This window comes from Sorex araneus, chromosome 3, assembly GCF_027595985.1.
Source record: "Sorex araneus isolate mSorAra2 chromosome 3, mSorAra2.pri, whole genome shotgun sequence".
In the NCBI taxonomy this organism is placed as follows: domain Eukaryota; kingdom Metazoa; phylum Chordata; class Mammalia; order Eulipotyphla; family Soricidae; genus Sorex; species Sorex araneus.
Window position 1 is genome coordinate 236,753,453 of NC_073304.1, and position 52,820 is coordinate 236,806,272.

The 52,820-nt window shown below is 62.6% G+C and overlaps 4 protein-coding genes across 11 annotated transcripts; all 4 read right to left on the reverse strand.

Moving 5' to 3' along the window:
- Positions 1-5,157: 5,157 nt before the first annotated feature.
- LOC101556650 (E3 ubiquitin-protein ligase TRIM47) lies at positions 5,158-9,119 on the reverse strand. 2 transcript variants are annotated; one of them, XM_055132401.1, is made up of 6 exons: positions 8,437-9,119; positions 7,492-7,587; positions 6,924-7,154; positions 6,640-6,838; positions 6,230-6,301; positions 5,158-6,059 (listed from the first exon to the last, which is right to left on the reverse strand). In XM_055132401.1, exons 1-6 carry the CDS (start codon positions 9,091-9,093, stop codon positions 5,422-5,424), a joined length of 1,893 nt encoding a protein of 630 aa, XP_054988376.1. In that variant the 5' UTR covers positions 9,094-9,119; the 3' UTR covers positions 5,158-5,421. The 2 variants fall into 2 exon arrangements, with proteins under 2 accessions (XP_054988376.1, XP_054988375.1); XM_055132400.1 differs by having other exon boundaries at positions 6,230-6,304.
- A 9,896-nt stretch (positions 9,120-19,015) lies between these two features.
- LOC129403552 (mucin-2-like) lies at positions 19,016-26,124 on the reverse strand. Its single transcript, XM_055132293.1, has 7 exons — positions 26,114-26,124; positions 25,521-26,031; positions 22,772-22,867; positions 22,374-22,607; positions 22,120-22,291; positions 21,926-21,991; positions 19,016-21,360 (listed from the first exon to the last, which is right to left on the reverse strand). Exons 1-7 carry the CDS (start codon positions 26,122-26,124, stop codon positions 19,016-19,018), a joined length of 3,435 nt encoding a protein of 1,144 aa, XP_054988268.1.
- A 1,642-nt stretch (positions 26,125-27,766) lies between these two features.
- Positions 27,767-33,260, reverse strand: MRPL38 (mitochondrial ribosomal protein L38). The gene is made up of 9 exons (XM_004615660.2): positions 33,103-33,260; positions 32,828-33,007; positions 31,028-31,162; positions 30,736-30,944; positions 29,323-29,395; positions 29,172-29,217; positions 28,432-28,590; positions 28,097-28,233; positions 27,767-28,015 (listed from the first exon to the last, which is right to left on the reverse strand). The coding sequence occupies exons 1-9, from the start codon at positions 33,167-33,169 to the stop codon at positions 27,879-27,881; spliced, it is 1,143 nt and encodes a 380-aa protein (XP_004615717.1). The 5' UTR covers positions 33,170-33,260; the 3' UTR covers positions 27,767-27,878.
- A 1,113-nt stretch (positions 33,261-34,373) lies between these two features.
- Positions 34,374-52,601, reverse strand: FBF1 (Fas binding factor 1). Of its 7 annotated transcripts, none has more exons than XM_055131605.1 (30): positions 52,508-52,579; positions 50,735-50,799; positions 50,019-50,046; positions 49,373-49,414; positions 48,814-48,871; positions 47,596-47,650; positions 47,117-47,170; positions 45,635-45,752; positions 45,283-45,330; positions 44,925-45,023; positions 44,188-44,323; positions 43,962-44,095; positions 43,643-43,781; positions 42,941-43,339; positions 42,598-42,675; positions 42,338-42,426; positions 42,201-42,259; positions 41,742-41,879; positions 41,568-41,668; positions 41,284-41,490; positions 40,807-40,914; positions 40,504-40,643; positions 40,293-40,411; positions 38,814-38,936; positions 38,507-38,692; positions 37,845-38,021; positions 37,622-37,759; positions 36,409-36,526; positions 35,248-35,336; positions 34,376-34,856 (listed from the first exon to the last, which is right to left on the reverse strand). In XM_055131605.1, the coding sequence occupies exons 2-30, from the start codon at positions 50,735-50,737 to the stop codon at positions 34,773-34,775; spliced, it is 3,267 nt and encodes a 1,088-aa protein (XP_054987580.1). In that variant the 5' UTR covers positions 50,738-50,799; positions 52,508-52,579; the 3' UTR covers positions 34,376-34,772. The 7 variants fall into 7 exon arrangements, with proteins under 7 accessions (XP_054987584.1, XP_054987580.1, XP_054987577.1 ...); XM_055131602.1 differs by having other exon boundaries at positions 50,735-50,803; positions 52,478-52,548; XM_055131604.1 differs by having other exon boundaries at positions 50,735-50,803; positions 52,508-52,527.
- Between the last annotated feature and the right edge of the window lie 219 nt (positions 52,602-52,820).

Sequence of the window (52,820 nt, forward strand, 5' to 3'; positions counted from 1 at the left end):
GGGATGGAAGCCGGCTGCATGTGGCACAAACGCCCTCCCTCTGTGCCATCTCTCTGGCCTGTAAACCCAGTTCTTAGCGCATCTGTGCTCTGAGTGCTTCTTGCTTGCTTGCGCTTCTCCCAGTGGGTGCTGGTGGTCATTCCTGACCGTGCTTGAGGACCAGGCAGCGCTGAGGGCTGAACCCAGGGCTCCAGCTACAGGGCCCGTGCCCAGCTCACTGAGCGCTCTCCCTGGCCCTTGAGTCAATCTTAAAATTTACATATATTTATTTGGGTTTGGGGGCCATGCCCGGCGATGCCCGGAGCTTATCCAGACTCTGCACCCCGGTATCACTCTGGGGAGCGCTCGGGGGACCCTAGGTGGTGCCGGGGTCAAATGCGGGTCAGCGGCACACAAAGCAGGTAGCTTGTGTGTTTTACGGACGCCCCAGCCCACACAACCCCACTTTTCATCTTTCTGACTCCTGGTCCCAGAGGGCTCAGCGCCCATTCGGGGAGATCTTTCCAGAAAGCTCCCTCTGCCTTGAATTTTAGCCCCCATCTCTGGGAAATTTATAGCCAGGTGGGGGAGGGGGCGACTCCCTTGGGGGCCCTTGTTTGGGCACTCAGCTCATTTCCCCAAACCCTCTGTCTCTTGAGGGTCTCCCCTGCACCTGCCAGCTGCCAGCTTACAGGCTGTCACCACGTTCACCTTGGATTGTCACGTGGTCCTGGGCGCCTTCCCGGGAAGATGCCCTGGAGACCCCGGGTCTGTGAGTGTGAATCTCAGTGAGCAGAGGGGCGGTGGGCTGGAGGGAGCAGCTGAGGGGGTTCGGCTGGGGTGCCCGGGCCACACCGGGGGCAGGCTCCCCTCCTCCTGGGGAGGGGGGACAGAGGGCCCCTCCTGCACCTGCCCCTTTCCTGCCCCACCTCACCCAAGGGAATCTATCCCTGACCCCGCCCCCCACACCCCAGAACATTCTCCAAGGCCAGCGGAGAAACGCTGTGCGCTGTCCAAAGCCATCACAGCTCTGACGAGCACAGTTCAGAATCCCGAAAGCATTTTAGGATACAGGATGCGCACGGCCCCCAGGAGGTTCCCGGGGCCTCTGCCGAGGGGCTCCCGCTTCCCGAGGCGGGGGAAGGAGCCTGAGCTCCCCCCAGCCCCCAGCCCCGCGGCTTTCTGCAGTTCCACACCTGCAGGCGCGGACCCCGTGCCCGGGGAGCGGCCGTGAGTGGGAGGTGAGGCTGGAGCAGACACGAACCCAGCAGCCAAAAGCTATTTTCCTCCTCGGGGACGCGAAGACCTCCTCCTCCGGGCCAGCTGCAGCCTCCGCCCCTCCCAGGGCAGCCCCATCTCCCCTGCCAGGCCCTGGGGTTCAGCCACAGTCTGGGGCCAGCCTCGCCCTGTTCCCCGGGAGGGGAGCTCAGAGCGGGCCCCAGCCAGGCCTACTGAGAGGGGGCGCAGGAGGAAGGGCAGGGGAGGGGGTAAGCCCACCGCGGGCCCTGTTTGGGCACTCGGCTCATTTTCCCACAGAGAACAAAGCGCCAGTGGAGACTGGCTGCGTGCCCGGCCCAGGAGCCAGACCCCAGTGACCGGCTCCAGCCCATTGTGTGCGCCTGCAGGGCTGAGGGGGGCTTGGGGCCCCCTGCTGAAGCCCTGCTGAGCAGTGGGAGGCGGGTGGTGTGCGTGTGTGTGCTGTGTGAGTGTGTACCTGTGAATGTGGGATTTGGCGCATTGTGTGAAAGTGTGAGTGTGTTGTGTGTCCATGTGTGTGTGACTGCGTTATGTGTGAACATCTCTGGTGCAACGGGAGGATGTGTGGGTGTGACATTGTCTGGGGAAGTCTGTAGGGCACAAACACGGATGCACATGTGGACAACGATGAATGTGTGTGTGTGTGGATTGTGCGTGTGGGTGAGGGTTTGTATGTGTGCGCTGGTATGAGTGTGTGTGAGTGTGCATAAACGTGACCAAAAATGTGAGCGTATGAGTTTACATGTGTGAAGGAGTGTGTGCGTGTCTGTGTAAGGGTGAGTGTGTGTGAGTGTGACAGTGGATGTGTGTTTTCCCACCTTCCTGAGCACAGGGCAAGTCTGCCCTTCTGTGTACCTCAGTTTCCTTGTCTGAACACTAAGGTGGTGGTGGGGGGGGGTTGGGACAAAATTGGTGGCTTGGGGCTGGAGTGACAGTACGGAGGGTAGGGCACTTGCCTGGCATGTGGCTGACCTGGGCTCAACCCCTGGCACCCCATAAGTTCCCCTGAGCCCACAGGAGTGAGCTCTGACCACCCCCGGGTTTGACCTCTTACCCTCCCCCAAAGGATTAGTTTCCGACCTTCTTGTAGGGTGGGCACACCCAGCGGTGCTCAGGGCTTCCTCCTGGCTCCGTGCTCAGGGGTCACTCCTGGCGGGCCTGATGCCAGGGGCTCTGATGCCAGGACTTCGGGTGCCCGAAGGCGAGCGCCTCCCCCCCACCCCCGTACTGCTGCTCCAGCCCCATTTCTCATATGGTTTTGGTTCTTTCGGGGCCACACTCCGCACTCTCGGCGGGGATCCAGGCAGTGCTGGGATCTAGTCTGGGGTCCTGAAGTGCTCAGGGGTCCAACTTACACCTGTGGCTTGCCTGGGCCCTGAGGAAGAGCCTCGCTGTACTGGAAGCTGGAGCTGTTCATTCCAGTTCCCAGATTCTGAGGACTTGTTGAGCCTTTTGGGCTCTGGGCCCCACCTGGCGGTGCTCAGGACTCCGTCCTGGCTCTGTGCTCAGGGACCACTCCTGGCGGTGTTCAGGGGACCCTCTGATGTGCTGGGGATAGAACCCAGGGGGCCCCAGCCAGGCAAGCGCCCTACTCTGTTCTATTGCTCAGGCCCCGAGACAGTGAATTTTCTCACCAGCCACACACATGCCTAAGGCTCAGACCACGCAGACACATACTGTCCTGTCATGTTCTTCTCCTGTCCCAGGGTCACCAAGGACAGGCGGGGAGGGAGATGGAGAACACGCCAGCGGGGGAGCACCCTGGCACCTGACGCATGCACTTCCTCCGCTGTCCTGACTAGCTGTGCCTGCTCGGAGCCTGGAGGCTGGAACCCTAGAACTTCAGAGTTGGGTGCACAGCCTCACATGGAAGGTTCTAGAAGCTGGCGACAGTTCTGCCAGTGCATGTACTCCCTCCATGTGCTGGAGCCCGTGTCTGCTCTGAGCCTGGAAGGTGGAAGCCTGGAACTTTGGAGTTGGGTGCACAGCCTCACATGGAAGGTTCTGGAAGCTGGCGATGGTCCTGCCAGTGTCTGGGCTGCTGAGGACTTGACAAGTCAGGCCTGACATCCTGCCAGGAAGTCCAGCCCGTGCCAGGCCTTGAGCCCAGTGACAGGCCTCTGTGTGTGTGTGTGTGTGTGTGTGTGTGTGTGTTTGTGTGTGTGTGTGTGTGTGTGTGTGTGTGTGTGTGCTCGTGCGCGCACTGGGCGGGAGATCCCTAGCTTCTCGGCCTGGGCAGAGAGCGTGGGAAGGACAGAAATTCCAGGACAGGAGGAGTCGCCAGGTGGGTGAGGGGGCCAGCAGGGAGAGCAGCCCCCAGCTTGGCCTGACTCCTCCGGACTGTGGGGAGAACCGAGCCCCAGAGGCAGATACCCCGCCCTGAAAAACAACATCCCGGCTGCCCGGCAACAGGGCTCCTGGGGAGGGGCTATTTTTAGCCTGGAGGGCGCCAGGGCAGGACTTGTATGGCCAGTAAGGCCTCCCCTGTCTGACTGCATAACCCGGGCATTGTCCTGTCCAACCTGGGTCCCAGGCTGCTCCTCCCCCCACACCACGGGTGCCGCCCCTCTCTGGGGTGCGGCCCTCTGAGAAGCCCTCTGAGAAGCGGGAGGAGGGCCTGGGCTGGACAGGGAGAGCCCCTCCTCCTGCAGGGGCATCCTGGGGCCCCCCTGGGCCGGGAGAGAGGCCGGAGGCCTCCCCAGGACAGAGCTGTCCATTGTTTCCGCTTGGGCCTGGGACGGGGGTGGGGGTGGGGGGTGGGCAGCCCCTTCTCAGGGTGAGCGTGTAAGAAGCGCTCCGTCTCACTGTCCTGCCCCAGCCCAGAGCCAGGCCTTGCCCGTGGGGGGACCAGAGACACTGTTCGGGCGTGGACACCCAGAGGTGGGCCCCACAGTGACTGGGGCATTGGGGATAAAATCCCCATGGGGGGGCTGGAGCAATAGCACAGCGGGTAGGGCGTTTGCCTTGCACGCGGCCGACCCGGGTTCGAATCCCAGCATCCCATATGGTCGCCTGAGCACAGCCAGGGGTAATTCCTGAGTGCAGAGCCAGGAGTAACCCCTGTGCATCGCCAGGTGTGACCCAAAAATCAAAAAAAAAAAAAATCCCCATGGGCCGAAGCCACAGCACAGAGGGGAGGGTGTTTCGTCTTTAGCCTTGCACCTGGCCCCTGGCACCCCATGGGGTCCCCCAGCCCGGTAAGATGAGTGCAGAGCCAGGAGTAAGCCCCTGGGTGTGGCCCAAAACGGAAATGAATGAATGAATAAATCACTGTCACACTGTCACTGTCATCCTGTTGCTCATCGATTTGCTTGAGCGGGCACCAGTAACGTCTCCATTGTTAGACTTGTTACTGTTTTTGACATATCCAATACGCCATGGGTAGCTTGCCAGGCTCTGCAGTGCGGGCGCGATACTCTTGGTAACTTGCCCGGCTCTCCGAGAGGGACGGAGGAATCCACTCGGGTCGGCCGCTTGCAAGGCAAACGCCCTACCCGCTGTGCTATCGCTCCAGTCCAGGCTACAAAAATTTATATAAATAACTGATGTGTTGGAGTCAGAGCAATAGGACAGCAGATAGGGCACTTGCCTTGCATGCAGACAACCATGTCCCGGCACCGCGGTCTCTAAATCCCTAAGGGCAAAACCAGAAGTAAGCTGGGTTTCCTGAGCACTGCTGGGTGTGCACCCCCCACTAAAACAAGAAAACTGATGTGAGCCAGCCCACCCCAAGCAAGGCTTATGGCTTCCAGAAACACTGTGGGCTGCACTTGGTTAGAACCTGCCAGATGGGGGTTTGCAGAGGGCTGTTCCGCCTGGCCTCCAGAGATCAGCTCCCAGCTCCTGGGGAAGAGAAAGGCTGGGCGCTCTCGTGCGTGAACGGGAGGAGACGAGGCCTTCGTTCGTCTAATAAATCTTTATTGAGCACCTACTGTGTGCCAGGCACTGTCCCTGGACAAGGGGGGTTGGAGCAGCGTGGGTGTGTCCGTTCTCCCTGCAGGGCACAGGGTCCGGGGTCTGAGGCGACTCCCCACCCCCTAAGGCGAACAGTCTGAGAGGCAGAGACCTGGGGCAAGGAGCAGGCTGCGGCGGTGCGGGGCCCGGAGGCTCTGCTCTGCCCGGGGGGAGGCGGCCGGGGTGCAGAGCGGCGAGCTTCCGGGGCGCCCAGGACACCCCGCCCAGCCATCACCTCCTCTTGAGCACCGATATGCAGGACTTCTTGAGGGGCCCGATCTGCAGGTGGGCGTCCACGCTCTCCAGGAAGAAGGCGGGCTTCAGCCGGCGGGTGAAGAGCCCCCCGAAGTGGCTGTCCAGGCGGCTCTGGAAGGCGTCCCCGGGCGAGGCGGGGGCGCCCCTGCGCGCGCGCGCGGCGCGGAGCCGGCGCAGCAGGTGCATCTTGCCGTCGCGCACGGCGTAGAAGGCCAGCGCGCGCTCGGCGTACTCCAGGCACACGCCCACGGTGGGCGCGAAGGGCTGCGGCAGCACGGCCTCCAGCCCGTGGAACCACACGGAGAAGGCGCGCCCGTTCCACTGCAGGCAGCACGAGTGCGCGTTGCGGCCCAGGCGCCCGCGGTCGTAGGGCTCTTGCGGGGAGAAGTCCTCGGCCATCACGCCCACGCTGACCCAGCCCTCGATGATCTCCACCTCCCAGTAGTAGGAGCCGCGGTCCAGGGCGCCCTCGCCCAGCACCTGCTCGCAGTGCGTGAAGCGGGTGGGCGACTCGGGGTAGTTGATGGGGCACAGCACCCGCTTGACGCCCTTGGTGCCGAACAGCTGCAGGAACTTGTCGGCCGTGTCGCTGTCCAGGTCCACGATGTAGGCGACTGCCCGGCGGGAGGGGCGGGGCTTAGATCTGACCCCGCCCCGCCCTCGCCAGGCCCCGCCCCGCCAGGCCCCGCCCCGTCAGGCCCCGCCCGGCCGGAGAACGTAGAGGGTGGGGGGTAACGGCCCCGCAGCCTTACGGGGGATCCGGGGAGCAGAGGGGGCCACTTACACTTGAGGAAATAATCCCTGGAAGCCTCGCTCTCCAGGTGGTCCGTGCTATCCGGGTCCTGAGACTCGGCATCTGCTGCAGAGGAGACCGTGGGCCAGGGGTCCCCTCAGGGGCCCGTGCTGCGTTGCTGTGCAAAGCACCCCCTTGGTGACTCTCTGCCCCCCAGGACCCCCGCTTCCTGGGGGCAGCTGTGCCCCTAAGTGGCCTCTGCGTGCGGGCCCCCGGGACTGCCCAGCGGTGGGGCCACTAGGAGACAAGGGAGCTGGCTCTGCTCAGGCGCAGGATTTGGGCACCACCTGCCCCCGCCCCCCCAGGGCCTGACCACAGTTTCCATCCTTCTCCGCAGGCACCAGGCCTCGGGGCTGGTGTGGGGACATCGGGGCTGTTGAGTCACTGGGGGGAACACCCACCTTCCATGCCCAGCTTCTGCAGCCCGTCCTCCTCGCTGCCCAGCCCCCGCAGCTGCTCCCACTGGCTGGCACAGGCGGCGGCCAGCACATCTCTCACGGCGCGCACCGCCTGCGACGACTTGGTGAAGCTGAGTTCCTGGGGCGGGCCGGGCCCGGGGCCACAGCCCTCTTCCAGGGCCAGCCTGAGGGCCAGGAGCTCCTGTGCCACAGACAGACACGCTGTGAGCTGCCTGGGGGGCCCCAGCAGCGCCCCCCAGCCCCGCCTTCTTCTGGCCCGCGCACACCTGCAGGAAGCCCACCGAGTCGGCCTCGGGGACCTGGCTGAGGCTGTGGCGGGCTCGGCTCAGCCGGCTGCGCTGCTCCTCCTGCTGGCGCAGGTCGCCCTGGGAGCGGCCCAGCATGGACGCCTCCCCGTCCTCGATGAAGCCCAGCACCTCGGTCTGGAACCTGTGCAGGGTGGCCAAGGCCTCTCCGAACAGCCGGCTCACCCGCTCGCGCTCGGCCACGGCCGCGCTCTGCGGGGACACAGGGAAGCCGCATACTCTTTTTTGGGGGGGCTCACACCCAGTGACTCAGGGGCCATCTGGGGTGCCCGGGTCCAAGCCCGGTCAGCTGTGTGCTGAGCGCCTTCACACTGTCCTCCGCAACCCCACGCCGCGGCCTCGGTCCCCTCCATCCCACACTGCATCCAGCTGGGGTGGGTGGGGTAGGGGTGGGGGGTGGGGGTCACACACTCATACTCTGCGCAGAGTTGCGGGGGCCGGACCCTTGGCCTCCCTCCCAGGGGGCGGCGCCGCGGCGCACGCCCCTTCAGTCCCCCGGAGCTGCCAGGAGGAGGCTGCTGGGGCTCACCTTGATGAGGGCCACCGTGCGGCGGGCCTGGGCGATGCCCGCACCCAGCTCGTCCATGCGGTCATCTGCAGCACTCAGTACTTTGGGCTGCTCCGCCTGGAGGACACACGGCCATGAGCACCCCGGATTGGGGCCCCAGGTCTCCCCAGGGCCAGGAGAGGGCTGCCCGGGGCTCTGCCTGGGTGTCCCCGCCTATGACCTCCCAGGGGAGTCCACACACTATCCCTCCCTCTGTGGGTGGCCGGCAGGGACGGGTCACCCTGGGTGCCTCTCCGCACGTGCCTTCGCCACTTCCCCGAGCTGGGGAGGAGGCAGAGGAGCGAGGGGTGCTGCTCACTGTCCCCCAAGAGTCCGGTGGCCCCCAACCCAGGCCAGGAAAATGGGAATTCTGGGCAAGTCCCCTGGGGTTGATGAGTCACAGCTCCAGGCTGGAGTGGCGGAAAATCCCAAGGCCAGAGGCGCCAAGACTAGGCCCGAGGCCAAAGGAAACTGGGGGCGGAGGTAGCGGGCCTCTGCTCCGGCTCCCACCGCCACCGGAACGGCTGGACAGAGCGCGCTGTGTGCCGGGGTCCACCCTCTGCCCGCGCCCGCCGGGCCGCGCCCGTCCCAGCCCCGTAGCCTCGCGCCGGCAAATCTGAGTTGGACTCTTGGCGCGGGAGCCGGGCCGGGCGCACCACCGCGCAGTGCGGACCCGCCTCCGTGGACAGCGGCCTGACTCGGCGCCTCCCGACCCCCGCGCCCGTCCTCTCGCGGCAGGCCGGCCTTCTCGGTGGCTTGGCCCGTCCTCCCTCGGCCGCTGCACCCCGAGCCCCGTTCCGCTGGCCAGAGGAGGACCCCGGCGAGTCCACGGCTGGAAGCGGCCAGAGCGGATCCAGGCTTACCCCGCCCCCCGAGGCGGCGGCTCCCCCATCCCGCCCGCGCCCCGGCCGCGGCGCCCGCGCCCACCTCCTGCAGCGCGCGCTCCTGCTCCAGCGACACGAGCTCGTGGCCGCGGTGCTCCTGGGCGGCGCAGACCTCGCACAGGCACCGGCGCTCGGCGCGGCAGTAGCGCTCGAGCGGGCGCAGGTGGCGCGGGCACAGGCTCTCCTCCAGCCGCCGCAGCGGGGGCACCAGGCGGTGTCCGCGCAGCACGGGGCTGCGCTCGTGGGGCGCCAGGTGCGCGGGGCAGAAGGAGGCGAGGCAGGACAGGCAGGAGAGCGCGGCGGGCAGGGCGGCGCCCTCGGGACACGCGTCGCAGCGCACCGGCTCCTCGGCCGCGGGCCACGGCTCGGGCGCGCAGGGCGCCGACGGCTCGGGGGCGCTGGGCGGCGCGCTGGGGGGCGCGGGCTCGGGCGCCGGGGCCGGGGCCGGGCCCGAGCCCTGGCGCAGCTGCAGCAGCTCGGACAGCGTGTGGTTCTTGCGGAGCTGCAGGCCGTCGGGGAAGGGCTCCTGGCACAGCGGGCAGCGGGCCGCGCCCCCGGGCCCGCCGGCGCCCCCGGAGCCGCGGTGCGGCCAGAGCGCGCCCAGGCAGGCCAGGCAGAAGTTGTGGCCGCAGGGCAGCGTCACCGGCTCCCGGAGCGGCTCCAGGCAGATGGGGCAACCGAAGGGCCCGCTGCCGTCCATGGCTTCGCGGGCGGGCACCGCCTGTTCTGCTCCCGCCGGGGAGGGACCCGACCGCGCGCGCGCCGCGGCGCCGCCCCCTGGGAGGGAGGCCAAGGGTCCGGCCCCGGGCTCAGACCGCCCCCCTCGCGCCGCAGGCCCGCCCGCCAGTTTCCCCAGTTCCGGGCACGCGGTCCCCACCCAGACTGGAGCGGCCTGCGGGCCCCTTCGGACTCCCCCGAGCCGGCCGCGGGCAGGGCGCCGCGGAGAGGGGGCGCACGGGAAGGGAAGGTGGCCGCAGGAGTTCACCCTCCTCCGCACCCCGCCCCGCGCACAGCCTCCCACCCCGGCTTCTTGGCAGACCTGGAGGGAGGTGGGGGAGACAGGGAGCCTCCAGAGCCCTCCCCGCCTTGGCAAGGGCCCTGCACTTCGAGAAGTTTCCAGAAGTGTGTACGGCTCCGGATCTTGGTTCTTAGCCACTGTGTTTATGCTGGGGAACTCGGGATACTGTAAACAGAAGTGGGAAATTGTCGGCCTTTGAGTCTTCTGTCAAAGGGGTTTGGTTGTTGTTGTTTTAGTTTTTGCCACACCCGGTGATGCTCAGGGATGACTCCTAGTTCTGCACGCAGGAGTCCCTCCCAGCAGAGTTCAGGGCACCGTAGGGGATGTCAGGGATAGAACCTCAGTTCATGGAGCACAGAGCGAGCACCCTGTACTATGGCCCACCCCTCTGTTCAGTTGACCTGAGCACCTCTAGTCGCTTGGAACTGGGGTGGGCACCCAATTTGAGACATTAGTTAGTTGGAAACTCATAGACCTGGGCCATTGAGATAATACAGCAGGGACGGCGCTGGCCTTGCACTGGGCAGACCCTGAGCCCTGCCAGGAGTGATCCCTGAGCACAAAACCAGGAGTCAGCCATGAAGCACTGTCAGGTGTGGCCCCAAAGACTGCAACACAGCAGCTTCAAGGAGGCCTTTGGTCCTAAATTACACCACAGTCCTGGGGCCTTTCACAGCCAAACGGTGCAGGGAGTGAGTGGGTATAACCTCAAGCACAAAGTCAAAGCCGGTTCCATCCCCAGACACGACAAAATGACAGTAATTGTTAAAATCCCCTGCAGGGTCCAGACGTCTAGTACAGCGGGGAGGGCGCTCGCCTGCATGCGGCCCACCGGAGTCGATCCCCGGCACCCGATATGGTTCCCGAGCCCACCAGGACTGATCCTTGAGCACAGAGCTGTGACTAAGTCCTGAGTGCCCAAGCCCCAACAAGAATACCAATTAAAAATGAAATAAATCTGCACATAGATGGGCCTCAGCCAGAAATGCAGACCGGGACATGGAGGGATTGGTGCTGCAGGGAGGGTGCTGGGTGTGGGCCTCCTCAGCGGCGACCCGCAGCCCTGCTGGAGGAGGGGGCAGAGCCGCAGCTGAATCCCATAGTGCAGCGGGACAGTGTTTGGTATAAGTGACAAGGCCCTGGGTTTGGTCCCTAGCACCACATGGTCCCCCGCCCCCCAGCACCACTGGTTTCCAGCCTGGACTCTGAGCACCAGAGCGAGCACCAGGAACATCCACCAAAGAGAACTTAGGTGGGAGCCGTTCCAGAGACCCCGACTCATCTCACAGTCTTTTTTTTTTTTTTTTTTTGCTTTTTGGGTCACACCCGTAATGCACAGGGGTTACTCCTGGCTCTTCACTCAGGAATCACCCCTGGCGGTGCTCAGGGGACCATATGGGATGCTGGGAATCGAACCCGGGTCGGCCGCGTGCAAGGCAAACGCCCTACCCGCTGTGCTATCACTCCAGCCCCTCATCTCACAGTCTTTCTGGAATTTCTGATAATTCTAAAATGAAAGATTTCCTACATTCTAACTGTAAAGATTAAATTCTAAATATTAAAGATTACAGATGGGAGGAGTAAAGGGGCGAGCAGGGGTGATTCATCTGGAGGAGCCACTTCTCTCACCGAGCCAGAGGTCCTGGCAGAGCCGGGCACACCTGCAGCTCTTCCTCCAAGTAACAGCAGACCGTGTCAGAGGGACGGACTCTCCTGCAGGCAGCAGCCTTGCTCCCCCCGCTGCATGGTCCCCAGATTGCGTCATGGTCCCCACGGGAGCCCACCCCGCCAACCCCACCTCCCGCACAGAGCCAGGAGTAGCCCCTACACCACCAGGTCTGAACCCCTCCTGCCAAGTAAATAATGCATTGACGTGCACCAAATTCCCCCGCATCACAAATAAAAGCCAAACAGACCCGAAGGAATGCCACAAACTAAAGAACAGCGGCCAAGCGGGGACCCTAAGGGAGCTGCCAGGCCACCCTCCCTGTGGGCATCAGGCCATGGGTTCCATTCCTGGGGCTGACCTGCACCCCGGATGGAGCATGAGCACGTGGGCACGAAGTATGTGATCACCAGAGCTGAGTGTGGCTGAGCTCCTGTGACTCCCTGGCACCACTGCAATGGGCAGTGCTTTATTCTTTTTTATAATAATGTTGTTTTTTTTTTTTTCAATTGAAACACCGTGAGAACAGTTACAAAGCTTTCAGGTTTAAGTCTCAGTCATACAATGATCAAACACCCATTCCTTTACCAGTGCGCATGTTCCACCACCAAGAACCCCAGTATACCCCCAATCAAACCCCCCACCCTGCCTGTGTGGCAGATGATTTTCACTTTACTCTCTCTTTTCTTTGATTACATTCAATTTTCGACAGAAAACTCACTATTGTTATTTGGAATTTCCCCCCAACAATCAGACCTGCCGAAAAAGCATCACTAGATAATTTGCTTTCCATTGCTGACAATGAAGAGCGTATGATATTGCATATGATGACCCTGAAAGAGCCTTCCATCATTGGAAAAGACGAGTAAGAAGAGGCTGCTAAAATCTAAGGACTGGAGGAATAGAGACGTTTGGTGCCCACTCGAGTAAATCGACAAACAACAGGATGACAGTGATACAGTGATATAATGATGATGTCGCACGGCCATGACAGCGGTCGCACGGTTTTGGAACTCTGGTATTTTATTTATTTATTTATTTATTTATTTATTTATTTATTTATTTATTTTGCTTTTTTGGGTCACACCTGGCGATGCACAGGGTAGTTATTCCTGGGTTTGCACTCAGGAATTACTCCTGGCGGTGCTCAGGGGACCATATGGGATGCTGGGGATCGAAACCTGGTCAGCCGCGTGCAAGGCAAACGCCCTCCCCGCTGTGGTATCACTCCAGCCCATGGAATTCTGGTATTTTAGTAATTAAGTCCAGAGGAATTTCTGCCAGCAGCCACTGCGTTCCGAGATTGGTTTGTGTGCCTCTGGGATCATGGCCGTTCAGGAGCAGAGGAGCTGTTCGTGGGTGGCCACTTGGGGTCTCGTTTGGGTGGGGAGCAGGGCTGGTTCCGCCCCTCCAGCATCAAGAGATTTCCCGTGTGCCCCATCACTGCAAACTCCTACCTCTCTGTCCAATTGGCTCTGAAAGGTGGTGGTCGCCATGCTGCCGCAAGGGGAAAAGGCGAAGGGACAAAAATCCTTCCCCTCTGCAACGGGTAGCGTACACGGGCAAGCCAGCCAGAGTGGCAGCCCAGTGGAGAGGGCGTTGGCCTTGTTCTCAGCTGACTGGGGTTCCAGCCCTGGCACCTCAAAGGGTCTCTCAAGCCTGCCAGTGCAGAGCCAGGCATAAGCCCTGAGCACCACCAGGTGAGACCCCCCCAAAAAAAACAAAACCAGGCAAGCACAGCATTGAGGGGTGTGTGTGTGTGTGTGTGTGTGTGTGTGTGTGTGTGTGTGTGTCCTGCACTCCCACCCCATCATAGCAAGCACATGGGGAGGAAGAGGAGAACAAGAGATGAAACCACTTTTGTTTTCTGTTTCATTTTGTTGTTAGTTTTTTGGTTTTTGGCTTTGTTTGTTTGTTTGTATTTTGGGTCACACCGAGTGATGCTCAGGGGTTCCTCCTGGCTCTACACTCAGGAATTACTCCTGGCGGTGCTCGGGGGGACCATGTGGGAAGCCGGGGATTGAACCCGGATCAGCCGCATGCAAGGCAAAAGTCGTACCCACTGTACTATCACTCTGACCCCTGTTTCATTTTGTTTTGTGGGGCCACACCCAGCGGTGCGAAGGGCTTACTCCGGGCTTTGTACTCAGCGATCATTCCTGCGAGGACTGTGAGACCCTATTCAGTGCCAGGGATCAAACTAGCACCTTCCGGGGCTGGAGCAATAGCGCAGTGGGAGGGCGTTTGCCTTGCACGTGGCTGACCCGGGTTCGATTCCCAGCATCCCATGTGGTCCCCTGAGCACCACCAGAAGTGATTCCTGAATGCAGAGCCAGGAGTAACTCCTGTACATTGCCGGGTGTGACCCAAAAAGAAAACAAACAAACAAACAAAAAACTAGCACCTTCCCCTGAACCCTCCAGCCCGCTACCTACTCTTGGAGGACTTGGGAAGGGAGAACTCAGGGAGGGCCTCGTGGAGGAAGTGGCATTTGAGCTGGGCTAGGCAGGCGAATGGATGGTGGGAAAAGCTGCCACAGGCAGGAGCCGCAGAGGCAACCAGTCTGGGTTGGCCCGCTTGGCAGGAAGGTGGGTAATGAGTTCCATACGCCGGTCTGATCATGACCATCCCTGGTTCGCCGAGGGCCAAGTGACGCTTCGGCATCAGCGTCACCCAGAGGCCCGGCTGCGGAGCTGCCTGAGCTTGTGCACGCCACAGCCCCGCCCGGCTCTGACGGGGGGTACTCAGAGCCAGCCTTCTGCTCCCCTGTTCTCTGCTGACTCTGGAAGGCCCCCCGCCCGCTGCCCGGGAGGCCAGAACAGAGGTGCCACTGGGACATGTGGTGACTCAAGGACTCTTTATTTCCTTTATGGGAACCTTAAAGTCGTGGGTAAAAGAGACTTCGTGAGATGAGCTGGCTTCTGGGGGAAAGGGCACCCCCGAGCCCTGCAGGGCCTGTTCCTGCCTGCAGCTCCCGCCCTGCAGTTGCGAAGGACGGAAAATGGAATCCAGACAGCCGCAAATCCCGCTGGAGGTCGCATACCTGGTCCAGCGGGGGAGGCGGAATTTAAACCCGGAAAGTGGAGGCTGGCACGTAGCACAGCAGGGAAGGCGTTTAATTCAGGTGCCCGGCACCCCCTCTGGTCCCCCAGCACACCGCCGGGAGTGATTCCTGAGCACACAGCCAGGAGTAACTCCTAAGCAGTGCCGGGTGTGGCCCCAAAACAATCCAACAAAACAAACCAAAACAGAAACCCAGAAGGTGCCACCTGAAAACAATCCTGTCTCCTAAGTGACGGTGTCTGGCTCCGGGATTGTAAGAAAAAAAGTCAAGGGGCCGGAGTGATAGCACAGTGGGTAGGGCGTTTGCCTTGCACGCGGCCGACCCGGGTTCGATCCCCGGCATCCCATATGGTCCCCCAAGCACTGCCAGGAGTAATTCCTGAGTGCAAAGCCAGGAGTAACCCCTGAGCATCGCTGGGTGTGACCCAAAAAGCAAAAAAAAAAAAAAAAAAAAAAGTCAAACAGGGCGAAGCCAATGGGGGTCGGAGCCAGCCCCATCCCAGCTCTGCCTGACCGCTAAGGAAACGGAGGCGGGCCACAATTGGCTCCGGGAGCATTACTTTTGCTTTTTCTCTATTTTTCTCTTTTTTGGTGCATGGGTCACACCCGGCAGTGCTCAGTGATCACTCCTGGAGAGGCTCAGGGGACCACATAGGAGGGTGCCAGGGACAGAACCTGGGTCAGCTGCGTGCAAGGTAAGTGGCTGTAATATCTCTGGCCCCTGTGGCCCTGAATTTTGATCGTAGCAATTCAAGGTGCTCCAAGCACCACCAGGCTGGGTCCCTGGGTCCTTAAGCATTGCTGGAAAGACCTGTATTAAAGGATCAGTGCCTGGACTAGGTCGGTGACTCCGTGGCAAAGTGTCTGCCTTGCCTGTGGGACGCACTGGGTTTGATTCCCAAACCGCAGTACGACAAAATCAATAAACCAAAGTCACAAACCTAACGAGGCTCGTAAAGACTGGGAGGCCGGGGTGGGGGTGCCTCTCGGCACAGCCTTCGCCTCTGTGACGAACGGGGTTCAATCAGGGCATCTTCCCCGAGCCAAAACCCAAACCCGGAGGGTCCTGTGTCCCCCTCCACCAGCGTCCTGCCCCACAGGTGGCAGCTTCAGCTGTGATTGCCTGCTCCATCGCTAACTCTGGGTCTCAAGGCAAACGCAGGTGCCTCAATGTCTGTGGGAGCCGGTCCTCCTGTCTCTGCAGACTTGTATCTTTTTGTGGGGAGTGTTCGGGCCACACCCAGCGGTGCTCAGGGTCTATTCCTGACTCTGGGCTTCGCAGACATTCCTTGGTACATATATAGCACCAGGGGTGATACCAGGCACTGCCACATGCAAACACTCATTCCTGCACTATCTCTCCGACCCCAAACTTGAACCTTTTATCTTCTCTTGTGCATGTTGAATTTCTTTTTTTTTTTTTTGTTTTTGGGTCACACCCGGCAATGCACAGGGGTTACTCCTGGCTCTGCACTCAGGAATCACTCCTGGCGGTGCTCAGGGGACCATATGGGATGCTGGGATTTGAACCCGGGTCGGCCGCGTGCAAGGCAAACGCCCTACCCGCTATGCTATCACTCCAGCCCCCATGTTGAATTTCTTGTTGCTTGTATCCCATGTTTTTCCTTCCTTGATTCAGTTCTTCTTTTTTTTAATTTTTTGGGTCACACCTGGCAATGCACAGGGGTTACTCCTGGCTCATGCTCTCAGGAATTACTCCTGGTGGGGCCTGGGGGACCATATGGGATGCTGGGAATTGAACCTGGGTCAGCCACGTGCAAGGCAAATGCCTCCCTGCTGTGCTATCGCTCCTGGCCCTGATTCAGTTCTTTTTTGGAGTCACACATGGCGATGATCAGGGGTTATTCCTGTCTCCTGACCATGCTGGGGGACCCCATGGTGTGCTGGGGGTCAAACCCAGTCTTCCAATTTGGGTGTATTCTTCACTCAAATCCTAGGCATTGGTCTGTTTCTTCAGCCCCTGACTCAGTTCTTTATTTTTAAAAAGAGGGTCCTCGAGGGCCAGGGATGTGGTTTATCACAGAGCTCTTGCCTTGCATGTGGGAGGTCCTGGGTGTGATCCCCAGCACCACAAAGAAAGCAAAAGAGAAAGAAAAAGAGGGCAGGAGAGAGTGAAATGGGCAGGGTGTGGGGCGTTTGCCTCGTACACAGCCAACCCAGATTTGATTTCTGGCACCCCCATGTGGTTCCCTGAACCTGCCAGGAGTGATCCCCAAGTGGGGGAAGCGTAGGGGAGAGGAAGGGAGGGGAGAGGAAAGGAGGGGAGGGGGAGAAGGGGAGAGAGCAGCAGAGGGGAGGGGAGGAGCTAGAGTGCAGCACACCCTTAGCATAGGCGGCCAGTGCAAGGTCCCGGCCGTGATCCATGTGGCTCCCCAAAACTTGCATCGTTATCTGGAGACCGCGTCTGCGGGCTGCTCTTTTCAAACACTCTTATGTAAAACATCTATATAAAACATAAACCATGGACGCAACACAGGGTAAAAAACAGACATGTATTCGCCACCCAAATCAAGGAGCGGAACATTTCAAGTGAACAATCTCCGGCAGCAGCGCTCTGCCCCAGCCACCCACTTCCAGAAACATCTGCCAAACACGTGCACAAAGCCCGAACCCCAGCTACGAGCAAACGCACGGCCAGGAGGTGTCCTGGCATCCCTGCGAGCGGCCGGCCCGGCTCTCACGCCAGGCCCAGGTCGAGTCCTCCAGAACGCAGAGTCCAGAATGCTCTGTGTCGCCGTGCACGCTTCCTTCTTCGTCCCGGCGGCCGTCAGGGCTGACGGCCAGCGAGCTCGGCTGGTGCGGTGAGGTGGGCTGGAATCATGTCTTTGCCTCACTGAACGTGACTTCATTTTGGCTCTTGTACTAGGATCAGATCTTCAAGGGCCAGGGAGGTAGCCCAGCAGGCACAGCAACGCTTACAGAGCACACAGCCAACAGCGGCTTCTGTACTGGCCTAGAGGGTCCCGCAAGTACCACCAGGAGTGATTCCTGAGCACAGAGCCAGGAGTAAGCCCTCAGGATGCTGGGTCTGGTCTAAAACAAATAAACAAACAATTCAAACACACAAGCCCCTCAAAGTCAGACCTGGGGCCAGAGACACCGACACAGGACAGCAGGCAAGGTGCTTGCTTGCTGGTGGCCCACTTGGTAAGGAGCTTGCCGGGCACCCCGTACGGTCCCCTGAGCCCCACCAGGGGTGATCCCTGAGCACAGAGCCAGGAGTCAGCCCTGAACATAGTGCAGCGTGGTCCAAAACCCAAAACCAAAACAAAGCCACAGAGCTTTGGCTGTGGAGATGGCTCGGCCTGGAGTGTGTTCATTGCCTGCGGGAGCCCGTGTTCCATCTCCAGCACCCGGTGCTCCCCTGAGCACTGTCCCAGCACCTTCAAGTGTCACACAAATCTCCAAGTGCTCAGGAGTAGGACACTTACTTGGCTTGCATGATTGGAGCCCCGGCCTCCCTCCTTGGTACCCCCGCCACAAACTCAGAAACACATACATATACACATGCAGACATGTACACACCCTCATGAACACACACATGTTCACTCACAAACACACACACAAACACATATACACACATACATACACTCACAAACACATACACACACTTACACATACCTCTTCAAGTGTTCAGCGGTTTGGGACAGGTGATTCTACTTTAGACAACTGAGCCCAAACACAGGGCTGTAAACATAGACATAAACACAGAGCTGTAAACATAGACATAAACACAGAGCTGTAAACATAGACATAAACACAGAGCTGTAAAATAATTCACAAGATTCCTGATTACAGCACTTATTATAGAAATACTGGGGCTGGAGCAATAGCACAGCGGGAAGGGCATTTGCATTGCATCCAGCCAACCCGGGTTTGATTCCCAGCATCCCATATGGTCCCCTGAGCACCGCCAGGAATAATTCTAGAGTGCAAAGCCAGGAAGTAAGCCCTGTGCATTGCCGGATGTGATCCAAAAAGAAAAAAAAAAAGAAATACTGCTATGGCCCCAAATACAAAACTCTGGGTACCCAGACCTGGGGTAAATAATTCTAAAGGTCATTAAAAGGACTGTTGGTAGCAGTCATCAGGGGAAAATTTTCAATGCTGTAAAGTTGCAAAAAAAAAGGGGGGGCAGTAGCGATAGCACAGTGGGTAGGGCATTTGCCTTGCACTTGGTCAACTTGGGTTCGATTCCCAGCATCCCACATGGTCTCCTGACCACCACCAGGAGTAATTCCTGAGTGCAGAGCCAGGAGTAACCCCTGTGCATCACTGGGTGTGACCCTAAAAGCAAAAAAAAAAACCCAAAAAAAACAAAAAAACTTGGCATGTGCCAACACGTTTTCTGCAATTGCAAAACTGTACTTTACAAAAGACTGGAGCGATAGCACAGCGGTTAGGCGTTCGCCTTTCATGCGACCGACCTGAGTTCGATTCCTCTGCCCCTCTCGGAGAGCCCGGCAAGCTACGGAGAGTATCGAGCCCGCACGGCAGAGCCTGGCAAGCTACCCGTGCGTATTGGATATGCCAAAAACAGTCACAATAAGTCTCTCAATGAGAGATGTTACTGGTGCCCGCTCGAACAAATCGATGAGCAATGGGATGACAGTGACAAAAGACTAAAGGAAAACCAGAAAAACACAAACCAAAAAGGATAAAACAAAGAGGGAGAAGGCAGGAGAGTGCAGGGTGGACGCTGCGGACCCTGGTTCCATTCCCAGCGCTTCATATGGTTGGTTCCCCCAATCCTGGCCAGGAATGATCCCAGAGTGCAGTCAGGAGTAAACGCTGAGCATCACCGGTGTAACCCAAAAACTAAGGGAAAAAAAAGGAACAGGCAGAAATATATTATCACTTCTTGGTCACTGTGTCCTCTGTGGTGGGCGTGATCGTGAGCTCTTCTCCCAGGGGACTGATGGCTTCTGCCCCCAGGCTGGGGAACACTGGCAAGGTGGCAGCTGCATCCACTCCATGTGCCATTCCTTTGCTGTCCCCCAGGGGACCTTCCTGAAGCGCCGGGGTGGGCGTGGCCTGGAACGCTGGGGTGGGCGTGGCCTGAAGCTCTGAGGTAAGCGAGGTCTGGAGATCTTGAATGGGTGTGGCTGGAAGCGCTGGAATGGGTATGACCCAAAGATTTGGGTTGGGCGTGGCCTGGACCTCTGAAATGGGCGTGGCCTGAAGCTCTGAAATGGGTGTGGCCTGGAGCTCTGAAGTGGGTTTAGCCTGGAGCTCTGGCGTAAGTAAGGTCTGGAGCTCTGGGTTGGGCGTGGCCTGGAGGTCTGAGGTGGATGTAGTCTGAAACTCTGATATGGGCATGGTCTGGCACTCCGGTGTGGGCGTGGCCTGGAGCTCTGAGGTGGGTGTAGTCTGGAGCTCTGAGATGGCTGTGGTCTGGAGATCATGAGTGGGCGTGGTCTGGAGCTCTTGAATGGGCGTGGGCCGAAGCTCTGGGTTGGGGTTGGTTAGGAGCTCTTGGATGGGCTCAGCCTGGAGCTCTGGGGTGGGCATGGTCTGGAGCTCTGAGGTGGGCATGGCCCAGAGCTCTGGGTTGGGCGTGACCTGGAGATCACGGGTGGGTGTGGCCTGGAGCTCTGGAATGGGCGTGGCCTGAAGCTCTGGGATGAGTGTGGCCTGGAGCTCTGAGGTGGGCGTGGTCGGAAACTCAGAGGTGGACTCAGCCTGGAGCTCTGGGGTGGGCATGGTCTGGAGCTCTGAGGTGGGCATGACCCAGAGCGCTGGGTTGGGCGTGGCCTGGAGCTCTGAGGTAGGCGTGGTCTGGAGATCACGGGTGGGAGTGGCCTGGAGCTCTGGAATGGGCGTGGCCGGAAGCTGTGGGTTGGGTGTGGTCAGAAACTCTTGGGTGGGCATGGTCTGGAGCTTTGAGGTGGTAGTAATCTGGAGCTCTGGGTTTGACATGGCCTGGAGCTCTGGGATGGGCATGGTCTGGAGCTCTGAGGTGGACTCAGCCTGGAGCTCTGAGTTGGGCGTAACCTGGAGATCACGGGTGGGCGTGGCCTGGAGCTCGGGAATGGGCGTGGCCCGAAGCTCTGGGTTGGGTGTGGTCAGGAACTCTTGGATGGGCTCAGCCTGGAGCTCTGGGGTAGGCATGGTCTGGAGCTTTGAGGTGGGAGTAGTCTGGAGCTCTGGGTTGGACATGGTCTGGAGCTCTGAGGTGGACTCAGCCTGGAGCTCTGGGGTGGGCGTGGTCTGGAGCTCTGAGGTGGACTCAGCCTGGAGCTCTGGGGTGGGCGTGGTCTGGAGCTCTGAGGTGGACTCAGCCTGGAGCTCTGAGTTGGGCATGGTCTGGAGATCACGGGTGGGAGTGGCCTGGAGCTCTGGAATGGGCGTGGCCGGAAGCTGTGGGTTCGGTGTGGTCAGAAACTCTTGGGTGGGCATGGTCTGGAGCTCTGAGGTGGACTCAGCCTGGAGCTCTGGGGTGGGCGTGGTCTGGAGCTCTGAGGTGGACATAGTCTGGAGCTCTGGGTTGGGTGGCGAGGGCTGGAGCGCTGGGGTGGGCGTGGCCTGGAGTGCAGGAGTGGGCGTGGTCCGGAGTGCTGGGGTGGGCGTGGCCTGGAGCTCTGAGGTGGGCGTTGTCTGGAGCTCTGGGTTGGGTGGCTTTGGCTGGAGTGCTAGAGTGGGCGTGGGCTGGAGCTCCGGGGTGGGCGTGGCCTCCGGCCCGTGTAACAGGGTCAGTTTCCTTCCCTCGAGGAGCCAGAAGACGGGGAAGACGGGCTGGGTGAAGTCCGCGTGGAAGGTGTGCAGGACCCGGGTCTCAGGCTCCAGGCTGTAGAAGGAGAGGCGGCAGGCGGGCAGGTCCAAATCCATGCCGAAGAGCCGCCCGGACACCCCTGGGAGGCGCTGGGCTTCGCCGTCATGCCAAGCCTGGGCCCTGTCCTCCTGAATGCGGAGTCCCCAGGAGTTGGGCCCGCGGCCGATGTTGTCGGTGACGCTTCCCACCTTGCGCCGCGGCAGGTCCCTGTAGGCGACCCCCAGGGTCACGGAGTGCCCGGAGGTGTGCACTTCCCAGTAGTGGCGCCCCTTGGCGAAGCTCTGCCTGCACTGCACCTGCCAGAGCTCGAAGCTGTCGTTCGCGACCTGGTCGCGGGGCCGAAGCCGGTGATTCACTCGCTGGTTCTGCCGTGACAGGTGCAGGTGGCGGTTAGCGCTGTTTGGGTCGAAGGTCAGATTGCGATAATCTGTGGGCAGAGATGAACAAAAGGTGAGGGGCCAGGGTGAGCCCTCTGGGCCTCCCTCCTGCCTCTGGAGGACAGCGACAGCTGCATTCTTCCACAAAGAGGAAGCACGCCAGGCACCCTGTAAGCTGAGCCGGTCCTTCACTGGCTCACAGACCCCCATCCCCGCCCCGGGGGAATATTCCAGCAAGGCCCATCTCACAGATGAAAGCACAGGCAGCTCAAGTTAGGATGTTGCCTTGGCCCGGGAGTGGAGGAACCGTGATGAACCAGGTGTGCCTGGAATCTCTTTCCCGCTAGGCTGGCTACAGCCGTGCAGGTGTGAGCAGATGTGTGTGGGCGGGGCCTGATGTGTATGGGCGGGGCCTGATGTGTGGGCGGGGCCAGGAGGGAGGCGGGACCAGAAGGGTGTGGGCGGGGTCAGAAGGGAGGCGGGGCTAGGGGCCTTCACAGGCCTCCGTGACAGGAAGAGTGACACAAATTCATGTGTCCTTCGGGCCACACCGTGTACAGTGTACAGGAGTGTGCACAGATCACACACATGGGGACACAGAGCCGGGCTCCTTACTCTGCCTGAGATTCTTCCTCCGTGGACACAGCGTGCTAGGGATCCGTGTTGATGGACCCGGGGCATCTAGGGGACAAAGCAGAGTCAAAAGGAGTGACAGGGCGGGCACAGTATGGGGGCCTGGCCCCACTCCCACCCCCAGCGGGGAGGGGCACTGGGCCCGGAACGGGATGGAGATCTGGGGGCGGCCTTACCAGGGGGGTGCAAGCCAGCAGCCTCAGCCGGAGCCTGCACGTGACCCTCTTCCTCCAGGAGCCCCGCCAGCTGGCTGAGCCACTTCCTCAGAGTGCCCACCTGCTGCTCTGTGTCCCACTGCAGAGGGGTGAGGGGCTTGACAGGCCCTGGGGGCACCAGGTGCTGCGATTCCTGAGCGCCGGGGACAGCCACAGTGAGGTGGGCACAGGGGCAGAGCCACCGACCCCCACCCTGCCCTGCGGAGGCCGGGTACCTGGAGGAAGGTGCGGTCGTCCGACTGCTCCAGGAGGCTCTGGGCCCGGCTGCCGTACTCGGCCAACGCCTGCAGGTGGCGCTGCAGCTGCTGCTCCTCCTCCTCGGCCTGCGCCAGCGCGCGGCTCTTAGCCTCCTCCACGAGCCGCAGTGCCCAGGACCGTCGCCTCTCCAAGGCCTGCAGCAGGATGCTGAACTTGCTAGAGATCACGGAGACCAGGGTGCAGGCTGAGTTCTAGGCGGGCACAGGAACCAATGCTGGGCTGAGGGCTGAGACGGGGCGCCAGGGTCCCCCGAAGCCTCTTTCCAGCTCTCACCCCCACTCCCTGCTGCCAGGACCTATTTCAGTTGCTGCCACCTACTGGTCAGCGTTCCGGGACCAGCAGAGCCTCGGCGTACCTGGACCTGCTGGACCTGCTCCTTCAGCTCCTGGAGCTGCCGTTCCGCCTGGCTCAGCTGCTGCGGCTGCAGCTCCAGCCCAGCTCTCAGCTGCTCCTGGGGGCCGCGGGGAAGGAAAAGGAGTGACAAGAGGGCAGAAGCGGCCCCACAGCCCCCTCAGCACACACCTGTAGGATATCATTGGTTTGTCCTTTCTCCCTTGCCACAAAGAGGCAATATCTGGTAATAATCTCTAAACATTTTTTTTTTTTTGCTTTTTGGGTCACACCTGGCGATGCACAGGGGTTACTCCTGGCTCTGCACTCAGGAATTACCCCTGGTGGTGCTCAGGGATGCTGGGATGCTGGGAATCAAACCCGGGTCGGCCGCATGCAAGGCAAACGCCCTACCTGCTGTGCTATTGCTCCAGCCCCCCTCTCTAGACATTTTAAGACAACATTGGTATGTCCTGTTCTTGCTACAAGGAGCTTAGGTTTATCAGGTCACACCCATCACAGTGCTCCTGAGTCACTCCCATTCCTTTGTCTATCTGTAACCACTTCCCTATGCTCTCTCTTCCCCAACCAGTTAATCAGCTTTCCCCCCTAATCAGACTCTGTTAATTTGTAAGGTCAGACCTTTCTAGGACACTGAACTTGTATTGTAAGTTAATTTGCCTTTCTCCTCTCTTTGTGTCTTTTGAATAGTTTGCTTTAAAGCAATGTCCTTTTTGTATGGACAAAGGAAGACAGTTGTTAATATGCTTTTGTAACATGGGCTTTAATTGGCTTCGAATATTATTAATTCCCGGGCATCTGCTTTCTCGACTTAAGCCTCAGCTGCCCTTACTTCCTAGCACCCCCAAAAGCAGGGTCCCGACAAGGGACGGAATGGACCCAGGGCAAGCGGTGAGTTATGTGCTACTCTGGCATCGAGATGGGCCTGGCCAAAGTGCCTAATGCTTAACTATAAGTTAAGAGCTTGGTCACGGACAAATGCTGTCATGATCCAAAAGCAACGAGACTGGAACCCTGCAAGGGATAGGAAAGACTAATCTGGCCTGAGCACTGTAGTCTGAGATCGAGATGACCCCAGGAGAGCAATTCTATAAGCTTAATGCATCTCTTGCTGTGTCCATACAAAATGATTGATATTATGAGTGCTTATAAGTTAGTTGGACAAGGAGAGGAGAAACACACCCATGGGATTCCGCTCTTGGGCGGGTCGTCCTGCTGAAAGAGAATCTGTCCTGGAAGAAGCATCCCCTGAGGCAAAGAACTTTACCCCTATTGACTGTGACCACACCTATGTGTAACCCCCAACCCCTCATGCTGGGGGATTTAACTAGGCTGTAAGAGTGGGCTGGGGGTCCCAGTGCCAGATCTAGAGAAGCTAGATCGAGATCCAGATCCAGAAGAGTAGTATGAAGTATGATGGGGGAGGGAGAAGCAGGAGGAGAGTCAGAGGAGAAGGGAGGTGGGAATGGAATAAACTGCAACTGAGACCGACCAGCCTGGCCCTTGTTCCTTCTTTCGCCTGCCTCATCATCGCCATCAACCTCCCTGGGGTGGGGGAAGTGACTGGAGACTACCGAACGCGGGCGGCGGGAGAGATAGAACGCTGCTGCCCTGTGCCTGGTGCCCCCCTTTTTTGTGTGTTAACACACACACCCACCCCTGATGCCACAGCCTTGGTGTAAGCTCCAGGAGCAGGGGGGCAAAGTGGGACCTTCCAAGTGCCCAGTCTTTGGGCCCAGAAGAGGGGTCCCTTGTGACTGAGTCCTCTGGAAACCCTCAAATAAAAATGTGCGCTGTCTTTTTCTTTTCGCTTTTGGTTTTGGGGCCACACCCAGCGGTGCTCAGGCATTCCTCCTCATTTTGCTCAGGGCTGAGGGGCCACAAGTGGCGCTGGGGATCCACCAGGCCTGGCCGTGTGCATGGCCAGCTCCTTATCGCCTGAACTCCGGAAGTGTTACGTGATTTCCTGAGAGCAAGCCAGGAAATGACGCCTGAAGCAACGTCTCCCTCCCACCCCAGTGACTCCCCATGCCCCCACCCCAGACATTGGCTCCTGCCCCAGCAGCTCTGGTCAGAACTGTCAGCAATTTTGTTTCACGTGACCAGATGGCACGAGGTCAAGGTCATGAGCTCTTTCAAACTGCAAAGCTCTCCGCTGGACTGATAGTACAGGGGGGAGGGCATTTGCCCTACGTGGATCAGATCTGGGTTTAATCTCTGGCTCCCCATAAGGGCCCCAATCCCGCCAGAAGTGACCCTCTTTCATAAGGGTCATTCCTCTGGCCCTCACACCTGAGCACCTCCAGGTGTGGCCCAAACCCCTTCCCCCCCAAAAAAAAAATTGCAAAGCTGGTCCTTGAGGTCCCTAACTGGCGGTGGGGGGGGGAGGTGGGCATGTGGGAGAAGGGTGCGCTGTCCTCAAGTCCCCTCTGTCTCCCAAGACCTGGAGGAGGCACCCTGCGTCCAGTGCCCCGGGGTCCCTTTCACTAGCCAGTCCAGCCCGGTGCCTCACCCTCTGGCCTTCACGTGCCTCCAGGTCTGTGCCCCTTCCCGGGCCGCTAGCAGCCACGGGAGCCCCCGCCCCCAACTCTGCCCGCCTCGCCGCACTCCATCCTGGCCCACTCTTTCCCCAGCCCTCGGAATGGGACTGTCACCACCTTCAGGAGGATTTTGACCCTTCCCGCTGTCAAGGGGGGCCGCGGAACCCGCCAGCGCCCCCTGGAGGCTCCCCGCGGACGGGCCCTGGGCTTCACCTCGCGCTCGCGCCGTACGGTGCTGAACAGCGCCCTCTGGTGGCAGTGGCACTCCAGCACGGTGCAGGCGCAGCACACGCAGCGGCCCTCGGTGCGGCAGAAGAGCTCCAGGGGCCAGCCGTGGCGGGGGCAGCGCTCCTCGGACCCGGGCGCGGCCCCGGGGTCTCGGGGCGAGCCGGGGCCGGGGCGGCAGCCCAGCTGGGCGCGCACCATCTCCGCCAGCTCGCTGAGCAGCACGTTGCGGTGCAGCTGGGTGGCGTCGGGGATGGGGTTCCTGCAGTTGGGACAGTGGTGTCCCCACTTCCGGATGCACGCCGCGCAGAAGTTGTGTCCGCAGGGCAGCGTCACCGGGTCCTGGTAGAGCAGCATGCAGATGGGACAGCTCAGCTTCTCCTCCAGCGAGGCCATGGCGAGGGTGCCGGCCCCGGGTGCGGCCGCCGGGAAGTGCGGCCCGAGGGACGCCGTGACCCGGAACCAGCCGTGGCAGCTCGCCTCCACCCCTGCTGGCCACCTGCCACCCGGGCCCGGAGCTGGCGCCCAGCCCCCACCGGGCCAGGAGACCTCAGCCCAGGAGCTGTGTGTGCGGTGGACACGGCTGGGGCATCGCGTCTGGGAACAGGGGCCGGGAAGCCCACACAACCTCTTCTGCGCCTGTCTTCATCACTTTTTTTTGGGGGGGGTGGGGCCACATCCGGAGGTTCTCTGGGGTGATTCCTGACTGCTCAGGGGCAGACCTCGGTGCAGTCTGTAGCTCCCCCACTCACTAGCTCATTTTTTTTTTTGGTGGGGGGCTTACACCTGGCAATGTTCGGGGGTTACTCTGGTTCTGTGCTCGGGAATTACTCCCTGTGGGCCTTGGGGGAACTGAATGGGGAGCTGGGAAGTGGACCTGGGTTGGCTGCATGTAAGGCAAGGGCCCTATCCACTGAGCTCTCTCCAGTCACTCTCTAGCCCGGTTGTTTTGGGGATGTCCAGTGTGCTGGGGGGCAGGGACTGGGGACCATGGGGTGCAACTCACACTGGGGCACCCACGTGTGCAAAACAGTCTAGTCCTTTGGGTTAGCTCCCTAGCCCATCATTTTTTTTGGAGGGGAGGTGGGATAGCGGGGTTTGCGACAACACGTGGCTCCATGCTTAGGGCTTACTCCTGGCCCAGTGCTCAGGGGTCAGTCCTGACAGCACTTGGACAGTCCTGGATGCTGCTAGGGATCAAACCTGGGTTGGCTGCATTCAAGGCCAGTGTCTTTTTTATTTTTGGGTTACACCCGGCAATGCACAGGGGTTCCTCCTGCCTCTGCACTCAGGAATTACTCCTGGTGGTGCTCGGACCCTATGGGATGCTGGGAATTGAACCTGGGTTGGCTGCGTGCAAGGCAAATGTCCTACCCGCTGTACTGTCGCTCCAGCCCCCAAGGCCAGTGTCTCACCTCCACAACCCGTTTTTATTTGGGAGCCACACCCAGAGGTGCTCAGGGCCTACTCCCAGCTCTGTGCTCACCACCCAGGGCCCACATGGTGCTAGGGATGGGTCCTGGGCCCCCTGCCTGCAGAGCCACAGGAATCCCGGGCCGTCGTCTCCAGCCTCACTCAGCAGCACTGACGTGGGGGTTTGGGCGGGGGGCATGGCCAGCAACAGGGGTCTACAGCTGCTGGCTGCAGAGCAGAGTCCCGGGCTGGGGGGGGGGAGCGCATCACCCCCCCCCCTGTCGGGAAAGCCTGGCTCCCCAGCCGGCCTCGACGGGCGCTCAAGGGTGCAGGACTCAGGGAGGTCCCCTGGTGACATCGGTGAGCCCCCACTGGGAGGAGGCCTGGGTGTTTGTCAGCTTTAGCTTTTTGGCCACACCCAGCTGTGCTCAGGGATCACTCCTGGCGGGGCACAGGGGACCCTGTGTGGTGGCGGGCAAGGACCCATAACCCCACAACCGCTGTGCCCCCGCCTGGCCTGTCCGGAGGCGGGGCCTCGGCTCTGTCTCCTGTTCACTGAGTTTCCGGAACCGAGTCAGGGGCTCACACGTAGCCTCCAGGCAGGAAACAATCGGAGAAGCGGAACCAAGGGGCCGGGCTTCCCGGACTCCACTAGCCGCGAGCGAGGCCAGAGGGTGCAGCCCCGCCGTGCTGCGTGACCTGGTCGCCAGCCGGGGGCCACGCCCACCTGAGCTCACCTCCTGTGGCAGGGTCCCCCCCTAGCCCCGGGAGGGAAATCTCCCCGGGCCTCTGGGTGCCCCCAGACGTACAGTGTCAGAGCAGCCAGGGAAGAAATTCTCTTTATTCCCCTCCCGTCCCTGCCGGCCACCGCACGCCCCTGGTCCCAGGGGGCGGGTGATGGTCCCCGAGTGGCCCTTGGGCCCACAGCCCCGCTCAGTAGATGCCGTAGGTGGGCTCGTGACTGTCCCGGTACCGGTCCAGGTAGCGCAGCGGCTGCTGGTGGGGGAAGCGCTTCTGCTTGGGGTGGTACGGGGGCGGCCGGACGAACTCAAACACGGGCTCCCGCATGTCTGCAAGCAGCGTACAGGTGCCGCGGGGCCGGCCCAGGAGGGGCCTCCCACGGCCGCCCCCCCAGCCTGCTCCGCTCTTACCCAGAAGCTGGTGGAAGACGTGGGTGACCGACTCATCCCAGCGGCACTGGAAGAAGGCCAGGCCAGCCGGGGTCAGGGCCTCCTGGTGCTTCTTGTAGAAATGGAAGGTGTGGAAGGTCCGCTGGGCAAGCTGGTAGCTGGGGGCACAGGGGGCGACCTGTGGTCGGGGGCGCTGGAGGCCCGCCCCCCCGTACCCCCAGAGCAGAGGCAACCGGAGGAGATCCTCGGCGCCTGCCCACCACCAGCGCCCCTTTGGGAGGCTCAGGGCCGAGCCGGAGGGAGTCAGCGAGACCTCCTGGAGGGCACAACCTGACTGGGTGCGGGGTGCGGATTACCAGGGCGCGGGCCGGGTGTCCCCCGAGAAATCGATGGGCTTGTCCTGCTTGAAGAGCAAGAAGACGAAACGGTGGAAGCCGGTGCCGCGGGCAGGGAAGGGGGGCAGGTAGGGACACGTCTCCTGGCCTTCAGTCACCCTGCAGTCCGGGATGTTGGTGCTGGTGGCAGGACGCGCAGCCGTTAGTGGCCGCCTGGGGGGGCAGCGGCCCCCCCCTCACTGACTCACTCGATCAGACATTCCCAGGGCGGGTGATGCTGGGGTGACCTAAGGGGCGGGAGCCCCAGGTACAATGTGTGTGTGGGGCAGGGCGGCTCTTGCTTGCTCACAAGCCTGTGGAACGCCCCTGAAGCTCGAGGCTTGTGAGGGGCGCAGGAGGGGCTCAGGGCTGCCGGTGGGGCCCAGAGACGGGAGGAAGGGAACGAGGCGAGCCCAGCACCCCCGCACTCCTGGCCCTCGGGGCTGCTGCGCCCGGTCCCAAAGGGGGGCTCTGGGGTCTGTGCTGACATCTGTCTGCCCTGGCACCCCAGATCCGCCTGCAGTGGCCTGCCACAGGGCTGGCGTCTGCAGACGAGTAACAGTGCCGGGAACTGGCCTTCTGGTCACTCCCCGGGAGTTCTAAGGCCACTGGGAAACCAAAGGAGGGAGAAGCGAGCTAGAGGGCGGGTCCTCCACCTCCCGGGGCCAATCCGCGTGTGGGAGCCATGATTTCCGGTGCCTGGCCACGCCCCCGGAACTCACACCAGCCAGTGCAGGTACTCGGCCTCCGGCTCCAGCAAGTGTCCATCTGCCAAGGAGACAGCCCGCTGGCCTGGGGAGCACCCGGGCCCCCGCGGCCCCGCCCAGCTCCCCAGGGCCTGGCGTGTGGGGGGAGATGGGCCCCGACACTTACCCAGGCTGGTCAGCAGCAGCGTCCACAGGGAGCCCTTGTCGGCCTCGTAGGTCACCTCTGGGGCCCGCGCAGCCTGGTGGGAGATGCGGGGAGGGTACGGACTCGCCGGTGGGGCAGACCCCGTTCCCCGAAGGCGCTGGGCGGGTGGGCAGCTGGGAGGGGTCCTGCAGGCTCGAGGAGTGTGTGTGGGTATGGGGGGCTAGGGTGAGTTGGGGGCGCAAGCTGCTTCTCTTCCCTTTTATATTCTCTTTAAAAAAAAATTCTTTTGAGGGGGCCAGAGCGATAGCACAGTGGGTAGGGCGTTTGCCTTGCATGCGGCTGACCCGGGTTCAATCCCCGGCATCCCATATGGTTCCCCAAGCACCGCCAGGAGTAATTCCTGAGTGCAGAGCCAGGAGTAACCCGAGCATTGCTGGGTGTGACCCAAAAAGAAAAAAAAATTCTTTTGTGACGGGGCTGGAGCGATAGCACAGCGGGTAGGGCGTTTGCCTTGCACACGGCCGACCCAGGTTCGATTCCCGGCATCTCATATGGTCCCCTGAGGTAATTACCCCAGGGGTAATTCCTGAGTGCAGAGCCAGGAGTGACCCTGTGGATTGCCGGGTGTGACCCAAAAAGCAAAATAATAATAATAATTCTTTTGTGGTTTTGGAGCCACACAGGGAGGTGCTGAGGGCTTACTCCTGACTCTGTGCTCAGGAACCAGTCCTGTGGTGCTCGGACGATAGGGGATGCTGGAGCTCAAACCAGGTCAGCAGGGTGCCAGGCAGTCGCCCTGCCTGCTGTGCTCTCTCTCTCCAACTTCTTTGTTTTTTTGAGTATCTGGCAATGTATAGGGTGATTCCTGGCTCTGCACTCAGGAATTACTCCTGTCAGAGCTTGGGGACCATGTGGGATGCCAGGGATTGAACCTGGGTCAGCGGTATGCAAGGCAGACGCCTTCCCAGCTAGCCGTACTACCGCTAGGACCCAAGCTACTATGTTCTTTCCTTTCTTTTCAATTTCTGAGCCATACCTGGTGATGCTCAGGGATCCCTCCTGGTGGTACGTGGGGGACAGGAGTGCAGGGGACAGAACCCAGGTCAGCCTCATGTGAGACAAACACCCTACCTGCTGTGTATCGTTCCAGCCCTGTCCTTTTCCATTTCTTTGGTTTTCAGGCCACATTTGGCAGTGCTCGGGGGTTACTCCCGGCTCATGGACTCGGGACTGAGTCCTGGCGGTGCTCGGGGGACCATATGGGATGCCAGGGATCGAACCTGGTCGGCCGCATGCGAGGCAGTGCCCTACCCGCTGCACTACCGACCCATCCTTTCTAATGATCACGGTGTCGGCCACGACAGATTAAAGGGTGACAGGGAGGTGGGCTGTCATCCGTAGAGCCCTGGCTTTCAAAGTGGAGTGTGGCTGTACCTCGGTGGGTGTGACCTCGTTGCCATGGTACACAGGCATCAGATGATCCTCCCCAACAGCGTAGGCCACGTGCAGGGGCACGTAGGGCACAAAGGTGGCGCCGTGGAACAGGTCCCGGTAGAGGCCGTAGTACTCGGCCAGCCGCTGCTTGTGGTACGGGCCGCAGGTCCGCTCCCACTCGGCCCGCACCTCCTCCAGCGGGATGCTCGCTGCGAAGGGACGAAGGGACGAGGGCAGCTGGAGGCGGGAGAGGCCGGGACACCCCTCGCCCGGCTCCTGGGTCAGGGCTCACCTGTGCCCAGGCGGGCGGCACGCTCGGCCTCCGCGCTGGCCCGCAGCTCTCGCAGGAGCTGCTTCCGCTCCAGGAGCTGCTGGGTCCGGCTGACCTTGGGAGGGGGCAGCCCAATGTCAATCTTGTCTTTGGGATCTAGAAAGCAAAAGCAGGTTGGAGAGAGCGGGGTGAAGCCCCCCTCAAAACTGTCTGTCCCTGGGGCTTGAGAGACAGTGCAGTGGAGGGGGGTGCTGGCCGGGCCTGGCCTGGAGCTGACCTTGATTAAATTTTGGTACCGTGGAGGGTCCCAGCACCGCCAGTAGTGGTTCCCGAGCACAGAGCCCTAGGCACTGCCAGGTGTAGCCCCCAAACCCAAACCACCATTGCTGTCCCCAAAAGCTGCCTGTCTTCAGCTACTTGAGCTGAGGGGCTTTCTCTGCGTGACACAGCTCAAACAGCTGTGGCGGGAGTTCACTCAGCAAAGGGACGGAAGTGGAGACTGCAATTGTTGGACCCTGACCAGAATCAGGAGGACGTTCCAGGGGTGCTGCCTTGCAAACAAGACTGTGTTGTAGCTGCCCACGGCTAGGAACTCTCAGTGAACTGGGCTAGGGTCAGCATGTCCCAATGTAGTCGCTTTTTGTTATAGATGAACTGGGTCATGGTTGGATGAAAGTTAAATAAATACCTTATTGGGCTATTGTGTAAGTTTGCCTAAGTTTTGATGTGGAACTTACTGGAATTGGGATGTAAAGATTTACAAGGTGGTCTGATTTGCTTCATCGGTAATGGGGGCCATTAGACTACAAAATAACATGTAATTTAAGGTGTTTTGGTCTTACGTATTTTGATCTTATGTACTCTGAGGTATGCTACGTTTTGATCGTTAACCCAATAAAAAGAAACTGCAAGAGCTGCTCTTGGCCACGGAGCTAGAGAGCCGTGGCCCTCGTGCTTGACCTGCCTCTGTGCCTCTGACCGACTGATTGACTGTTCATGCAGCACCAGTGGCTAACCCCTCGACCACATCACACCGTCAGTCAAGGACACCCAATTCTAGCTGGGAAGCTCTTCAAACTTACATCCTTAGCAGATGGGGCTGCCAAGGCCGGATGCACTCCCCAAAGATTACTGGGCAGACTGTGAGCAGACTCTGGGAACTTGGGTGAAAATTCACATTCTGGGGCTGGAGCGATAGTACAGCGGGGCGGGCACTTGCCTTGCAAGCAGCCAAGGTTGGATCCCTCCACTCCGTACACCCCGAGCCCTGCCAGGAGTGAGGCCTGGGTGCAGTCAGGAGTAAGTGCTGAGCATCAAGGGTGTGCCCCCCCCTCCAATTAAAGTTTGTATACTGTATGTTCAGGGCATTAATTTTAGGAGGACTGAGTGGTGTTCTACCTCCAGAGGGGAGGAAGGGCCAGGAAGTCAGAGACGGGTGTAGTAGAAACATCTAAGGTGACCCTTCAGTAGGAACTTTAAGATGAAACATTGGGGGGGGGGGTTGTGGGATGAGATGCTCAGGGGTTACATTACTCCTGGCGATGCTCGGGGAACCATGTGGGGTGCCGGATCGAACCCTGGAGGCAGCCCCTAAGATGGGACTTTACTAGTTGCTGTAGTTTCAGCTATTTTCTAACATGGGGAACCAAAAGAAAGAAAAAACCCTTGGACCCAGAAAGATATTAAAAGGGTTAAGGCGTTTGCCTTGCACGTGACTGACTCGGGCTCGATCCCCTGAGCCTCGGAGTCCCGTGTGGGCACAGAGCCGGGATAAATCCTGGCCCCAAACGACACGGTCCCGTGCGCGGGCGGGCAGGGCACCTGACTTCTCGGCGAAGTGCTCCCGGTACGTCCGCCACCAGTGCGGGGCCCGCGCCTCCTCCTCCGCCCGGCGCCGGTAGCGGCCGAAGCTCCGGTACTTCTCCAGCCGCTCCAGGTTGCTCACGTCGATGTCCGCGTTGGGCATCGGCCCCAGGGGGGCGGCCCGGCGGCTCAGGGCGGCTGCGGACAGAGCGGGGCGTCAGGTCGGCCGCGGCCCGAGCCCCCGGGGCGTGGCGACGGCGCGGACCCCAGCGCCCCGCTCCCGGCTCGCTCACCCGCGGTGCTGAAGCCCGGGCACCTCCGACCTGCGCGCAGCGCGGCCCGCCACCAGGGCGCCGCCATCTTTCCCGAGGCGGGCGCAGGCGCGGCGCCGCCCCGAGGACCCGAGCAGAGGTGGCCGAAGCAGTGCCTGAGCGCCGGGCGGAAGTCCCGCTCGCGAGGCCACGCCCACCTTGGAGTTGGCTCCGCCCTCCGGGCCGCCGGAGGCGGGGTAACCTGGGCCCCGCCTGCCTGCCGGCCTCTGTGGCCACGCCCACCCAGGAGTTGGCTCCTCTGGGCCGCCCGTGCGGGGCGGGGCGGGAGGGAACTTGGGTCCCGCCTGCCTGCTGGCCTCTGGCTACCAGGGGCGGCACTGGGCAAATTCACTAGTGCCCCCGAAGGTGGCACCCGGAGCCCCCAGGAGCGGAACGGCAACCCTACATGGACTGTTTTGGTTTGGCCACAGCTGGCGGTGCTCAGGGATCACTCCTGATAGGGCTTGGGGAATCTATGGGATGCCTAGGGTTGAACCCAGGCCGGCTGCATGCAAGGCAAGTGCCCTCCCCGCTGTCCTATGGTTCCGGCCCTATGCATTTTGGAGTTTCATGGCCTGACTCACGTTCTAGATTGTGTGCGACCTTGCTTGGTTCTCCCTTAGAAACATGGCGGGTGATAATTACAGGCTTGTGAGATGAAGTAACACATCTGATGCATTCACTGTACAGTATGTTAGCTGCCTCCCATCACTGTGATGGGGGGTTGGGGTTGGGCCATACCCGGTGCTGTTCAGGGGTCACTCAGCGTGGTCAGTGCCAGAGATGGAACTGAGGTCCCTGCAGGCAGACAAGCACCTTCCCTGCTGTTCTCTTTCCCGCCCTGCTTCTGATGACTGCTAATGTTCTTTTATCCACTCCTGGGCAGGACAAAGTGTCCTGGGGCTATTGTACCCCTCTAAGCCCTCTGGGCTTGCATTGCACGTGGCAAGTCCAGCAGGGCCTAGGCACTTGTGAAGTGGGGGTGACAACCCCCTTCCCCTGCAGGGCTCGGGGTGGGCGTCCTGCCAGCAGCCGTAGGCTGTGGAGTGCTCACTTCTAACCAAGCCCCAGGCCGGCAGGGAGAGGCCCATCGGGAAGGGCTGTCGACAGGCAGAGGGTGAGGAGAGGGGTCCGAGACAAAGGCGGCACAGTGCTGCAAGGCTGCAGGAGCGAGTCCCGAGGTCAGTGGCACCACCCACCTCCCACTCCGCCCTGCCCTCTTCACACTGAAGGGAGTGGACAGATGGCCCCGGAGAAGCCGCTTTAGGAACGACTGGTTTTATTCGAGTCCATCTGTCCCAGTGGGCTGGGCACAGGTCGCCCTGGTGGGTGGCAGGGCTGCTCCCCCTGCTCCCCCTGGCTGGGGGGTAGGGGTAAACTTCCCCTCCCCGGACGCAGCTGCAGCCCCCCTCCTCAGAAGCAGGCTGCGCTCGGACCCCGCAGGAGGGGAAAGGCACTTCCGTGGCGGCTGCGCCTGTCTCCCGAAACTGGCTCCCAGGAAGGGGAGGCTCTGAGAGGCACTGTGGCCCCACCGGGGTGCGCACGGAGGCATCTGAGTGGCCCAGCCGAGTTGGGGCAGTGGCTCCCCGGGCACCTCTGGGCCTCTGCCCCGGGAGGGGTGTCGCAGGCCTGGATGGTTCGAGGCGGCTGCCTCAGGCCGAGTGGGTGCTCAGGTTGTAGGGGGCGGCCTTGAGGGTCTGCAGGAAGAACTGCTCATTCTCCAAGAAGTCGTGGTCCTGCAGGGCAGTTACAGGTCAGCAGCTGGCTGCTCCTGCACCCGCCTCTCGTGACGCTCAGGTTAGGGGACCCCCGGTGCCACCCAGCCCTTTCCCGCTGCTGCCCAGCTCGGGGAGACAGAAGCACAGGCTCTGGGGACCTGGCAATGCCTCTCCTCACAGGAAGTGACTTGGCTGCTTCCAGCCCAGGAGCTGGAGGTGCCTGGGCTGCGGTGGGGTCACGGGTGCACCAACTCGGGGGTGAGGGGCTCAGGGGTGCAGCTGCTTCACAGACAGCCAGGCCAAGGGCCCCTGTAGCTCGCCGGGCAGTGCCCTTTCTCTTTCCCTGGGGCCCCGAGGGGTACCTGTGTCAGACGCAGGCGTGGCCCTGGGCCCCTGCTGGGGTGCTCACCTGCTCAGCTGCATGTCTCAGCAGCAGCAGCTTGGCTTGAAGGTGTGCGGGGCCGGGGGCTGGTGGCTTAGGAGCAGGCACGGCAAGGGCTGGAAACAGAATCACGTGCAAACAGTTAATGGACGTGGAGACGTGCTCCAAATCCTGTTTCCGAGTGAAAAACATTCAAGGTACAAAACAACACACTGCAGGGCCGGAGTGACAGCCCAGCGGGGAGGCCACTTGCCTGCATGCGGCTGACCCTGGTTAGATCCCCAGCACTCCAGAGGGTTTCCAAGCCCGCCAGGAGTGACCCCTGAGCACCGAGCCAAGAGAGTAAGCCCTGAGCACCACCAGGTGTGGCCCCTAAACCAAAATATAACCAAATAAACCAAAAATAACATAGTGAGCTCAATTTTTTTGGGTGCTGGGACTGGACCACAAAACATCAGGGGTGTGGTCATGTGTCTGCTGAGCCATATCCTGGCTGGATCTCAGCCCTAACACACGCACAGACACATGCATGCGGCAGTCAGCCAGACGCTGCATTCACACCGCCCGTGACTTGGTATGTGCTGAAATGTCTCAGGCCAGTGGAGTGGAAGATTTTAACACTTTTCCTTCTTCATTTTTTTTTTTGGCGGGGGTGGGGGAGTTTGGGCCACACCCAGCAGTGCTCGGGTGATGCTTGAGAGACCCATGGGCGCCAGGATTAGGCTCACACAAGGGAACTAACTGCCTTGACCCCCGTGCTCTGGACACCCCACACACATCACTTGTATGTCAGGAGGGAGGCGGCCCAAGGGCCGGGCGCGGCTCTACCTGCAGGAACCCCCAGGCCACCCCGCTGCTTTGAGCCGCCGCTGTGGCAGAACCCGAGCAGCCCCAGAGCACTATGGGGTGCATCCCTGCGAAAACACAGAGGAAATGAAAGAATAACAAGGCCACTTCATTTGTTTGGGTTTGGGGTCACACCCAGCAGTGCTCGGGGCCGACTCCTGACTCCGTGTTCAAGGGTCACTCCTGGCAGGGCTTGGGGACCATGGGGGTGCCGAGGACCAAACCCGGTCAGTTGCTTGCAAGGCAGGTGCCCGTTCCCCTCTACCACCCTCTGATCCCAACAAGGTGAGTTTAGAACCCAGCTGGGCGGTCAGGTGACACCTGTTCCTTCCCGACACTCACCACTCAGGCTGGGCGCTGTGGGGCTCAGGGCCTTGGGGAGCAGCCCTGCAGGGCAGGAGGGCAGGTCCTGTCGGACACGGTCCAGCTGCAGCCTCTGCTGGGCCAGACTCAGGTGCTCCTGTTGGGAACGAGGAGAAGTGTGGTGAGGGGGCTGGGGGGGCGCCTGGTGTGTGTTGTGTGTGTGAGGTGAAGGCTGTATGTGTGTGGTGAGAGTGCGTGTATGTGTTGTGTGTGGGGTGTGTGGGGTGAGTGTGTTATGGGTGTGTGGCTGTGTGTGTTGTGTGTGTGCATGTCTGCAGCAGCTGAGCCTTGCCTGGTGCACATGTGTCTGTGTGTGTGTGCATGTCTGCAGCAGCTGAGCCTTGCCTGGTGCACATATGTATATGTGTGTGCATGTACGTGTGCATGTCTGCAGCAGCTGAGCCTTACCTGGTGCGTGTGTGTGTGCATGTGTGTGTCTGCAGCAGCTGAGCCCTGTCTGGTGCATATATGTATGGTATGTGTGTGTGCATATGCGTGTGCATGTCTGCAGCGGCTGAGCCTTGCCTGGTGCACATATGTATGTGTGTGTGCATGTACGTGTGCATGTCTGCAGCACCTGAGCCTTACCTGGTGAGTGTGTGTGTGTATGTGAATGTGTGTATGTGAATGTGTGTGTCTGCAGCAGCTGAGCCCTGTCTGGTGCATATATGTATGTATGTATGTGCATATGCACGTGCATGTCTGCAGCGGCTGAGCCTTGCCTGGTGCACATGTGTGTGTGTGCATGTGCGTGTGCGTGCCTGCAGCAGCTGAGCCTTGCCTGGTGCACATGTGTGTGTGTGCATGTGCGTGCCTGCAGCGGCCGAGCCTTGCCTGGTGCACATGTGTGTGTGTGTGCATGTGCGTGTGTGCATGTGCGTGCCTGCAGCAGCTGAGCCTTGCCTGGTGCACATGTGTGTGTGTGTGTGTGTGCCTGCAGCGGCCGAGCCTTGCCTGGTGCACATGTGTGTGTGTGTGTGCATGTGCGTGCCTGCAGCGGCCGAGCCTTGCCTGGTGCACATGTGTGTGTGTGTGTGCATGTGCGTGTGCGTGCCTGCAGCGGCCGAGCCTTGCCTGGTGCACGTGTGTGTGTGCATGTGTGTGTGTGCCTGCAGCGGCCGAGCCTTGCCTGGTGCACGTGTGTGTGTGTGTGTGTGCATGTGTGTGCGTGCCTGCAGCGGCCGAGCCTTGCCTGGTGCATGTGCTGCTCCTGCTGCCGGAGCCGCTCTTGCTGCTGCTGCACCAGCTGCAGCCGGGCCTGCTGCTCGGAGCGCATGTGCCGGGCCTCGCGCAGCGCCCGCTCCCCCTCCTCGTACTTCTCGGATGCCACCTGCAGGGGCACCGGGTGGTCAGTGGGAGGGCTGCGGGGGCGCGGGCGTGGGGAGAGCCGCCCCCACCTGCCCGCCTGCCGCCACCTGGCTCATGCTCTCCACCTCCTCGGAGCGGAGCCGGAGGCGCAGGGCGGCAGCGCTGACCCGCTCCTTCTCCAGCCGCAGCTCCTGCCGCTCCCGCTCCAGCGCCTCCCGCTCGGCTGCCAGCTGGTCCTCCTTGGCCCGCAGCTCCGTGGCCCTGACCTTGAGCTCTGCCTGCTCCTGGGGACAGAGCCTCAGCTGCCGCCTCCTCTCGGGCAGGGGGCGCCGGGTCCCACCTTGACCTGGAGGCCCACACCTGGGGGCTGGCCCTGCTCAACTCCTGACCCCGGTGTCCTTAGGCCTAAGCTGAGGGCCAGCGGGGGGGGGGGGGCTCAGGAATACAGAACATGGGGCCCAGTTTGGCCTTGACACCAAAATTCCAAAACCACCTCATTCCTGGCACCACAGGCTCCCCCAAGCACCCCTGGGAGTAACTCGAGCATCTCCAGTGTGGCCCCCGAAAAAACACTCCACCAGGAGCAGGCCGGGGCTGGGAGCTGAGGCGCTCTGCCTGCCGGGAGCCGGGTTTGGTCCCCAGCGAGCACTCGCGGGGGTGGGAGGCCAGAAGAGCTGAGAAGGTGGCGACCGGGGGGAGCGCTCTGCAAGACTACGGTTTGTTTCTGCCGTGGAGCACGCGCAACCCCAGCCGGGGCGGGGCGCCCTACCTTGGCCAGGCTGAGGAGGGTGCCCTCCCGTTGGCTGTCCACCTGCAACGCCCGCTCCACCTCGCGCTCAGCCCGCTCCTTGCTCAGCTTCTGCTGCGCAAAGAACTCGGCCCACTCGGCCGCCAGGCGCCGCCGCTCCTCCCCACACTTGTGCATGACAGACTTCTGCTCCTGCAGCAGGGCGCTCTGGACAGGCAAGGGCACGGGTGGGCCGGGCGAGCGGCGGCGGGGCGGGGCGAGCCAAGCAGTGACGGGGCGGGGCGATGCAGGGGCGGGGTGAGCAGTGACAGGGTGGGGCTGCGCGCACCTTGGCCTTCTCCAGCTCCTCCCTCTCCATGGCCATCTGCTGGCCCAGGGCCTTCCTCTGCTCCTCCAGAGCGCGCTGCATGGACTCCGCCTTGGACTGCTCAGTGCTCATCCGCCAGCGCTCCTGTGGTAGCCAGGGCAGGGCTAAGAGCAAACCCACCCCATCTTCCCACACCCTCGCCCGGATTAGCCCAAAATGTGGGTCCCTGGGTCGACCCGCTGGGCTCTGCTGCCAGGTGACAACCTGGGTCCCACACCCAGCATCACAGGTTGTGACCCCACACTGCTGCGGGCCTTGAGTGGCAATGCACCCTCAGCTTATTGTCTGAGACAATTGCTGGGAGCCCCCCCACCTCAACAAAAATCTCTTCAGTGTGGGGGCTGGGGGGAAAATCAAGTCTCTTCTGGACCCGAGGAAGTGATCCCTTAAGTTCCCCTCTGGTAAACGAAGGTCTTGGGAAACGGCTGAGGCGGCAGAGCCACCTGATACGGGTGTGGGGCTCAGCCGCCATCCCGGCACCCTGGGGTGGTCCTGGTGATCCAAGCACTGAACTAGCTGGGTAGCTGGCATGGGCCCAGGGGGGGAGGGGTTCCCCCATCGAATATCTCTCCGCAGATGCGCGTGTGTAGGACAGACATGCCACAGGGGCTCGCCCTGCCTAGAGAGTAAGTTTTCCTCTTCATTTTGCCTGCAGGTGACTGTCCTTGGTGGCACTGTCATGTCCAAACGCAGTTACAGAAAGGAGCTGGGCTTTCTGGCCCAGGGAAGGGGCTCCGGGCCTCACCCACGGGGGAGGTGCTCTATCACGGGTCACATTCCAAACCTAGACTGCCTCAAGACCGAGGCCGATCCTTGGGGATCAAAGTCCTGCCAGAGTTCCAAAGTGCGCCTGGAGCCCAGAGAAAAAACAAAGGGCAGAGTGCAGGCTCTGAGGTGGGTCCCCAACATCTCAAAGTCCTCCAAGCACTGCCAGGAGCCACTTTTCTTTGTGTGTGTGTGTGTGCTTTTGTTTTGTTTTTTTGGGGCCATACACAGCGATGCTCAGGGGTCACTCCTGGCTCTGCACTCAGGAATCACTCCTGCGGTGCGCAGTTGGGGCCGTGTGGGATGCTGGGGACTGAGCCTGAGCTGGCCACGTGCGAGACAGCTGTCCTCCCCTCTGTACTGCTGCTCTAGCCCTGCCAACCCAGGTTCAATCCCTGGCATTCCATATGGTCCTCCAAGCCCTCCACAGCGTTCTCAGAGTACAGTCAGATGTACACCTGAGCACTGCCCCCAAACCCCAAAAATACAAAAACATAAAAGCCAAAAAAATAATGGGATAAAACCTCCAAAGTATTAGTGGGCGGTGGCCAGACGGACTCCGCGTGCTGTCAGCAGGGGTACTGGAGCGGGTGAGGAGGGCAGCGGGGTGAAGTGAGGGGGTGCTGGCGGTGGAAGGTGAGCCTGGCAGAGGCAGGCGGCAGCCCGGGCCCCCACCTGCTCCAGCTGCCGGCTCTGCTCGTTCAGGCGCGTCTCCATCCTCCCGATGACCTCCTGCAGCCGGCTCCGCTCCTCCTCCATGTCCCGCTGCTCCCGGGCTAGTCTCTCCTGCAGCACTGGGCAGAGCGGCGGGGCACTCAGCGCCTGCGCCCCGCGCCCCGCGCCCCGCGCCCCGGGAGAGGCGGGAGGGCGGCCGTCCCGCGGGCACCTCGGAGCTGCTCGTCCCGCTGCCGGATGCCCAACTCCCGCTCCTGCGTGGCTGTGAGGTGCGAGGCCTCCACGCGCGAGGACAGCTCCTGCAGGTTGTTGGAGAACACCTCCATCTGCTCGATGACGCCATTCAGGGACCTGGGGAGGGCAGGGGCAGGGTCAGCCCCAGGGGTACACGCACGCCCCAAACCCGGCCAGGCCCCGCCCTCTCCCCTGACCCCGCCCATCCAGGCCCCACCCATCAAGGCCCCGCCCCATCATCCTGACTCCACCCCTCCCGGCCCCGCCCCCGCGCACACACCTCGTGTGGGAAGTGGCGCTGGTGACGGCATCGATCTCACGGTCCTTCAGCTGCTTCAGTCGCTGCAGCTGCTCCTCGTGGTCCTTGCGCATCTCCAGGATGGAGGCTCTGTGGGCAGCCGAGGGGGGTTGAGCCGCACAGAGGAGCCCCGGCACGCCCCGCCCCCTCCTGGGCCCTCGATCTGCTCTACACCGCAAGGGGTACCGGGCCGGGAGGAGGCCGGTGCCACCAGGCCCAGGGTGTGCCCAACTCAGCGTGCTCCGGGCCCCTCTCTGACTTTTGTTCTCACCTATAAAGATCCGGGGCCACACCGGGGACTAGTGGGCACAGACCCAGCCGGAGCATCGGCCGGTGAGCAGCTCACTGACGCCTTTGGGCCTCCCCAGACATCCAGGGACCCCCCCCCCCCATCACGGGGAACCATGAGTCCAGGGGCTCAGCCCGTGCCAGGTCCACAGCCCGCCCCGGGCCCCTCACCGCTGCAGCTCCCGGAGCCGCTCCAGCTCCTGGTCCTTCTCCTGCAGGGTGGCGGCCAGGCGCCGCTGGTGCTGGGCGCTGAGCTCGGCGCAGGCCTGCTCGGCCTCCTGGCTGTGCGCCAGGCACCGGGCCGACAGCTCCTGGTTCTCCCGCTGCAGCCGCTCCTCCCGCTGCTGGCAGGACGTTTCCAGGACCTTGAGGCGGTTTCTGCGGGCACAGCACGCGGCCGTGGGCTCAGGGCGCTGGCAGCAGGGGTGGCGGGTGGGCGGGCGCCGCGGCTGTACCTGTGCGCGCTCTCCAGGAGCTCCAGGTCGGCCTGGTGGCGCCGCTGCAGGCTCTCCAGCAGCAGCTGCTGCTGCTCGCGCTCCAGCTCCAGCTTCCGCACCTGGGGGCGGGCGGCGGGGGGTGCTCAGCCCGAGCGGGGTCGCCCGGGGCGACAGCCCCCTGCCCCCACTCACCTGGGTCTCCAGCTCGGCCTGCCGGGCCTGGCTCTGCAGCAGCTGGGCCTGGAGCTCGGCCGCGCCCCCCTGCAGCTGGGCCTGCGCGGCCGGAAGCTGCTTCTGCGACCCAGGGGCCGGCACCAGGCTGCGCAGGGGCTGAGGAGAGACACCGGGTGACGCAGGGGCCACGCGGGTGGTCTGGAGGGCACAGCCCACCTCTCCAGCACGCCCCTCCCCCGCAGGGGCAGGGCAGGGGTGCAGCAGGAGCTCCGCGCCAACCCGATGGACCCAGGCTGACTGCCCCCGAGGCTCCACAGGGACCCAGGGACCGCAGGGCGGGGGGGTGGGGGACACCGTCAGCCCCGGGAGGCCGGGAGCCAGCAGGGGCAGCAGAGGCTGCCGGAAAGGCTCAGCTGACAGCTCGAGGCTGGGCGCGAGGCTGGGGTTCTGCACGGCCTCTGCGCGGGCCCCTCCTACCTGGGAAGGCACAGAGGGCTCTGCGGGCTCCAGGAGGCTCCGGCTGCTTCCCGCGGGCTCTGCAGGGGGAGGCCTGTGTTTGGGGGGAGTCTGGCTTCACTCGGCTCCAAGTGCCCCCAGGAAAAGTGGAAACCAACCTGGGCTGGGGAGGCGTCCGGGCGCGGCGCCCTGCTCCGGGTCCCCTGCACCGGGGGCCGCGGCAGCCTGCCTGCGGGGCGCGGACGGCCTGTGGGTGGAGCGGGCTGGGCTGAAGGGGTTTCTTGGGGGCGGGGGGCAGGTTCATGCAGAGCGGGTGGGGGGGGGAGGGCAGGAGACAAGGGCTGGGCCACCAGACACTGGAGGGACCGGCTGGACTCGGCCTCCACCGTGTCCCTACCCTCGCCCCGACTGGACGTACCCCAGGGGTGCTGGCCTGGCGGGCGGCTCCTGCAGTGCCGTCTCTGGGACCCCCTTCGGCGCACTGGCCATGCGTGGGCTGCGGGAGTGAGGGTCCAGGTGCAGGAGGAGGCCAAGCTGGGAGGCCCCAGCCCCCATGGGCATCCGACCCTCAGCCGGCCCCCCTGCGGGACCTGCCCCCTGGGCACGGGTCTGGGGTGGTGCCTCGGGAGCCCTCGTGCCCAGCACCCCGGGCACAGCAGGCGGCCACGGGTGACTGGCCACAGCCCAGGAGGCAGGGCCGTGCTTGTGGGTCCCACTCGAGGTCATGGTCAGGTGCCGCCCATGGCAGCCCAGGGCCGTACCTGGCCGAGTAGGGAGGGCCGGCGGCAGAGCTGGGGCCCCTGGAGGCGGCCGCGGGGTCGTCTCTGGCCAGGCCCTGCGCCCGCTTCCGAGACAGAGCGTGGCTCAGCCAATCCTCCGTGTCCTCGGCGTCCGACGCTCCGGGCCGGGGAGCCGGGCCGCCTTTGGTCGGGGACGCCGGGCTCTGGGTGGGTGCCCGTGGCCCCGAGGTGGGCCGGCCGGGGGGTGCCCGCTGGCTCCCTGCAGGGGGCAGGGCCCCTCCGGCGTCCATGCTGGGGCCGGTGGGGGACAGGTCCCCGTCATCGTCCTTGAGGCCCAGCCAGTCGGCACCTCCCTTCCGGGGCTGTGCGGGGCCGGGGCCTGGCTCTCCCTGGGGGTCCGCGCCGCCCTCCGAGAACCTACTTCAAGACACAGGAGTGGGGGCTAAGGCCGAGGAAGAGGCTCGTCGCCAAAGCCGGGTGTGGGGCCCAGGACCCCTGGGGCGGTGAGCAGGGCACTGCCTGAACCCAAGGGACAGGCCCGGGGGTGCCTCGGGGAACCCCCCAACCCCCACGGGAAACAAGACCCCAAAACTCAAACCGTGCCGGCCCACGGTGTTCACGGCCTGCGCCAAGAGCCTGCACTCAGAGGACCCTAGCCGCGATGGCCCCCGCAGCTCTGGGGCGGAGGGCACGCCGTGGGGGTGCGCAGGACCACCCGCTCACCTGACCGACTGCCGGCGTGGCTGGCGGCCTCGGGCGGAGCCCACGGTGGGCTGGTATGCCCCGAAGGTGAAGTCCTCGTTGGCCCACGGCTCTGCCTTGTCTGCGGGCGTGGGGGCCGGGGAGCTGCCACCAGGGCTGGCTGCAGAGCAGAGAAGCTGGTGGCTCCGGGGGGTGCCCGTGTCAGCCCGCCCCACGCGGTCAGGGGCGGAGGCTCTGGGAGGCACTTCCCACCCCCCCACAGTGGGTGGCTGCCAACGGGGGTCCCGGGGCCCTGGGGACAGGCCGGGGGGCCTACTCCTCCTGCCGGCCGTGTCCTCACCCTGTGGCCGCTGGTACTTCTTGTCCAGCTTGAACTCGCGGCGCTCCCCAGTGGCCGGGCGGCCCAGGAGGGCGGCAGCGGGGCTCCGGCCCAGCAGCTCGTCCAGCTTGGAGCGCGCGGGGCGGGGCGCTTCCCTGCGGGGGTGGGGGGGGCGGCCTGTGTGTGGGCAGCACTGACCCCCCCCACCCCTCCCTGAAGCTGCAGCAGCCCTGCGTCAGCTCCTTACTGGTCCCCCAGGGGCCTCCGCTCCGCCGGGGGGCTGTCTCCGAACTCCAGGGTCGCCATGACGTCATCCCCGTCATCAAACAAGTCTTGCTTCTTGCGGACGGGGGTCTCGCCCGGCGTCAGGGGCACAGAGGGGCCTGGAGGGAGAGCATGGGACACAGTGCCACCGCCCGGCCCCGGCCAGGTTTGCGGCGTGCGTGGAGTGTTGGGGCCGGAACCCAGCACGGAGCACCCGGCCGCCAGCCCCGGCCCTACTGCAGCGCGACCCCCTCGCTCGGGTGGACTCAACACACCCCGGTTCAATATCTCAGGGTTTTTTTTTTTTTTTTTTTTTGGGTCACACCCAGCGATGCTCAGGGGTTCCTCCTGGCTCATCACTCAGGAGTCACTCCTGGCGGTGCTCATATGGGATGCTGATGCAGGGAATCAAACCCGGGTCGGCCGCGTGCAAGGCAAACGCCCTACCTGCCCTACCCGCTGTGCTATTGCTCCAGCCCCAGATTGTTCTTTTTTTTGGGGGGGATGATGGCTTTGGGCAGCAGACTGCCGCCTCCGCGCTCAGGAGTCACCCCCGGTGGTGCTCAGGGGACCATACGGGATTCCGGGATCGAACCTGGGCCTGCCGTGTGCAAGCAGGTGCCCTCCCCACTGTGCTACTGCTCTGGCCTGCAATCGGACAGGGGCCACAGGGACCCTGGCTCTGTGGTCAGAACCCCAGAAGCGAGCTGCCCCTCGTACCTGGATCCCGGACCGGGGCTGGGATTTCCGTCTCCACCAGAGGCTTCTCGGCGCCGTCCTCCACGTCAGAGAGGAGCCCTGCCAGGGGATCCTCCACGTCTCACGGCGGGAGGGAAAGCGCAGGTCAGCTGGCAGCACGGGCGGCTGACGCTGGCCCCGCGCCCTGAGCACAGCTAGGGACGTCCGCCACCAGAAGCAGAGGCAGAGAGAGGGGACGTGCCCATGCACCCGGCCTCCCTTCGTCACCAGAGCTTGGGGGCCAAGTCGGGGTCCTGCCACCTTCTCCTGGTCAGAGCCCGGGGACCCCCGCCCTCCTGGCACGCAAATTACAGGCCCCCAGCACGCAGGGCCCCGGTACCTTCAAAGGAGAACTTTCCAGGCGGCTTCTTGCTGGGAATGGCGCCCCCTGCAGGCCGTGAGAAGTTGCAGTTACATGGGCCTCTGGCTGTGGCTGTAGCTGTGTGTGTGTGTGTGTGTGTGTGTATACTGAGGGGGGTGTGTGTGTACTGAGGGGTGTGTGTGTGTGTACTGAGGGGGGTATGTGTGTGTGTGTGTGTGTGTGTACTGAGGGGTGTGTGTGTGTGTGTGTGTGGGCTTCCCTGCCAGCGGCCGTGCGGGACTCAGAGGGACGGAACAGCCACAGGAAGCCTCTATCCGCCCGGGTCCTCCTCCCCGGCGCCCGTGTGGCCTCCTCCCGGCCACCAACGTACCCGCTGCCTGGCGGTGACCCGGCAGCTCTTCCTCCCTAGGCCCCTTGGTGGCTGCTCGACCGGGCGCCAGCGCTGGTTTCCGCAGCCCTAAGAGGTCAGCGTCCATCTCGTCCAGGTCCTGGGAAGGCGGAGGGAGGCCCCGTCGGGCTCAGCGCCTGGAGCCTGGGTGCAAGCCCCCGTGGGAGAGACGGGCGGGAGGGCGGGAGCCTGGACAGGCCAGGGTGGAGGAGAGGGTGGGGCGGCAGCGTCAGGATGGGGAGGGGGCACACGCCCGAGCGGCTCTGGGCGCTGCTCGCCAAGGCCGCGTTCGCTGCAGAGCAGGCTGGGGGGGCTGGAGCAACAGCACAGCAGGGAGAGCCTCTGCCTTGCATGTGGCTGACCCGGGTTCGATCTCCAGCCTCCCACACTATCCCCCAGCACCAACGGGAGGATCCCTGAACTCAGAGCCAGGCGTGACCCCTGAGCACCGCTGGGCGTGGCCGGCCGGGGCCCCCAGGCTCCTGAAGGGGACAGCTGCCGGAGGGGGCACGGTCTAGGGAAGCGGGGTGCCCCTGTGGCCACCAGGATTACGACAGGGAGGAGAGGCACCGGGTCTATGCAGCGGGTGGGACCCCAGCCCGGCAGAGGGGAAGGGGGCCAGGTGGGCACTGCAGACCTGCCAAGGGTTCAAGGAGCCAGTTCGGGCACCCCCAGGGCAGGACTGTGTCCAACAATGCAAGGCGGGTGGGGGGGGAGCCTGGGGACAGGACCCTCAGGGTGTGTGGGAGGCACGTTTGGTCCGGTTCAGGGCGAGACCCAGAGTCACCAGCGATGGCTCCCGGAACGGGAGGGTGCCGTGGAGGGGTGAGGGGGAGGCTGGGGGGAGGCTCGGGGGCGGCGCGGGGCCCGGGGAGACGCCCCAAGGGCTGCCACAGCTTCGCCTGGGGGAGCCCTGGCTCCAGGCCCCGCTCCGGGTCGCCCAGCGCGGCTGGGAACACAATGAACCGCAGGGGCTGAGGCGCTTGGCTCTGCACCCCACAGACCCCAGTTCAACCCCCACGTACGGTCTCTGGAGCATCACCAGGGCTACTCCTGAGCACTGTGGGGCACGGCCCAAACACCCACCCACCCCCCACAAAAGAAGCTGAAGCTGGTGCCACGGTGTGATCGTCCAGCAGGGAAGGCGCTGGCCTTGCGGGCGGCCGGCCTGAGCCGGGTCCCCGGAGTCGGCCCTGAGCACTGTTGGGTTTGGTCCCCAAAGAATAAATAAACGAAAAGCAAACAGACCTATTCTTCAGGCCTGGCAGGGGGCAGACGGGGGCCGGGTCCCCTGTGCTGGCAGGCAGAAGAGGATGTGGGGGGGCTCAGGGCGAGCTCTGGAGGGGACCCCCAGGGCTCCAGGGCCAGCCTGAACCCCGCAGCTGAGCCAGAGCTGGAGGGGCAGAAGGGAAGGCGGGGACGGGGGCAGCCAGGCGGGCGGGGGTCCCGGGGGGCCCTACTCACCAGGGACTGAAGCAAGTCCTGGGGGTCCGCCTCAGAGACATCAGAATCCTGCGCCTGGAGGGGGGGAGGCAGGAGTCAGGGGCTGGCCCGGGGGCTGCGGTGGAGCCCGCAGGGAGGAGGGGGCGGGGAAGCAGCCCCTCGAGCTCTTTCCCTTGGAAGTCCCCCCATGCGGTCCTGGGCTCAGAGCTGGCCTGAGACGCCCATAGGCAGCCTCAGCCCGCCCCCCCGCCCCCTGCCCCCGGGTGCACGAAGCTTCCCCCTTCCAGCTCCGTCTGGGGGTCCCCAGCACCCCCAGGTGCCACCCTGCTAAGAACAAAGTGGCTGGGTCAGAGCTAGAGATCGTGTGCACAGAGGCAGGCTGCACTAGCCTCGTACCAGGCCAGCCCCGGTTCCACCCCCGGCACCCACAGGACCCCCTGAGCTCTGCCGCTGTGGGTCCCCCTCCCCCACGGAAGCAGCCGCGGCCGGCCCGCGCTCACCTTAGCATCGGCCAGGCCCGCCACGGCACCGAGGGCACTGGCTCCCAGGAGGGACCTGCAGAGGGTGCAGCTGGCACATGCCCACGCCCACCGGGCACCAGCCGGTCCCACGGAAGGAGGCCGCGTCCACGCAGACCGGGGCCCGTTCCCTCCCGGAGGGCAGGGGGAGCTGGCCCTGGGCGGCCAACTGCCCCAAGGCAGGAGGGCCGCGAGCAGCCGCGCACGCCAGAGCCCCGACACTGGCTGTGGCCCCGCCGGAGCCCCTGAAACCTCACCCAAGCACCGCCAGGTTTTGCTTTCTTAAATTTTGGAGGGGCCACTCCTGGCAGTGCTCAGGGCTGACTCCTGGCTCTGTGCTCAGGGATCACTCTTGGCCATGCTCAAGGGATCAGCAGGATGTGAGGGTCGAACCCGGGTCATCTGTGTGCAAGGAAAATGCCCCGCCCACTGTCCTATCTCTCTGGCCCCCACCAGGTTGATTCTGATTTTACTTCTGTGGCTTTTGGGTCCATTCCCGGTGGTGCTCGAGGGCTCCTCCCAGCTGCAGCTCTGGGGGACCAGGCGGTGATGGGGGCAAATCTGGGGCTTCCGCATGGGAGGGCCGGGCCCTGTGAGCTCCTGAACTGTCTCGCCAGGTTTGTTCCCAACAGGGGAAGAAAGGGCCGTGGGGCAGCTCAGTGGCTCAGGCACGGCCTGGCACCCGGGAGAGGGGAGGAGAGGGAGGAGGAGGGGAGGGGAGGAGAGGGGAGGGAGGGCGGGGAGAGAGGAGAAAGGAAAGGAAAATGGGAAGGGAAGGGAAGCAGAAAGGAGCATCCTCGACCCGCCCGGCAGCTGGGCCCGGGGCTGCGGCTGTGGCCCCTGAAAACGCATGTGCTTGGGGCTGGGGCCGGAGCACAGCGGGAGGGCGCCCGCCTCGAAGGCTGGCCCAGGCTCCACCGGGCATCCCGCAAGGCCCCTGAGTCGGGAGTAAGCCCTGAGCATCAGGGGTGGGGTCGGGGGTCCAGGAGAGAGGGAGACAGAGACAGAGAGACAGAGAGACAAGGAGACCAAAAGAGACACAGAGAGAAACAGAGAGACAGAGAGACAGAAAGAGAGAGAGATAGAGAGAGACAAAGAGAGAGACACACACACAGAGACAGAGCAGAGAGAGAGACAGGGAGGGAGGGAGAGACAGGGAGAGAAGGAGAGATGGGGGGAGGGAGGCTGGCCAGGACTTACCCGGCTCTGGGCCTCTCGGGATGGGGAGTGAGCCTGACGGGCTGCTCCAGGGGGCTGCCTGCAGGGGACAGCTGGCGTCAGAGGCTGTCCTGGCCAGGCGGGGGCTGCGCAGGGACCCACCTGCTTCCTTGAGGAACCGCATGAGCCCGGCCCACCCTCCCACGAACGCAGTTCATTTGAAAATGATTATTTCAGTATTGGGCAATGCTCAGGGGTTACTCCTGGTGGGCTTGGGGGACCCCGAGGGTGCCGGGGCTCGAACCCAGGTTGGCCTGCACAGCAAGCCCTCCCCACTGTGCTACTGCTCCGGCCCCGAAACGATGAGATGTCCCCCAAGGTAGACGCCAGGTGTGCAAAGCACAGACGGTCTGACTCGTCTTATCTCTCCCGTCCACCCCGGTGAGTCGGGGAAAGGGGACTCGGGCTTCTCTGGCCGGGAGAGCAAGGAGGGTCCGAGGAGCCGTCTACAGGCACCCACAAGTGCACACTCAGAGGGAGAAGTCTCAAACATACCCGAGCCCAGAAGGCCGCCCTGTAACCCTCGGGTGGGGGCACTTACCGTCATCTTCCAGCAGACCCCCCAGGACGTCGTCGATGGAGCCTGCCGAGGAGGAGGGCACACGGTCAGAGGCAGACGCCTGGCCCATAGCAGGTGGGGCGTCTGCCTTGCACGCGGCCGACCCGGGTTCGATTCCCAGCATCCCCTATGGTCCCCCAAAAACTGCCAGGAGTAATTCCTGAGTGCAGAGCCAGGAGTGACCCCTGTGCATTGCTGGGTGGACCCAAAAAGCCAAATAAGAAGGCCTGGTCCAGGCGCCGGGGCCCCTCCCACTCACCGCCACCTGGGGAGAGGGGAGGACTCGGCCAGGGGAAGCTGGGTGGGATCTTTGCTCAAGCTGAGGGCAGGGGCTGGACCGAGAGCACAGCTTTGCACGAGGCCGACCCGGGTTCGATTCCCAGCATCCCCTATGGTCCCCTGAGCACCGCCAGGAGTGATTCCTGAGTGCAGAGCCAGGAGTGACCACTGTGCATTGCCGGGTGTGACCCAAAAAGAAAAAAGAAACCAGGCGAGAAGGCGAGCGGGGGCTGCCCACACCTTCCAGGCAGACACACGCTCTCTTCCTCCCCACAGCCTCCGGGACCCCCTAACAGGGGCTCCCAAACAGGGGCGGGGACCCCCAAGCCACCGCGCCCGCCCGACTCACCTTTCAGTCCCTTCCTGGCCTTGGGCGCCTGCAGGGGGAACAGCAGGGTAGGTAAGTGGTGAGCGCGGCTGGACGCTGCTGCCCACTGCCCCGGGACACGGGCCCCGCGTTCCTGGGGGTCCTGAGGCCGGAGTGGGCCGCAGTGTCCCAGGGGCGGGCTGAAGTCCCTTCCACTCCCCCAGACTGCTCAATGGCCCTGCCAGTCAGGAAGTCAGCTGTGCATGACGTCAGCAAAATCTGCTCTCAGGGGCCGGGCAGTGCAGTGGGCAGAGCGCTGGCCTTGCATGTGGCCAACCCGGGTTCGATCCCCGGCATCCCAGAGGGTCCCCTGAGCACCCCAGGAGTAAGCACTGAGCATTGCTGGGTGTGACCCAAAACCAAAAGAAACAAAATCGGGGGCTGTAGTGATAGCACAGCGGGTAGGGCGTTTGCCTTGCACGCGGCAGACCCGGGTTCGATTCCCAGCATCCCATATGGTCCCCCGAGCATCACCAGGGGTGATTCCTGAGTGCAGAGCCAGGAGTAACCCCTGTGCATCACCGGGTGTGACTCAAAAACCAAAAAAAAAAAAAAAAAGAAACAAAATCTGCCACAGTTCACCGCACTGCACCAGGGACCCCACCCTGGTCCCTGCCACCCAGTCAGGGTCCCGGGGCGTTAAGTGAGCCGCGGCGGCAGTCCCCAGGATTCAGACAGGTCCCTCTTCGCCCTCCTACCATCTCAAGGCTCTGGCGCTGGCGGGCGATGCTGCCATTGGAACTCTGCCCGCGTCAGACGTGCCCTCCCTGAGGAAGCAAATCACAGGGGTCGCTTGAAAAATGATGTTGTGGGGGTCAGAGAGATAGAACATCGGGCAGGGCGCTTGCCTTGCACACCGCCGACCCACGCTCAACCCCAGCATCCCGGATGGTTCCGCCAGGAGTAATTCCAGAGCTCAGAGCCGGGAGTAAGCCCTGAGCTGGGTGTGACCCAAAAAGAATAATTAAAAAAAAAAAAAAAGATCTGAGAGTTGGAAATTAAGTATAGCAGGGAAGGCACTTGCCTTGCAGGCGGCCAACCTGGGTTTGATCCCTGGTACCCCATACGGGCTCAAACCTGCCAGGAGTGATCCCTCAGCGGAGCCAGGAGTAAGTCCTGAGCCTATGGGTGCAGTCCAAAAACTGAAAATATATAAATAAGGGCTGGAGCAATAGCACAGCGGGGAGGGCGTTTGCCTTGCATGTGGCCGACCCGGGTTCGATTCCAGCATCCCATATGGTCCCCCGAGCACCGCCAGGAGTAATTCTTGAGTGCATGAGCCAGGAATAACCCCTGTGCATCGCCGGGTGTGACCCAATAAGAAAAAAAAAAGTAAATAAAAACGATGTAGCTTTTTTTTTTTTTTTGTCTTTTTGGGTCATACCCGGCAATCCTCAGGGGTTAGTCCTGGCTCTGCACTCAGGAATTATTCCTGGTGGTGCTCTGGGGACCCTAAGGGATGCCAGGGATTGAAACTGGGTCTGCAAACACTCCTGGCTGTTCTATCACTCCGGCCCCAGTGCTGGCGCTGTGTTGGGAGAGATGCCTGAAGGGCCCAGAGCGGGTGCTGTGTGCGAGGGAGCCCCAGCTCCACCCCTGAGCACCGTGGGGGAGGTGCAGCCTCCGGAGTGTGTACCCCAAAACCCAAAGAGGGGATGTTAACAGTGTTTAAGTGAGAAGTCTATTGAGGCATATTTCCCTTGACCCATTAAAGGGTGAAACCCTATTTCCAGGGCTCAGAGAGACAGTGCGGGTGTTAAGGCACTTGGCTGGCACACAGCTGACCCAGGTTCCATCCCCAGCACCCAGACGGTCCCCTGAGCCCTGCCCAGGGTGAGCCCAGGGTACTGCTGGATGTGCCCGGAACAAAACATTAGAAAAAGAAATGAGTCAAGTGCTTTCTGTGCACCCGTGAGGTGCACTGCCTTGGCAGCTGGCCCAGGTCTGATTCCCCAGAAGCTCAGACTGTCCCGAAGCCCTGCCAGGAGCGATCCCCGGGCAGAGCCAGGACGACGCGGATGCAGCGTGTGGCCCAGCACAAACAGAAGGTGGGCGCAGGTGGGTGAGAAGCCGTGCTTGGGTGACTGGCTCAGTGAGGGCGTGACGCTGCGAGAAGGAGCGGTCCTCACCCCGCACCCGCGGTGCCCAGCTCCGAAAGAAGATGCTTGCACTCCCGCCAACGCGAGCACTTTACGGCCGAGTCTGGCCCAAAGAGCGGATGTGGTCACTGGTCACTCTGACTTCACCCGGCGGGAACCCGGCCCACCCGCTAACGGGGACCCGTTTCCCTGGCGATGCCCGACCCCGCGGCCTCTCTGGGCACCTGGACGCGGTCACCCCCTGGCCCGCCTCCCGCGCCGCCCGCGCCAGACTCCTGGGCGTCCTCCCCGCCCCGCCGCGCCCCGCCGCGCCGCGCCCCTGGAGCCCCCGCGGGTACGCGCCATGCCCCTCGGAGGCGCGGCCGCTGGGACCTGCCCCGGCCACCGCTGGAGGTCCTGCTCCTGCTCCGAGGCCTCGCGCGGCCCGGCCTCCCGCCTCGGGACTCCGCGGACGCCACTCGGTCGCCCCGCCCCGGAAGCGCAGCGGAGCGCGAGGCACCCTGGGAGTTGTAGTCGGCCGCCCGCTCACCGGGTGCAGCCGGAAGCAACGCGCCGCCCAGACGAACTACATTTCCCAGGGCGCCCCGCGGCGGCCGTTAATCCGGGCAGGGCCGACCCGTTGCTAAGGAGCTGCTGGCCAGCCACCCCGAGGGGCCCGCGACTCAGAGCGGGGGGTCTCTGTCCT

Bases quoted from the DNA above. Each gene is read 5' to 3' on its own strand.
- LOC101556650 (XM_055132400.1), bottom strand. From the start codon at position 9,093: ATGGACGGCAGCGGGCCCTTCGGTTGCCCCATCTGCCTGGAGCCGCTC. The intron at 7,155-7,491 runs GTGAGCCCCAGC...GTGTCCCCGCAG, and splicing joins GCACGGTGGCCCTCATCAAG to AGCGCGGCCGTGGCCGAGCG. The intron at 6,060-6,229 runs GTAAGTGGCCCC...CCCGCCGGGCAG, and splicing joins CAGGGATTATTTCCTCAAGT to TCGCCTACATCGTGGACCTG.
- LOC129403552 (XM_055132293.1), bottom strand. The intron at 22,608-22,771 runs GTACGCCGAGGC...GTGCCCGCCTAG, and splicing joins AGCAGGTCCAGCAGGTCCAG to AACTCAGCCTGCACCCTGGT. The intron at 21,361-21,925 runs GTAAGGAGCCCG...CTCTGCCCACAG, and splicing joins GAGGAAGAATCTCAGGCAGA to ATTATCGCAATCTGACCTTC.
- MRPL38 (XM_004615660.2), bottom strand. From the start codon at position 33,169: ATGGCGGCGCCCTGGTGGCGGGCCGCGCTGCGCGCAGGTCGGAGGTGC. The intron at 31,163-32,827 runs GTGCCCTGCCCG...TTTGCTTTCTAG, and splicing joins GCACTTCGCCGAGAAGTCAG to ATCCCAAAGACAAGATTGAC. The intron at 28,591-29,171 runs GTGAGTTCCGGG...TCCTGCCACCAG, and splicing joins GAGTACCTGCACTGGCTGGT to CACCAACATCCCGGACTGCA.
- FBF1 (XM_055131606.1), bottom strand. The intron at 43,340-43,642 runs GTGAGCGGGTGG...TGTGTCTTGAAG, and splicing joins CCACGCCGGCAGTCGGTCAG to TAGGTTCTCGGAGGGCGGCG. The intron at 36,527-37,621 runs GCAAGGCTCGGC...CGTTCCCAACAG, and splicing joins AGGAGCAGCACATGCACCAG to GAGCACCTGAGTCTGGCCCA.